This window comes from Populus nigra, chromosome 18, assembly GCF_951802175.1.
Source record: "Populus nigra chromosome 18, ddPopNigr1.1, whole genome shotgun sequence".
In the NCBI taxonomy this organism is placed as follows: Eukaryota; Viridiplantae; Streptophyta; class Magnoliopsida; order Malpighiales; family Salicaceae; genus Populus; species Populus nigra.
In genome coordinates this window covers 363,676-426,650 of record NC_084869.1, presented here as the reverse complement: position 1 = coordinate 426,650, position 62,975 = coordinate 363,676, and the positions used below count along the sequence as shown (strand labels likewise).

The following is a 62,975-nucleotide window of genomic DNA, read 5'->3' as shown; positions in this document are numbered from 1 at the left end:
AATAGGAACATGACAATATTAATTTTCTAAATGGATTAAATATCATTTCAGGGGTTGTTAATTTTCTTAAAATTAATTAATCCTTTTACTATTAAAAAATATTTATGCAGTAAAGAATAAAAATTATAAACCCTTTACCTGAATAATTCAAGGAGTATTTATAGCTCTTAAACCTTGTTATTTTACTAGAATAGAATTATATAAATAAATAATAAATGATTAATATCTCCTATACAATATTAAATGAGAAACAAATAACTCTTGTATAATATTAATAAAAGATAAATATTCATTACAAAATATTAATTGTTATAGAAATATAGTAAGTCATTATAAGATTTTTATACTGCTAGGGATATAGAAAAATATTACTTGAAACTAATGAATTAATCCCAATTATGAAAAGCATTTGAAATTTATCAATGATCTGGATGTTGGCATTAAAAAATTGATATTTCAAATCTAAATTATCAAACATGAGATTGTGTAAAATATTTAGAAAGAATTTTATATATCCAAGGACAAAATATCACTTATACAATACCATACCTTTTTATATTAAAATTCATAAAAATAAACAAATAAAACCTTGTAGCTCAATATATAGCTTATAATACTAATTAAAACTTTCTTTTTAACTCATCCAGCGGTAATTATACAAGTATTAAATTAATATGTTGATGTTAATTTTTTTTTTGAAAACATGTTATTTCATTATGTTTTTAATTGAAAAATATTTTTTAAGATTTAATAATTAAAAAAATAAAGTAAGAATAAAAACCTTGGAAACATGTAAGCTTCGTATCAAATTGACTTCAAATTGCGCAAACTAAATTGTTGTTTATTGGCAAAAAAATAATTATGCAATGCAATGGGGGCACTAACGACTTTGCACTTATGGATCATGCTTTTTGTGTGCGCTCGGTAATGTATAGTAGTTTAATTATTTTTCAAATGTTGTTTATTTGAAAATATATTAATATAATATTTTTTAAAATCTTATTTTTAATTTTTTATATCAGAACATTTAAATCATAAAAAATATAAAAAAACTAATATTGATTTTCTAAATGGATTAAATAGTGTTTTAGAGGTTGCTAATATTTATTAAATTAATTAATCCTTTTAGTATTAAAAATAACTAAATAGTTATTTGACAAATATTGATTAGTAATATTTTTTTTTTAAATACTTTTCTTGCTTATCATTCCTTCAATTGATATACTTTGATTTTTTTCCTTTTTCTATTTTAAATAAAAAATAATTAAACTATGGGATTATGTATACGTAATTGAAATAAAAAAATTGATAAGCAAAGTCAGCTTCACCTTTATATGTCCAATCCAATCCAGGCAATGGAGCACTAATGACTTTGCACATATATCGTTTCTCATGACCTAAAAGTCTTTCTGTGTGATTCATAATGTTGTGCAATATATTTTTCAAATGTATTTTTTAATTAAAAATATATTTAATTTTTTTAATTTTAATATAAACACATCAAAAACATAAAAAAACATATAAAATACTTAATATAAAATATTCTTTTTAATTTTAATATAAACACATCAAAAACATAAAAAAAAACATATTAAATATTAAATATTTAATTTAATGCTTTTTTAGGCAATATGTTTTTATAAAAAAACAAAAGCTACACAATATCAAATATTTATTAATGAGAATAAGAATAGGAACATGACAATATTTATTTTTTAAATGGAGTAGATATCTTTTCAGGGGCTGTTAATTTTCTTAAAATTAATTAATACTTTTACTTTGTGGTCAGTTGTGCGCTTCTGTCCTTTCCCTTCCTTTTAGGCTCTCGGCCTGTCATGCAGTTGGTGTGGGAATAATCCCCTATGGATGGGACAGGCTGACTCATCAGTCCTTATATATGTAAGGATTACTGTATTCTTGTAAGGATTATTATTATTATTTATATTTTTATATATGTTGCTAACATTAGAGCTTAAAGAGAAGTTTGAATACAGGGGAAGAATGACAAATAGAAGAGGATCGATGGTAAGGTTATATATTAACTATTATTAATGGAATAATTACTGATAGAATTATTTTGTCTGTTACTCCTATTGCAATTTTATCGGTATTTTTTTTACGTCTCTGTACAAATAACCCTGTTTGAATCCGACAATAATTATATTAATAAATTTGTCCATAAAAAATTACAAATCATCACACAACTTATTTTTTTATTTTTTATATTCTTTTTAGTATTCTCTCAGTATTTATCGACAGAGTGTTTTTATCAGTATATACCGATAGAGTTAGTGATGAAAAATTCTTTTTGGTGAATACCACTGTAAAATATTGATGACAAAAAAACCATTGATAATTCTGTTTGTATTTGTTGAATTTCTTATACACCAGGCAACACGTTTTGGCAATAGCTTTATTGAACAGTTACTAGAAAACTGACAAACAATGGAGATTGGAGTTTGAAGGTTCTTGCCCTCAAGATGCTGTGGGATTGGTCGTCTTCAAGGTCTTTCTCTTTCAGCATCAACAAGGGAGTACCAATCTTCATTTGGTCTGTCCTTGACCTCCAAGTCTTCGGAACTTGGATGTGTAGATATTGTCCACTCTTCTTGTGGTGCTGAATATATATGGAACTGAAGGTTCACTTGCAAATACTTCCACACGAGTGAGCGTTGGAAACACGGCAGTACTAATTTCCAAATTTGACATTTTTGCAGCAAGTCTTTGAGCTAACAGATACAGTTCATGATCTAATTAGAACTTCCTTTGCATCTCGTCTGATGGCAGCTGTTCTCGGGGACATCTACCCCGCTATTATTCCTTGCTGGCTTATAAACTTAATACTAACTGGACCCCCCTTCGCATGTTCTAATAGATTATTCTTGCTATTATTAACAAGAATACGTGACTGTTTACTTGAAGGGTTAAGCAATTTATATGTTTCCCAGAAGAAGAAGAAGCATTTCATAGCTTAGAAAATAGCAATGAATATGTGCTAATAGATACAGTTTGTGCTCTTCCTTTGCAGCTCGTCTTATGGATCATACTTTTTGTGTGCCAACAGAAGTTCCATGCCAACAAAAGACAACAATGCAACCCTTGGTACAGATTTTTGCTGGATAAATCTGCGGTACTTACATACAACATCCACCTTCGTTTTGTTTTTTGTGTTAGTACGAAGAAAAATCTGAAGGAGTGCAGTGCTTAGCTGTTGTAGTGTACTAACCGATCTTGCAGTAAAATTGGGACTCTCGCGAAGTGTCAATTTTATATCAAGGTCAGAAAGCAACAGGTAATGGTCCAGAAAAGTCTTCGGAACTTGGATATATAGATATTGTCTGATCTTCATGTGGTGCTGGATATGGAACTGAGGGTTGAATTATTCAATTGCGAATCTTTCCTCGCAAGTATTGGTGACTAAACAGGAGCACTGAGTGTTGGAAACACGGCAATATTAATTAATTTTCAAAATTAACATTTTTGTTGAGATAAGTCTATGTGAGTGATGTGCAGCAAGTCTCTGTGCTAATTAGAACTTCCTTTGTAGCTCGTCTAGCGTTAACTATGTTAGCAATACAAGAATGTTGATTTTTTTGTCAGAAATAAATCTTAAAAACAAAAACACAAAAATATTATTTTACTATATTTTTAAATAAAAAAACATTTTAAAAAACAATTTCCACAATACAAGCATGCTTTAAGAATAACAACACGACAATATTGATTTTCTAAAAAGATTAAATAGTGTTTCAGGGGTTGCTATTTTTTCTTTAATTAACTAATCCTTTTAGTATTAAAAGTAATTAAATAGTTATTTGACCAATTTTAATCATGCTTATTTCAGTAATATTTTTTTAAAATACTTTTCTTTCATATCAATCTTTCAATTTTCAATTTATATGCTTTGATTTTTTTTCTTTTTCCTTTTTTTATTTTAAATAAAAATAATAATTTAACTATGAGATTATGTAAACAAATAATTAAAAAATATATATGCAGTAAAGGATGAAAATTTTAAACTCTTTATTTTAATGGTTCAAGGAGTATTTATAGCACTTGAACTTTGTTTATTTTACTGAAATGGAGAGCCTGAACAGTCTTTTTTTATAGCAATAATAAAAAATAAATTATTTTTATACAATATTAAACGAGAAACAAATGTTTATTGCATAATATTAATAAAAAATAAATATTTATTATAAAAATATTAATAATGACAAAAATATAGTATATTATTTTACAAGTTAGACTTGAAGGAATTTCAGAGCAGCGTACCGGAAATTAAAGAAAATATTTAGTGAAAGTTTAGGAATAACATTACTGAACCATTACAGGGAAAACAGAGCAGCCTACTAAAACTGACAAAGATTGGAGTTCCAAGGTTCTTGCCCTCAAGATTACCGAGTAAGTGTGGGATTGGAAAGATCTTTCTTTTCCAGCATCAACAAGGGAAAACCAATCTTCATTTGGTCTGTCCTTTTCCTCCTTGACCTCCAAGTCTTCGCAGCCATGTAAGTGGTTCTGCATATGGAACTGCAGGTTGAATTATTGATCAATTGCAAATATTTCCATACAAGTAGGTCCCTTTGTTGACTATGCAAGAATGTTGGAAACACGGCAATATTAATTTCCAAAATTGACATTTTTCCAGCAAGTCTACGTGCGTGCAATTTGTGCTCTAACTATAACTCCCTTTGTGTCTCGTCTGATGACAACTGTTCTTGGAGACTTCTACCCCTGATCTATGCCTGGTTTTTCTTGGTAGCATTGCATCTTTTAAGTTTGGTTTTCCTAACAATTTATTTTATCTTTCATTAGATTTCTCTATATTGTAAGAAATATTTTAAAGTGGATCATATGCCATGTCATGTTTCTAAAATAATATTAATTGTGTATATATATATTATAAAATTTATAAATGATAATTAAATGCTTGGAGTCCATTGCTCTCTAATGCTGATGAACCAAGTACAATACATAATGGATGAAAATGAAAAAAATCAGGATCCCTGTGCTAGCCATATTAAATATTACGTAAAATCATGTAACCTCCATCAAAATATAGAAAATCTAAAGTTTGGTATTGACGGTTATGGACTAAATCCACTTACTTGAAAAACCCAAGGATATATGAGCCCAGAAAAAGATGTTCCACGCACATGAAAACTCAAAAGAAATCAAATCTAGAAATGTATATAAAATCTAATTTTTTTAAGCTTAGCTTTGTGTTAGAACAATAAGATATGGGTTTAGTAAAAAGTCAGACCCAACTTTCTTAGCAAAAAATCAACTAACCTTTATTTATTAATTACTAAAGACACAACTCAATATATACAAAGTGGAATTCTATCCATGTCTAATCTTACATTAAAATATTATAAGTTTTGTTAATACTCTATATTATCCTTTATCTTTAATATAATATGGAGTTTTTTATTTTGATAAAATCAAATTTATTGAAATAATATAACTTGAAATTGTATTAGAAATCAAACTCTCTTTTTTTTTCCCATTAAAAGGAGCGTAGCAGGATCAAACCTTATATTTCAATGCCAGATAGGTATGATATTATATAGAGTGGATGATTGTGGTCTTATTTTTCCATATAAATGAAAGAAGGACTTTCTACTTTAATTTAGTTATATATATTCTCTCCATTTAGATGAAATGTCAACATTTGATATTCCCAAGTTACTGTTGGATTCTCAAGATCTTTCCTTTCCACCATAAAAAAGGATCCGAAAATGGAAAAAATGAAAATGAAAAATATAAAATAAAATAAGGGCAAAGTAATAATTACGGGACTAGGAATGGGAACACAAAAAACTGGACTTTAGAGACACTTTTGGGGAGTGGATCTTTGTGGAATTCACCAAAGAAGAAGCTAGTGAAGTAGTAGGAGTTGTTGATGATAATGGCTTGTTTGCAACGAACCCAAGAGAAAAGCCATTGGCAAATTTTCTTATGAGGGTTGTTTGGATTGCTGGAAAATGAAGGAAAATAATGGGGTTTTTAAAGAGGTATCTATTAACAAGACAAATGGACAAGGACACGTCAGCTAATTGATTCAGTTGGGCCCCACTTTATGTGGGATGAATCTTTATCTGCCAAGTCCACATTCAATTTGTGGGAAACATAAGACATTAGCCACAAATGTATAAGATAATTATAAATTAAGTTTAAGAACAAATAATTTCATCAATTATGTCCAAAGTATTCCAGAGATTTCTCAATTGGATCCTTCTATCCATTTTCTCTCAATTTTAATGTTAAGTTTTCCATTAATAGACCAGTTTCATTGCATAAAACAGTAAACGTTTATGGAAATAATTTTTAAAAAATTGAGAAAAATACCCAATTGAGAAATATATGGCGTAATGTGGATCTAATTGATAAAATACATTGCTCAGGGTCATGATTGAGATACATATATAGTTTAAGGTCCAGAATGAGGTTTACCCTGTAATTTACATGCCTTGAGTCTTTAAAGTGGGGCCCACCTTCTCATTGATGGCTCACCAACCATGATCTTTCTTGAGCGACAACAATTATTACCATTAATTAATTATTAACATATACTAAAAAGCATGGCGGATCCCATGTCAAGTACCTTTTTTTTTTTTTTTTTTTTTTTTCCAGTAGATGGGTGAAATTCAAAACTTGATTATGGATTAATTTGAGATATAAGGGTTTTTATAAGATATAAGATTTGTATTTATTTGAGATATAAGGGTTTTTATAAGATTTCAAAACTTGATTATGGATTAATTTGATGAGATAATTTTAATTTGTAACATGAAAGAATAATTAAAAATAATAATAATAAAATAATAGTTTGACAGGTTATGTTAAAGTTTTATAAAAAAAAAATACATATCTTTATAATAGGATCTATCCTTACATTTCAAAGCGAGATGGCATAAAATGTTAACTAATTTTTCTTTGTTCATGAAATTCTAATATATATATATATATATATTAAATTTAATTCTGTATTAATTTAAAATTAAAAGATAAAATTAAAAATAAAATTCATTTAAAAAATAAGGCAACTCAACACAGGTTTATCTATTAAATTTGAGTCATGAGACTGAGATAATCATATAAAAAAATATCAAAATAAATTATAAAACTTAATTTTCAATCAATTAAAATTTAAAAAACAAAATTTAAAAAAATCAATAAAAAAATATATTAGACCAAATGTTTCAATCATAGTATGGATTAAATCCACTCACTTGAAAGGTCCAATGATGTATGAGTCTAGAGAAAAATGACCTACACACACAAAAATACACAAAAACTTAAAGGAAATCAAGCTCAGAAAAATATAGCAATATGCTAGACAAAATGTGTTTGGACCCAGCTTCTCTCTAGGTCCAAGAACATATAAATTTAGTAAGATATTATATCTAAATTTTTTTTAAAAAAATTAGCGAATCTTTATTTATTAATTACTAAAGACGCAACTTAATATCTACAAATTAAGTGAAATTTTATTCATGTCTAGTTTTACATCAAAATATTATAAGTCTTTTTAATACTCTATATTATCCTTTATCTTTAATATAATATGGAGTATTCTGTTTTGATAAAATCAAGTTTATTGAAATAATATAACTTTGAGATTGTTAGAAATCAAACTCTCTTTTTCCCCCTATATATCCAGGATAAGTTTACAAGATTTGTGATTAGATAAGTGCATCAGATAAGATTCCATGCAAGCATTTCAGCATTGGCAATAACAGCCACTAATTACTATCAGTCCGAGTATGAGAAAATTGAAGATATATAGCTAGGAATATCCTCTATTAAAAGGAGCCTAGCAGGATCAAACCTTATATTTCAATGCCAGATAGGTAATGCTATGTCTATTCTTCCTTGTATATGTTCATAAACAAGAGGATGAGAGAAGGGAAGAGGTTCATAAACAAATGCCAGAGGATCTTAGCCAAGTTCCCAAAGGGAGGCAAGTATACTTGCAAGCCTTGTGCTGCTTCTCATAAATTCTGACATTGCTCGATGCTTGAATTCACATGAGAGATGCATTTTTCTCTCTCTGAATGCGTTGCTGGTTTCATTTTTCCAGATCACCCGAGAAATCTAAAAAGAGTGGCCCATCTGTTATTCTTATAATAGTTATACCTAGTAGCAACAAAGGTGGGAAGAATATTACCAAAAATGGATTTGTTCTAAACTCCTGAATGGATAGCTGCAAGTTCTCTGCAAGACCAAATCCTTTACATTTGTCTAGAATGCCTCCAGCACCTGAATTCATTTGTCATTTACTCCCCTTTGGAAAGAGGTAACAGAATTTGGTGTTTGGAATTCAAGCTCCCAATTACCAGCTCAAACCCTGATTCTAACCCTTGATTGATTGAACATGGAGCATGATCATTATTAATTGTATTAGTGAAATCCTGCCCCAGTGGTGTTTATCCATTGTTGAACCTCTTGTTGACACAACCACAGCCATGAGACCTCATGTACTGGTCTTCATCATGTCTTTCAACATTCTCCAGATAATTGTATTAATTGGCTGGGGGTTCGATTTAGTCACTCATTTACTCACAGATTATGATGGTACCCATCTCAGCTCAATATCTCTTGCAGCTTCTTTCAGTCTCTCATGAGTTCTTGAGTTTTTGCCAAATCTTAAACCATGTTGTCAGCTCCTTAATCTGAGCTATAGATAAAGTTAGATGCAGGGTAGTTTAATCCTAATCACACGAAAGAAAGTGTCAGGAGTGCAGTAAGAGCGAGACACCTTTTCTACAAATTTTCTGAATTCTAATGAAATCTACGGCAATTTGGAAAAAACCCAACTCTCTGGCAGGAGGGAGAAGAAAGAAGCGTGGAAAACAGGATCGTTCTCAGGTATCATTAGGAATTGTTTCTAGGACAAGAATAATATGTCCAGGTGGGAAATGGTATACCCGGCCAAAAGCATGCATCAAACAAGAATAAAATCAATACTTGCTTAGATTTCTCAGCATCTTCCTCTGCCCTCACCACTCCATGACTTTTAGTAAACACAGTAACCCAAAATCACAAAAAATCTAAAATTCAATTCACATTAAACAATAGCTACAAATCTATAAGATAATTATAAATTAAGTTTAAGAACAAATAATGTCATCAATTATGTCCAAAGTATTCCAGAGGTTTCTCAATTGGATCCTTCTATCCATTTTGTCTCAATTTTAATGTTAAGTTTTCCTTTAATAAACCAGTTTCATTGCATAAAACAGTAAAATTATATGGAAATAATCTAAAAAACAAATTGAGAAAAATACCCAATTGAGAAATATATGGCATATTTTGGATCTAATTGATAAAATACATTGTTCAGGGTCTTGATTGAGATACATATATAGCTTAAGATCCAGAATGAGGTTTACCCTTTAATTTTACATGTCTGGAGTCTTCAAAGTGGGGGCCACCTTCTCATTGAGATGTAAAGATTTTTATAAGATTTTAAAGCTTGATAATGGATTAATTTAATGAGATATTTTATCTGGCGGGGTTATCTTAAATTTGCATAAAAGTTACATATTTATGTGGCATAGCAGTATCAATCTTTACATTTCAATGCGAGATAGGTATGAAATGTTAACTAATTTTTACTTGTACACATCCACTATTTCAGATCATGAAATCCTAATATTTTTATAGAAAATAAATATAATATATATATTAAATTCAATTCTTCATCAATTCAAAGTTAAAGTATAAAATTAAAAATAAAATTTAACTAAAAAAATAAAACAACTTAGCACAGATTTATATGTCAAACCTGAATTATAAAATCAGAATAATTCTATAAAAAGATATCCAAATAAATTATAAAACTCAATTCTCAATTAATCAAAATTTTAAAGATGAGATTAAAAATAATAAAAAATGACACAAAAAACTCATGACTCGGGTCAACTGACCAAACTCATATCTTAGATCATAAGACCAAAATAACCTTATAGAACACAAACCAAAATAAATTATAAAGTCTAATTTCCAATCAACTAAATATTAAAAAAAATCAATGACAAAAAATCAAGTCAACTTAGTCTAATCCACGATCTAGGTCATAAAACCTTAATAACCTTATAGAAAATAATTTTATTTTATAAAGTTCAATCCTCAATCAACCCAATGCTGAATGATTAAATTAAAAAAGAAAAGAAAAGAAAAAAGGATAAAAAATAACAAGAGTTAACTCAGGTTAACTTGTCAAACATGAGTCATATGATTAAGATAATTCCATAGAAAGAAAGAAAGAAAGAAAGAAAAAATATAAATTTCAATTCTTAATCAATTCAATATTAAAGGATGAAATTGAAAAATAAATATTCAATTAAAAAAGACAAAAAAAAACTCAATTCAATCTAACTAACCCACAAAACTCGTGACTCAAGTCATGAGACCATGATAACCCGGTAGAAAACAAATCAAAAAAGAATTATAAAACTCAATTTCAAATCAATTCAATATTGAATGATGAAGTTGAGAAAAAAAAATAATTAAAAAGGATAAAAAAAAATAACTCAAGTTAACAAGGCTAACTCCTCAAACTCACAACCCAGGTCATAAAACAGAGACAACTTCATAGAAAGTAAATTATAATAAATTATGAAATTCAATATGCAGTAAGTCCAATATTGAATGATGAAATTAAAAAAAATATAAAGTTTAAAATAAAAATAAAAATAAAAATAAATCATAAAAATTTTTGATGACCAAAGTAAAGAAAAATTCTTAATATGCATATAGAATAAGAAATCTCACCTGTCAATTTATTGTTGGACGCAAGAATAAGGACTTCCAAATACTCTTGTTTGAAAATTAAGCTTGGGATTGAACCATGCAAGTGATTATTGCTCAAATCAAGGTATTCAAACGAATGATCGATGTTGGAATTCACTTATATTGCCTATGAAATGATTGTTATGAAGGTCCAAATAACCTAAAGAAAGAAGAGTAAACAAAAAGGATGGTATTGTTCCATTGAACAAGTTACTAAATAAATATAGACTGTCCAGATTTGAAAGGTTTTCAAATGATGATGGGATTTCTCCTCTCAAATTATTATTTGAGAGGTCTAACATTCTAAGCTGTGTGAGATTACCAAGCAGAGCTACATTTGTCCTTCGAATGTCACAATTGTGAAGTAACATATATTCTAACGACTTGAGCTTACTGATGAAGTCATTTTCTAAATAAACTGAAATTCTTGTATCAGAAAGTACCAACTGCTAGAGGACATTACTCATATTGTAGGAAGGAAAAGAGCCAGTGAGGCCTTCGTTGTTTGCCAAACTAAGTGAGTACTCTTAGCTTGGTTAGGTTTTGAACAATCTTGTCAAAAGAGATTGTTTCTAGACTTAGATGTTTGTTTGAGATATCAAGTGAAACCAATTTGGAGAGATGAGAGATTTCCAAAGGAACTTGGCCTGCAAAACCTGAATGAGTTAGGTTAAGATGCATCAAATTGGAAAACTGGCCAAATTGAGAAGAGATATTGGAGAAGTTGAAATCATTGTAAGAGAGGACGAGCTTCTGAAGATGATGAAGAGAGAAGAGAGAATTATTGGAATGCGGGGTTCCGTAAAGCATGCTGAAAGAGAGGTCCAGTTCAGTCACTTGCCCGGTTTTCAGGTCACAAGCAGCAGTCTGTACCCTCTTTCCATGACTCTGTCTTGGGATATTGATCATATTGATAATTTCTAGCAAACCAAAAAGGAGAACTCTGAATGGAAAAGGATTGTTTGAATTGAAGCAGAGAAAGAGCAACTAAATATGTTTTAAATTGAACTCCTGTTTTGTCCAAATGATATGTAACCTTATTCTTTTTTCCAAGAATATATGTAAAGTTCATAGAAGAAAGGATACTACAAGCATTTGAAATCTCATTGAAATAACCTTGTAAATATCACATACAAGTATCACATCCTAGTTAATTGGTATTTTAGGGATTGCTGATTTTTCTCAATATGAGAAAAATCTAATAAATACTTGAGTATTAAAAATAATTGAATAGTCATTTGACAAGTTTTGATCATGGTTTCTTATCAATCTTTCAACTTATATACTTTGGTTTGTCCTTTTTCTATTTTAAATAAAAAATAATATGAAATGGATGAAAATGATTAAGTTATAAATGCAATTAGAAATGACCCAAGCGGCTTATTTTACTTACTCTATAATTGCATGCAATATAATTTGCTCCTCTCAGTTTTTGTTAGGTCTCTGACCTCCATTTCTTCTTCCAACTTCTTTATTCTATCCTGCAATTCCCAAAGTCTGTTATTCTGATTACTGAAAACATCATGATTCCAGGTTTGAAATTTATGTGCCAACAATCCCAAAATGGTTTCCCGAACATGGTTGAGTCGAGTTAGAGTTGTGGAGGTAATGAAGAACCCTAATTCTTCAATTATATGGTTACATGTAATGTAAAAAGTTTAACTTGATATGAATTGACATATATGGATGGTCAGCCCAATCGTCCTTGGAATCACCTTTCGTTCTTTTGCACCAAAAACTCATAAAAAATGATTCCAAATCAAACACCACAGACACCCTCCAAGAAGGCAACAATTTTGCTGAAAGGTGTAGGCACTAAATATCTCCGTTTAAATCACCTTCAGTGGGAAATTATGTTTCATCTTTAGCTGCTTAATAGATTACATGATGGGTGGTGATGCATAAATGCAATAATAAGCTATGATTACGAGAGTACTTTTTTTTTATTAAATTTGACATGCTTGAGAGAGGTTGACTTTTTACTTAGCTGATTCATTAATTCTTGACTTGAGAAAGATCTAAAAAACTCAAGCCAGGATTGTTTCGGTTGACCTAAATCAATAACCTGTTAACATTTTTAAATTTTTTGACCAACATTTTAGAACAGTATTCAATGTAAGTAGGTTGACTTTATAGATTAAAAAATAATTTGGATAACTTGTAAAAACATAGTTTGACTCAGAAAAATATTCAAGAAGATATATATATATATATATATATATATTTAAAATTAAAATAACAATATATTAGATTAATTTAGGTCAAACCAAGTTAGCATATCACATCAATGACTCGAGTTATGAAAATAACCTTACATAAAAAAATCAAAACAAATTATGAAGTTGAATTCCCCATGAACAAAATATTAAAAGATAAAATTGAAGAAATCAATTGAAAAAAGAACCTAAAAAAATAATATATGCTAACCTATCAAACCCACAACTCGAGTTATAATATCAAGATAACCCCATAAAAATCAAATCAAGATAAATTACAAAGTTTAATTTCCATTCAACCTAATATCAAAGGATAAGATTAAAACAATAAATCAAATAAAAAACTAGGTTTGAAACATTTTGTTATGTATTAAAGTTAAATCATTTTTTATATTTTAAATGCATATATGGATTAATTAACGTATACACAATAAAGAATTTATTGTGAGTTTATTTTGAATTGTAACTCGAAATAGTAATTCAAGAAATAAATTATGTTTATGATAAATGTTTGAAAGTGTATCGATTTTAATTAAAATATTTATTGATGCGGTAGAAGGATAGTAAAAAGATGCAGGCAGGTATAAAATTTCTTGATAAAGAAGTCCCTTATTTAGTGTACCGCAAATTATTCCCGCTATGAATGGAATGGTGATTTAAGTATTGAATATAAATCAAAGAATGTGCGCATTATTATACTATACTTTAAAATATATGGGAAAATTATTGTACTAATACTGTGTATATAGAGTATTTACACTGTGAATTACAATGTAAATGTTCAAAAAACAATTTAAAAAGACAAGGTGCGATTGTTAAGTTTACACAATTTAAAAAGATAAGGTGTGATGCACCTACCTAGAGTATGTGCACGTGCTGCTACTCCATACAATTGTCCAGTTCCTACAGCTTCTCCTGAATATTGACGAGCTATTGTTCAACATAAATGAAACTTTGCTGGAGAGTGGGTTTCCGATCCCTACCGTTCAGAATGAAGGCAACATTCAGGCGCACCACATATTCAAAAATAGACATGATCCAGCAGTGGAAGAGAGAGAAATCGGTCGGCAACCAAAACTGTCATGCAGGTGTATTTCCTTTTGTTTTCCAGGAAATTTATGATGATAATTTATGTTAAACGAATTATGTGCCTTTAAATCCCTCCAGTCAGTTAGTAAAGGAGTGTGAGAAGAACAATATATCCAGAAATTAACATAATCCAATAATGTATTCCAGAGATATGGCCACTGGAGCATTATTAGCTCCTCCAAATTCTACACTTCTCTCTCTAGCCAAATTCTGGAGATGGGGGCTATGGGATTAAGATTGTGATGAGGGATCCTGTTGGTCCAGTGGGTTATTGTAGGGAATAGGGATTGGGGGATTTGGGTTTTTTTAGTGAAGATAGGTAATTTAATTAGTTTTTGGAATGTGGGGGAGTGATTCCTTGTGCCGAATGGGGTGTGTTTGAGTTTCCAGTTCTGTTGTGATGAATGAAGTTGTTTTGTGTTGGTAGAAACTAAGTTCATTTCTGATTGAGTTGTATATTGAGCTTTTGTACTGGAGCGCTGGAGTTTAGGCCTTTGGGTTGATGTTATAGCATGATTGAATTGTCATTTACTTGCAAGAGGTTTGAATTTTCTATGATAATGGGATGAGGACCATGAGGTTAAGACTGCAAAGAGGGATGTGTGTGGTTTGGTGGGTTAATGGAGGGAACAGTGATTGGGGGATCGAGGTGTTTTGGTGAAGATAGGTGTTTCGATTAGTTTTCGGAATGTTGGGGAGTGATTGCTCATGCCGAATGGGATATGATTAAATTTCAAGTTTTGTTGGATGGAAGGAGTTGTTTTGGGTTGGTGTTATAGCTCTGTTGTCATTGTTTATACAACCATAGACAGTTATAATATTTCCTGGTGTCTTCAAACGCGTCATTTGTTTTCTAGGCTGTCCATAATTTGTTGATTGCTACCACGCAACAAATACTTAGAGTTTCTAATGTCAACTGAATACATGAAAATATCCATCATATGGAGTAGATTTGAGTCTCTGTTATATAATAAACTAATGGCACATGATTAGTTACAGTTATGCGAGTTCACCTTTTTGAAAATGTTACTTCGTGAATGCTGATGGCTACTATGTTCAGTAATAGCCTCCTGCGTGACTGACTGGGTTAAGGTTCATAGTTGGAAGAAATTAAATTTGAAGACTTAGCCTTGAACCAATATGATGGCTATAACTTTTCAATTATGAAACCTTCTGATTGCAATTACTTTGTGGAAGATTTAAACTGCTTTGTAACAATCAAGCCTATCTTCTAAACACTATCCAATGTGGCCATGTTCTCATGTTGAAAATATAATTGATTGGAATAGAGGCTTTAGGATTTATGGCCGGTTTAATGGTTTATTAATATGCTGCAATTGTGTATTTTTATTTTTGAACAGGATGTCATAGCATGTGATGTTATAAATCAGATCACATAGATGTGGAATTTGAATCAATTGGAGGATTGGAATCTATCAAGCAAGCTTTGTATGAACTGGTGATTCTTCATCTGCGGAAACCTGAGCTCTTCACACACAAAAAACTTCTTGGTCCACAAAAGGGTGTATTGTTATATGGACCTCTCTGATAATTGAAGCAAGGTAGTACTTTGTGAACATTCTTAACTAAGATTGAACATTCCTAACTTGTCCTTCTTGAAGATCTTTATTAGCAGCAAGATTTTGTTGGATGCTCTATTAACTTTAAAAAACTGGGCACTGTGGCTTCCTTATCTAATGGATCTTCCTCTGATGAATGAGATTGCGAAATGATCACAATTTTGGTATTTTTGTTGTTGTGTGGTATTTCTATGTATCCTACATTAGGGATATAACAAAAGTAACTGAATAGCATACATTCTGGCAATTGTGAAAGTGGTCATTACTGTATTTAGCAACTACATCTTTGTGTTGAAACCATCCCTCATTATATTCTTTTCTGCATCTGAATCCATGCAAATCTTGTTGGTTCGGTGCTGACTAGAAACAGATTTAGAAGTAATTAACTAAGTTTGCGTAGTTACTTTTTTGCTCCTATCGAAGTTTTCATAATCTGATTGGTGTTGATTCTTTTCTATGCTATTGCAGTTGCTGTTGTTTTTAGCCTGGCTTATAAACTCCAGCCTGCTTTTATATTATTGAAGAGGTTGATAGTTTTCCGGGGTAGGGTCGTACTACAAATCATGAGGCATGAAACCTAAGTTCATGGCATTATGGGATGTGTTGACTACAGATCGTGAGTTCTTACTCTTGAAACAAGTGCTGCATTTGTGTAGTCTTTCAATGCAGTGACTTGCTAGAATCCCTTTCATGTAAGATTTGTGAAAGTGTGATTTATTCATGGGCCTGGCTTGGCAAGACTCAGTGATAATATTCTTACAGAGAATGCACAAGTGATGGTACTTGCTGCAACCAACTGAACTTCAGAACTCAATGAAGCAATCCTCCAACGTCTTCCTTAGGCCTTTGAAATTGGGATACTGAGATCCTGAAGGTTGTTTTGAAAGGGGAGAAGATCAAAAGCAAAATTGACTTTGATTGCATAACAAGTTTGTGTGAGGGCTACACTGGTTCTCATCTGTGATTTGTTATAATCCCAGCTAATTCTTAAAGGTATTTTTATTGATTTGTAATATTTGCATAAAAATCCCATGCATGCCTGAGGGTGTCATGGAAAAGTTTTTGTAATTGTTGCCTGTTGTGTTCTATCCAAAACCAATGATTTCCATTGCAATGGATAGAAGATAGTATGGTTCCTCATGAGAACTAGAAGAAATTAAACAAATTGTTGTTATGGACTAAAAGGGATAGCTATTGGTGTCAAAAATATTATCTGGAGGATTTTATCTTTCCATTGTTTGAGCTTGCTGTGGATTTTTTTAATCCTTTATTGAGTTTCTACATCGTGATTCTTTCTCAGGCACCAAGGCCATTGTCTGAGTCAGACTTGCAGGGAGTTCTTGGCACATCAACTAAGACTACGGTTGCTGCAAATGAGTACAGTAGGTCAAGCTCACATTCACCTGGGTGGCCAGGCAGTCAGATGACTATCAGGTTCAAGCCACAACTAATGAGCTCTCTAAACTCATAGTATCTCAAATCTTGAATCTTCAGTCGGATAATCAGGACCCTTGAAATATTCATCTGTTTTTTCTTAATATGAAGCCAAGAGAAATTGTATTTTAAATTATTTTAATGTTTTCCCTATTCTGAAATGTTCAAAGTAGAATATGTTGTTTTTAGGTGACTCAAAATTGCAGATTCGCTGTAGCATAGAGCTCTTAACATGGTATTAATACATATCTTTTCTTTTGCTTTAGATATAAACTTGCCAATCACCAATGTTGACTGATTTTGTTGATGATTTGACTCTGTTTGTTACACTTTTTAGTAGTCATGAATGACTTAGAAGTTATCAAAATTATTCTATTTTGCTTGCGAATATTGCTGCTGTTGTGAGAACAGAATTGTTTTAATTCTTATAAATCTGTTCATAAAATTTACAATACTCCAAGAAAGGGGGATTGATTTAAGTGATCAAGAATAAGGAAACGAACGCATAAAAAAGGACCCAAAACATAAATGATTTTATAGTTAACACAAACTATTGCTTGCATACATGGAATCTTTTTCATAGAAGTAACACCTAATTAACCTTGAATGAAAAAGAAGAAGAAGAAGAAAGAAAGTAAAGGGAATCCAATACCATGAATCTGCCACCCTGGTGTTGTTTCAATGTCAAATCCACTTGATATCTTGTTTGTTCTGCAAAATTAGAAAGGTAAGACTGATCAAATAAATTGTGGAGAAAATATAGCCTAACATAAACTATGAACATAAAATTTGAAAACTCAAATGCTTGCAAAACTTACTTGAAAATATCAATTGCATTATTTAGTTTCTTCTAGCACCATATCTGGCAACATTCTTCTTTGTTTTTTTGTTGTTGAGATTCCATTTATCTTCAACCATCCTAAGAAACCATGCAGGTTTTTTTGTTCTAAACACAACATATCCCGTTGCAACTCCAAACACAAACCCAAATCCATACCCCATTGTCACAGCTTTCCAACCAAATCCTTCTCCAAACAATGTTGAATCATCTCCCTCATCAAAGCTTGATGGCTGCAATGATGGTGCCTCATCACGGTAGCATTCTTCTAGTACTTGAAATCCACATAAACCCAAGTTTCCTTCAAATGAGCTTGCATTAAAGGTGCTAAATTGCTGTCCACTTGGTATGGGCCCCTCGAGTTGGTTATGTGAAAGGTTCAGGATGGCAAGAAATGTTAGACCCTCCAGCTGCATTGGAATCCTTCCGGTAAGTAAATTTGAAGATAGATCTAATGACTCCAAATTAGTCAAAATTCCCAATGATGATTGGATATGACCTGTAAGGGAATTATGAGAAAGGTTGAGCTGTTGGAGTGCTTTAAGCTTTCCGATCACTTTTGGAATCTCTCCGGTGAAATTGTTATTTGACAAATCAAGTACTCTGATGGTACTTTGTATCTTTGGGAACTCAATTTCTACACCTTTCCATGTCAAATCTATGGAATAGACATAGCTAGAGTAACTTGTTGCATTCATGTAAATCATGTTTTGATCCGAGGCCATCATTGCTTCAAGACTATTGAAATACCCAGTTGGCAATGACCCACTAAAATCATTGTCAGAGATGTCAAGAATCCGTAATGTAGAGAAGGAATTATGTGCAGTTGGACCCTTCACAAAACCTTGGAGTTTATTGGATTTTAGGACAAGAATTTGCAGCTTTGGAAGCTTTTCTAGAAAGTAGGGAAATGTATCCTCAATCTTATTGTTGCCAAGATCAAGAACTTCCAACATTGCACAGTTGTTGATAGACGATGGTATTTTCCCTTCGAATTCATTTCCATTGAGGTTGAGATATTCCAAGCTATTATCCTTTGTAAATGTTGAAGGGATAATGCCTTGAAGTTTGTTCATGCCTAGATGCAATACTGAGAGCGAGTTGCTGAAGTTCCCCAAACATAGTGGCGTAGAACCACTCAAGCTGTTGTTGGACAAGTCCAGGAGTATAAGGAATCTCAGCTTGCAAATAGAAGAAGTAATCTCACCTGTCAATTTACTAGTGGACGCAAGAATAAGGACTTCCAAGTTCTTTTGTTTGAAAATCGAACTTGGGATTGTACCATGCAAGTGGTTATTGCTCAAATCAAGGTAAATCAATGAATAGTGTTGGAGTTCACTTATATTCCCTATGAGATTATTGTCATGAAGGTCAAGATAATACAAAGAAGGAAGAGCAAACAAAAAGGATGGTATTGTTCCATTGAACAAGTTACCATATAAACTTAGACCCAATAGATTTGAAAGGGTTTTTAATTGAGAATGGATAGGTCCTCCTAGTTGATTATTTGATAAATCTAAATATGAAAGATTGACTAGGCTAGCCAAAGAATCTGGAACTTGACCCATAAAATTATTGGAATAGAGAATCAAGTGTTGAAGGTGTACAAGGTTTCCAAGTGACGATGGGATCTCACCGGTCAAATTATTACTTGAAAGGTCTAAATAAACGAGCCGTGTGAGATTACCAAGCGGGGCAAGATCTGACCTTATAATGTTACAATCACGAAGAGACATATATTCTAATGACTTTAGATTACTGATTAAGTCGTTTTCTAAATAAACTGAAATTCTTGTATTAGAAAGACCCAACAGAAAGAGGACATTACTCAAATTGGACGAAGGAAAAGAGCCAGCGAGGCCTTGGTTGTATGACAGATCCAGTGATTCAAGGTTTGGGAGGTGAAAGATGTTACCCGGGAATTTCCCCTGCAATCCACAATCAAGGAGCGAAAGATATGACAAAGAAGAGGACAGATTGGTCAAGGAATTAGGTTCAACCAAAGACATATTTACAGAGCTCAAATCAAGTTCTCTAAGCTTGGTTAGGTTTTGAACAAGCTTGTCAAATGAAATTGGTTCTAGATTCAAATAGTTGTTCCAAGAGAAATCAAGTGAAACCAACTCAGTGAGTTGCTCAAAATCATATGGAATTGAACCAGTAAGACTGTTCCTTCCAAGATCCAAGTACTGCAGGTGCTTAAATTTCCCCATCGAGGATGGGAGTTTTCCTTGCAATCCACAGCCAATGAGTTTGAGTGATGACAGAGAAGAAGACAGATTCATCAAGGAATCGGGAACAACTAGTGACATGTTTACCCAACTCAGATGGAGTTCTCTAAGCTTGGTTAGGTTTCGAACAAGCTTGTCAAAACAAATTGGTTGTAGACTCAAATTGTCATTATCAGAGAGATCAAGTGAAACCAATTTGGAGAGTTGAGAGATTTCCAATGGAACTTGGCCTGCAAGATCTGAACCACTAAGGTTAAGATGCGTCAGATTGGAGAACTGGCCAAATCCAGAAGAAATATGGGAGGTGTTGAAATAATTGAAAGAGAGGTCGAGCTTTTGAAGATGATGGAGAGAGAAGAGAGAATTATTAGAATGCAGGGTTCCGTGAAGCATGCTGCAAGAGAGGTCCAGTCCAGTGACATGCCCGGTTTTCAGGTCACAAGAGATCCCATACCACAAGCAGCAGTCTGTACCGTCTTTCCATGACTCTGTTTTTGGAAAGGGATATTGACAATTGTAGTAGTCCGATGAAGCAGAACTATAAATGGAGAATGATTGTTTGAATTGAAGGAGAGAAAGAGATTGGTGATGAGCACACAAATGAGAAGAAGAGGAGGAGAAGGAGGAGTAATTTGAGGAGATTGGAGATGAAATTGTAGAATGGAAATGGAAGACAAACAGAAAGAAAGAGAAAGATTGAGAGAGGGACAGTGGTGAACACCCCATGGCCGCCTTTGAGGATTCAAAGTATATCTGGGAATTAAGGATGAGAAGTAAAGAGAAAGGCATTATTAGTAGTATTTATAGACAAACCAGTCTGAGATTGTATACTGTCGAAATCAAAGTCACCGGGAGAAGCATTAAACGCTACAGAAACACAATATGAACAATACATTTTTCAGGATTTAATGATTAAAAAAATAAAGTAAGAATAAAAACCGATGGAAATATGCAATATGTAAGGTTCCTATCAAGAAGAGTTCCCTTAATTCACTGACATGTTTGAAATTCAATATCAACTAAGATTTATAATTTTAATATTAGATAAAATAGAAATTTTTGATGGAATGATTTATAATAAATTAATTTATTATAATCCTTGTCTAATTAGAATATTAGATTTCTTATTAGATTAGGATTTCTTTTAAATATCCTAATTAGCTAGGACTTTAAGCCTATAAATAGACTTGTAATCTTTTTTTTTGGTTAATAGTCGAAATTTTATTAAGAAAAAAGGCTACAAAGATAATAGCCTAACTTACATCAGATGAACAAGTAGAGGAAAGAAAAGCACAAAAACTGTTGCATGAAATAGGGGAGAGGAACAAATGGGGGAACAAACAAATCATAAGAAACCAACTTCTCCCGACTAAACATTCTCTATATTAAGCTCTAAAGAGTTGGAATCAAGCCTCAGCCATAAAACAATACTTTGGGGCACCATGGAGAAACAAATTTGAAAGTTAGGGGCAGCGTCATTAAAAATAATATAATTTCGGTGAAGCCAAAGATTCCAAACAACGCATGAGAAAAGAAGCTGCCATGAGAGATTCTGCTGCTTGCCTTTAACCATAGAAGACCATTGGTAGCACATATCATCAACAGATTTTGGAAAAACACTGCAAAAGCCCCGATTAGAAAGCAGTTTCATCCATATATTCCAAGTGAAGTGGCAGTGAATGAAGAGGTGACTTAAAGATTCCAAGCTTTTTTTGCAGAAAGCGCATCTTGACTCCTGAAGGGTGAGGTAGTCATGTTGAAATAGAAAATCTCTTGTGGTTACTTTGTCTTGGATCGACAAGGAGCCAAAGGAAAAGTTGCACTTTTGGTGGGGTTAGTTTTATCCAAACAGAAGATTGGAATGGTTTGGCACCACCGTAGAGCAGCTGGCCCATCATTTTGGAGCAAGATTTTACACTGAAGAGGCCATCACTGTTGAGGGTCCAGATTTTCTTATCCATCTTGTGGCAGAACATTGGCTTGGATTCCAGCAAGGAAGATAAAAGTGATAGTTGTTCTTGTTCAAAATGAAATAGAGGTCTGCGCCATTGTAGGGACCAGAGCCAGATTCCATTGCTCCATCTACCCATGTCAGCCACCAAAGTAGATTTAGAGGAAGACAAAAGATATAGCCTAGCAAAGGCTATTTTGAGAGGGTAGTCACCAATCCAGTTGTCTAGCCAAAAGGATGTTAAACTGCCATTCCCCACCATGAATTTGCAATGATTCGTGAAGACGTGGTGAATGTCGGTTTGAACAATGGACATAATATCCTTCCAGATCTTGGAGGGTTGGTTGTAGAAAATTGGGATCCCATTCTCATAAACTGGATTGTACATCGAAGAGATAATCATTTTCCATAAACTTGTACCTGGGGAAGAGAGTCTCCAAATCCATTTTAGCAGCAGGGCTCTATTTTTCGATATAAGGGAGCCTACACCGAGGCCTCCTTGTTTCTTATCGCGCATCACTAGTCTCCATTGGATCTTGCAGAAAGATCTTTGCTTGATACATCCACACCACAAGAAACGTCTTTGGATGGATGAAAGAAGCCTGCCTACCCCTTTTGGCATCTTGAATACAGACATAAAATATATAAGCAGGGAATTAAGGACACTTTTAATGAGACATAGACGACCAGCCATGCTTAGTAATCTCCCTTTCCACATAAGAAGCCTTTTACGAAACTTCTCTATCACCGGCTTCCATGTAGAGATACGAGATGGATTGGCTCCTAGTGGCATGCCAAGATATTTGCTTGGGAGATGGATTGTAATCTTAAACATTAAAAAAAAGTTGAGAAAGATATAGAGAAGAGCTAGAAAAGTGTATCTTTAGAGAAAACTCTTAATAAAATATCATTCATCTCATTCTTCTTCTTGTTCTTATGTTTGTTCTTTATTTATTTATTTGTTTGCTTATTTATTTATTTATTTATTATAATTCTGCTGGTTGGTTGGTTACTTTGGATATGTTTCTGCTACTTGGATGTTAACATTGAGGCTGATTTGTTAGTTTATTTCTTCGTTTTGTTGTTGTTTTGATTTTATGATTGTTTGTTCTTATTCTAGTGTTCATGATTTAATTTTTTTAAAAGGATTTTGATTTTGCTTTTTCTACATACAATAATGTGAGATAATCTCGTTGAAATTTACTGTAATCCATATCCTTAGCCACCTTGTGTTAGTTGTAGTGTATGATTTTGTAAAAGAGACGCTTAGTGGGTGCTTTGGGGATAATAAGTTGATGATTGTGTGTGTGAGAGAGAGTGTTTATGTGTCATTTTATTGGGATTCGTTAAATTTTCTCCCACTCAATTTGCTTTCATCCAATCATTCCTTTGCAAGTCTCGTTAGCACCTACATGAGATTATGTATCCATTCTTTTTTTTGATAATCAATGTATCCATTCTTGTTGCTGTGAATATATATTTTTTCTCGTTTGAGTGATACTCATTGTTGACGCTCAATTGGTGAAGAAAAAAATCTGTGAATAAAAATCTTGCAAACCAAATAATTGAAAAAAGAGTCATCCTCACCTTCTTATGTCCACTTCAATCCAGTTTACAGTCAATAACACGTTCTGGCAATAGCTTTATTGAATCGTTACTAGAAAACTGACAAACAATGGAGAATTAATGGAGTTTGAAGGTTCTTGCACTCAAAATGCTGTGGGATTGGTCGTCCTAAAAGGTCTTTCTCTTTCAGCATCAACTTGGATGTCTAGATATTGTCCACCCTTCATTAGGTGCTGAATATGGTTCCACACAAGAGTGAGCGTTGGAAACACCGCAGTACTAATTGTAGCAGATTTATGTCAACATTTTTCAACCACCATCATTTATAACAAATACACTAAAGTCAGCTATAATATTTATTATAATAGGTAATAATTGTTTGATATTTGTTGGTTGCTGCCAATACTCTCATTTCTTCTATAAATGAAGACAAAGACAAGAAAGCGAGAGCAATAGTAGAGTGAAAGCAATGACTTTGCACTTAATATCTCGTTTCTCCTGACCCTAAAGTATAACAGTTTCTTGGCAAAGTAATTAATAATTACGCAAAGCAATCGTGACAGGTTAATTTGAATGTTCAGAGATGTTTATCCAAATTGTATTTAGCAATGAGATTTATGTGAAGATTGCTTTGCCCACTAAAATGTAATTTCCAAGAAATTCAAAGCCACAAAATCGGAAGAAAACTTCTTAATAAGCCACAAGTGGGCATGCAGAGTTAAAGAGTCATCCTCACCTTCTTATGTCCACGTTCTGGCAATAGCTTGTTTGAACAAAATTTTCTTCCTCTCATTGTAATTAATTTAATTTAATTTAATTAAAAACAAAATTCATTTTTAAAAGCTAGATTCAATGAAGATCGAAATAAAAAAATGCTAGTTAATCTTTGTCACTTTCAAAACCATAGAAAAATTTCACAAAAAGCTAATACAAAAAAATAATAAAATATTGATGCATAAAACTCAAAAAAAATAAACTTTTAAAAAATTAATATTGATTTCCTAATTATGCTTAATTTAGTGATATGTTGTTTTATAAAAGTAATTTTCTTGCTTATCATTCTTTCAATTTATATACTTGTTTTAATTTAAGCATAGTTAATTTTAATATTAGTATGCATGCATTTTTTGATTTTATATCAATTATAAATTTGAATATATGTGTTGAAAGCAGAACCACTGATGGAAAATTACGATTGTTTGAATGGAGGGAGAGAAAGACTTTGGTATGCTGAGCACACAAATGAGAAGAAGAGGAGGAGGAGGAGGAGGAAGAAGAGTAATTTGAGGATAATGGAAGAGAAACAAAATGAAAGAGAGAAATTGAGAGAGGCACAGTGAAAACCCCTTAGAAATAAAGGAAAGGCAATATATATTAATTTATGGAAAACATTGATATACTGATAAATTGAGTGAGAATAATACGTACCTCTTTCAGGATTTAAAAATTAAAACAAAAAAGCAAAAATATGTATATATTCCCATCAACCTATCAACCTTCCTAAGTAGTTGTTGCTAGACCAGAGGAAAGCAAGGCAAAGTAATAATTACGCCAAGCACTAATGACTTTGCACTTATATATCGTTTTTCACGACCCAAAAAAGATTACTGACTGTTGGAAACACGGCAATATTAATTAATTTCCGAAATTAACATTTTTGTTGATATCAAGTCTATGTGAGTGATGTGCAGCAAGTCTATGTGCTAATTAGAACTTCCTTTGTGTTAGGATACTGGCATGCAAACCCGACAAGACAAAAGGCAAGGAATAAGATAAAATAAGAAATGAGACACACAAGAATTTACGTGGTTCACCCAATTGGGCTACGTCCACAGGCAAGTATAGAAGGATTTTACTAAGTAATGTGGGAATTACAACCTCTCTCAAATAATAGGAGAACAACTAAGAATCTCTCTATTATTAGGAGAAAACACCTCACTTACTCTCTCACAAATACCTCACAATTTTGTGGGATTACTCTCTCTTCACTCTACTCTTCTCTTCTCTATCTTGGTGTGCATATAGGCTTGAATGCATTGTCTATTTATAGGCAAGAGTGAGGGTATAATGGTCATAAATTTAGGAGGAATATATGCCTAACAACTCATCCTCCACTCATACTCCACCAATTATACCAACTCATCCTCCACTCACACTCCACCAATTACAACTCATCTCCCACTCAAATCCCATCAATTATGCCAACTAATTAAAGTGGCTTTACATTCTCCCACTTGAAGACTTTGATGATTTAATCAAGTCTTCACACTTGATTATCTGTGATTCTTCTTCTATCCTTTCTATACTTGCCATCTTCATGCTGCTTACGTTTCTGCTAGGCCATAAGAGGATCTACACCATATATACTTATTAGTGTTGACCGGTTTAGTCAAAGCATCTGCTGGGTTTTCCTTTGTATGAACCTTCTGAAAATCCACACTTCCATCTTCCACCACTTCGCGAACAAAGTGATATTGAACATCTATGTGTTTTGTTCTTGAATGAAATGCTGGATTCCTTGCAATATGCAAGGCACTTTGACTATCACAATACAAAAGAATCTTCTCTTGTTTGTGCCCGAGCTCCTCCATAAGTTTCTTCATCCATATTGCTTCTTTACAAGCTTGTGTAGCTGCCATGTACTCAGCTTCTGTTGTGGACAATGCTACAACAGTCTGAAGTTTAGAGACCCAGCTCATAGCTCCTCCTGCAATTATGAACACATAGCCTGTAGTGGATTTTCTTTTCTCAAGGTCACCAGCAAAATCTGAGTCAACATAACCTCTGACAGTAAATTCTGATCCTCCATAACATAATGCAACATCTGAGGTACCCTTGATGTATCTCAAGATTCTCTTAATAGTATTCCAATGCTCTCTACCAGGATTTGCCATGTATCGACTAGCTGCTCCCACTGCTTGTGCAATGTCTGGTCTTGTACATATCATGGCAAACATTAAACTTCCCACTGCTGATGCATACGGTACTCGAGACATCTCCATCCTCTCTGCTTCATTGCTAGGAGACATACTTGAGGATAATTTGAAGTTAACAGGAAGTGGGGTGGAAATTGGCTTACAATCTTGCATGTTGAAGCGTCGCAAGATCTTCTTCAAATAATTCTTCTGAGAAAGCCAAATCTTCCTCTTACTTCTGTCTCGGTGAATTTGCATCCCTAGAATCTTGTTTGTTGGTCCCAAGTCCTTCATATCAAACTCCCTAGCTAATTGTGCCTTCAATTCTTGGACTCGATCTTTGTTGGGGCCTATCACCAACATGTCATCCACGTACAACAACAAAATGATGAAATCTTCTTCAAACCTCTTGTAATACGTACAGTGGTCTGAACTGGGTCTGTTGTACCCAAGGCTAATTATGAAGGAATCAAATCTCTTGTACCAACACCTCGGCGCCTGTTTGAGACCGTATAGAGATTTGTTCAACCTGTAAACCAAGTTCTCCTTGCTTGTTTCAGCAAAACCCTCTGGTTGGAGCATATAAATTTCTTCTTCAAGTTCTCCATGAAGAAATGCAGTTTTCACATCTAACTGCTCTAAGTGAAGATCAAATATAGCACACATTGCCAAGACTAATCTGATTGTAGTAAGTCGTACCACCGGAGAAAATATCTCATTGAAGTCTATTCCTTCTTTCTGAGCATATCCTTTCACTACCAATCTTGCACGATACCGCTCCACTTGATCATTGCCATCACGCTTTATCTTGTAAACCCATTTGTTGCCAATGGCCTTTCTTCCTTGTGGTAGCGGAACAAGATCCCAAGTGTTATTCTTGTGTAGAGCTTCAATCTCCTCTTGCATTGCTGTCATCCACATAGATACATCTGTGCTTTTGATAGCCTCATGGAAAGTTGAAGGCTCTCCATCCTCTGTTAGAAGACAGTATGCAATGTTACTCTCAGTAACATATTCTGAGTGCCAAACCGGTGGTCTTCTTTCACGAGTCGACCGCCGAACTTCAGGAGTTTCAGTCTCTATTTGTTCTTGCTCTTCATGCTCTGGTACAACTTCAGAAGAAGCATGATTCTGAGTATTTTCCACATGGACTGCTGTAGTCTCCTTTAGAATGCTATTATGTTCTTCCATTTGCATTTTACCTTCTGCAAATATGACATCTCTGCTGATGACTACCTTGTGGGCAGTGGGATCCCACAAGCGATACCCCTTCACTCCATCAGCATATCCCAAGAATACACATTTTCTGGATTTTGAATCTAGTTTGCTAACTTCTTGTGTATTGTACATCACGTACACAGGACTTCCAAATATATGCAATCGAGAATAATCAGCTGGCTTCCCAGTCCACATCTCCATCGGTGTCTTCAGCTCAATTGCAGTTGATGGAGATCGATTTATCACATAACAGGCGGTATTGACTGCTTCTGCCCAGAATGGCTTTCCTAGACCTGCAGTCTTTAACATTGCTCTTGTTCTTTCCAATAGAGTTCTATTCATCCGCTCTGCCACTCCATTTTGTTGTGGAGTGTATGCCGTTGTGAACTGCCTTTTGATACCTTCATGTTGACAGAAGTTATCAAATTCATCACTGGTATATTCTCCTCCATTGTCAGTCCTCAAACACTTGATCTTCTTTTCAGATTCAAGTTCCACCCGCGCTTTGAAAGTTTTAAAGATTGCAAGCACATCTGATTTTCTTCTAATTGGATACACCCAACATCTCCTGGAGAAGTCATCTATGAATGATACAAAGTATCTTGCTCCTCCCAAGGATACAACCGGTGCTTGCCAAACATCAGAGTGAATCAGGTTTAAGATGCATTTGCTCTTAGTTGTTGATGTGTCAAACTTCAACCTGTGCTGTTTGCTTGTAACACAATGCTCACAAAAGGGTAAAGTAACCTTTGTAAGCCCAGGGAGTAACTTCTGATCAGAGAGAACTTTCAAACCTTTCTCTGACATGTGACCTAGTTTTTGATGCCACATCATCGTCTTCTCTTCTGCAACTGTCTTTCTCGCCTTTAAAACCACCAGCGCTCCTTTGACAATTTTCATTATTCCATTGTCTGTTCGGATCTTACGGCCAAGACTATCAAATTGTCCTACAGACAAAAGATTCTTCTTCAAGTCTTTCACATGCCGCACTCCTGAAATAGTACGAATTAAGCCATCATACATCTTCAATTTGATGGTGCCAATGCCAGCAATCTCCAAAGCATGATTATCACCCATGAACACTTTGCCTCCAGAGATGGGTTCATATGTATGGAACCAATCTCGATTAGGAGTCATATGCCATGTTGCTCCTGAATCCATTAGCCAGACCTCAGTGAGCTCTTCTCTATCTGTAGAGACTGTCGCTGCTTCACTATATAAAACCTCTCCATCTTCTGAGGTGCTTGCGACACATCCTTGAGGTTTTGATGACTCTGCAGTATTCTCTGTACCCCTTTTAAACCAACAATCCTTTTTTAAGTGCCCTTTTCTGCCACAGTTGTAGCATTTCACAGTCTTCTTACTTCTTGATTTGGACCTCCCTTGCCTTTGACTCCCACTGGAGCCACGCTCCGTTGATCTCCCTCTTGACACCAATAATGCCTCTGCTTGGTTTGAACTATTTCTGTCTCCTTTATTTTTGCGCCTATTTTCTTCTTCCAAGATGGCGGCTGCAACATCATCAAAGACTAAATAGTCTGTGAGGATATTATTGGTCAAGTTGATAATGAGCTGGTCATACGAATCTGGAAGACTTTGAAGTAGAAGCTCTGCACGTTCACTTTCCTCTATTTGTTGACCCAACGTAGTGAGTTGTGAAAATAGAGTCCTTATTGTGTTGATGTGGTCAGTCACTGCCGTGGTTTCTGCCATTCGAAGGGTATAAAGTCTCCGCTTTAAGAAAATCTTATTGTGCAAAGACTTGGACTCATATAGCTTTGTTAGGGTCTCCCATATCTCCTTAGCTGTTTTCTTCTCCGCCACACTTGATAATACTTCATCGGCTAATGCTAAATGTATATTAGCAATAGCATTGCCATCCATCTCATTCCATTTTGCATTATCAGTGATCTCCGCGGGTCGATCCCCAATTGCTGCCAAGCAATTGTCTTTCCTTATGATTGCCTTGATTCTCATTTTCCAGAGTGAGAAATTGCTCCCATTGAACCTTTCAATCTCGTACTTTGCTGCCATTTTATTCACCGTGATCTATTCAGCTATCACTGTTTCACAGAACTGTAACGTATACAGAAATAGTATCGTGTGAATAATACTTCACTAAGTAAGTTCCCAGGAAAGATTGGAGGGGTCACAAACGGTCCCGCTTAAAACCCAATCTCCTTAGACAGAACTTCCTAGACTGTATTTAATCACCGCACTGACTTTCTATATACGCCAACAGTAACTTATGTGAACAGTACCGTATGGGTGAATAGTGCCGTATAGGTGAATAGTGCCGTAGACGTGAATAGTGACCGTATACACGAATAACTTTTGTGTATTAACAACACCAACCAAGAAGGCTCTGATACCACTGTTAGGATACTGGCATGCAAACCCGACAAGACAAAAGGCAAGGAATAAGATAAAATGAGAAATGAGACACACAAGAATTTACGTGGTTCACCCAATTGGGCTACGTCCACAGGCAAGTATAGAAGGATTTTACTAAGTAATGTGGGAATTACAACCTCTCTCAAATAATAGGAGAACAACTAAGAATCTCTCTATTATTAGGAGAAAACACCTCACTTACTCTCTCACAAATACCTCACAATTTTGTGGGATTACTCTCTCTTCACTCTACTCTTCTCTTCTCTATCTTGGTGTGCATATAGGCTTGAATGCATTGTCTATTTATAGGCAAGAGTGAGGGTATAATGGTCATAAATTTAGGAGGAATATATGCCTAACAACTCATCCTCCACTCATACTCCACCAATTATACCAACTCATCCTCCACTCACACTCCACCAATTACAACTCATCTCCCACTCAAATCCCATCAATTATGCCAACTAATTAAAGTGGCTTTACACTTTGTAGCTCGTCTAGCGTTAACTGTGTTCTTGACATCAATGTATTAAAGGAAATGGAAATATGATAGGTGATGAATGTGTGCGGCGTCGTGACGATTGCCCACCACCCTCATCATCAGGTGTGGTATGGTATGTCTATCTTGGTAAATATGGGAAGACAAGAAATTCTTGTCTTTTATCAGTGAAAAAAATAGAATGGGAGTCGTCACCTAGTATTTTGGTTACTAGAAACCCTAACTAGTCTCAGAGATCGGGTAAGGAGACTGGTTGCATAAAGGAAAAGTATTAGCACCCCAAATACGCCCTACCTAAGGTAAGCTGCAATGTTTTATTGTCTGATAAAAAAATCTAAGGTCTTATCATGTTGGTCCGTCTATGGTTCAAGAAAAGCCCTCCTCAGTAAGGAGGTTCTTATCTTATAGGGTAAAACCTAACCGTTCTAATGTCTATAAAAAAAACTATCTTTTTAATATCAGGAATACGTTTTACATATAAATTTGTAATCCCATATATTAAACCCAAAACAAAATATATATTTTTATTTTTTTTTGAAATATTGACCAAGTTCTCATGACTTTAATAAACTGGTTATTAAAGCCAAAATGCATGCTAAAATATAAAATATTTTTTAAAAAAAGTTTTCTTTGTTGTATCAAAATACAATATGATTTTTTTAGCTTTGAGAGACTTGGTCGTATGCATGAAAATAAAAATATATATTTTTTAAGCCGGTATTTTAATACCGGATTTGTATCTTTACGATATAAAAATACAGACCAATATTAATCAAAATGACGTAGAAAAAACACGCGAGAAAATCCTGAATTTCCCAAAATGATTTTTGATTTTTTTGGGGGTCGAGCAGACCAAAAAAGCTAGTGGGCCGAAATCAGCCCATAAAATGTAATCAGGCCTCCTTTCTACAGGGCTGGACTCAGCCCAGCCCACAGCAACCATGATTGGTTACTGTGCATGAGCACAGTAACCAGTTAATTAATTAGTCGGTTACTGTGCGCATAACCGGCTAATTATTCTTCTTGCATTCAGAACGTGCACAGTGCACGTTCTGCAAGCAAGAAGATGAACAATGACCAGCGACTATGAGGGCAGGGGCGGAGCCAGGGAGGGGCTAGCACGGGCCCCGACCCCTGCAAGGAAATTTTTTTCCAGCCCCTCCCTTAATGATATTCATAATTTTAGCTTAAGTAGTAAAGTAATTAAAATCTTGGCCCCTCTTAATTTTATTTTCTACTTTCGCCACTGTATGAGGGGGAAGAGAATTACATGAGGTGATGATCTCGGATGGCTGAGCTGACAGTGATGCTGGTGACCGTTCTCGGTGGTATTGTGGTGGCGGTGACTGGGAAGTCCGATGACAACAGCTGTTTTTTCTTCTTCTTCCCCGTGCAGAGGCGCCAACCTCTGGTTTTTCCCTTTTCTCGCCTGCTTCTATTCTACCCTCTGTCACTATCTTTTTTTCGTCCCCCTTGTCCCTGTGTCTTCTCCCCTTCTCGTCTGTTTTACTTCGGTTTCTCTCCTCTCTCTCTCCTCTGTTCGCCCCTGTTCTGTCTTCTCCTTTTGTTTCTGACGGTGTTTTTCCCTCTCACGATGGTTCTGCTGTTGTTGGCAGCGCTAATGGCGGTGGTTCCAGGGGGTGAGGCACGGTTCTTCTCCTTCTTCGTGAAGAGACCCCAGTCTCTGTTTTTCTCTCCCCTCTTCTATTTTGGCTTTCTCTCCTCTGTCTCTCAAACAAATCTTCCTCTTCTTTTTCTCGTTCCCCTCTGTTTTGGTTTCTCTCTTCTATACACTCGAAATCCTCCCTCCTCTGTTCTGCTCTTTTTCGGTTTCTTCTTTTTTTTTCGCCCCCTCCTTTTTTTCTTCTTTTCTCCTTCTTTTTTTTCATCTTTCTTCCTCTATTTATAAGCAGGAAGAGAGAGAAGCCACCCTGCCCTGTCTCGTCAAGGTGTAGGGCAGGGTGGCGTGGGGTGGCTTCTGCACAGCCACCCCAACCATTGCAGGGTATGGCTTCTTTCTCTCTTTTTACATGATGGCAGGTGAGGGTGTACATGGTTGCATTTAATGGTGGCAGGGTATGAGATGAGTCGTGTTTTTTTTGGCAAGTGAGGGCAGAGAGAGAGGGAAATAGTGGCGTTGCAGGGGAACATAATAGCCTCTTCTCCCTTGTCTTCTACGCGTCCAAGGGAAGAAGAAGACTTATGGTGCCGTTCAAAACGGCACCGTTTGCTTCTCTCTCTTTTTTTTTTAAACATTACATGAAACAACGTCGTTTTATTTAAAAGGAAGCCAAAATGCATCAATTTCGAATCAGTCCTTCAACTTGTGTGCTTTTTTCATTTTGGTCCTTGGTTTCGGACTTCTTCAATAAAGTCCCTAATTGGCCATCAAACTTCAATATTTATGAAATTAAGCCCCTGATTTGACCAAATTAACTCTAAAAAATTATAATTTGACCCCAACACTTTAATTTCTTCCAATTAAAGCCCAAATTGACTTCAGAATCAATTTTTCTTGCAATCAAACCCTCCATAAATTCAATTAAACCTTCAATAAATTCAATTGAGTCCATAGACATCTGATTTTAGACTTTTCCTCCTCAAATCAAATTTTCTTCATCAACAGGGCTCTCATCAGTCAACGATATACTGTCAAATTTCAATCTTTGTATTTTTGAACCTCCTCAACCAATTTTTGACCATTTTCGAGGCGCTCTGGCATCCTCTTTTCACTGCTATTATTTTTTCAATAAATTTTTTTTGATTGATTTTTTTTCTTTTCTCCTTTTCTGTGCGGGGACCCAAAAATGGATTACAACAATAGGTCTTTAGAAAACTTTTATATACCTAGGGATATAGGAAGATGAATATCCTTAACTTTAATATTTTATATTAAAAGTCACAAGAATAAACAAATAAAACCTTATAGCCTAACATGGAGCCTTTAATGATCGCCATACCCAAACCCACTTTGGCTTGGCACGATGCCAAGTCCAAGAGCGGTGGATTTAGTAGCTCGCTAGATCCATATCCGTTTGGGCTCTGAAAATAGTTGAACCCAAGGGTGTGGGGTCTGGCAACTTGCCAAAGGCTCAGCAAGTTGCTGAACCCGAGAGTGTTGGGTTTGGCAACTCACTTTATCCACGTCCACTTAGGCTTACCGAGTACCTGAATCCAAGAATGTTGGGTTTGGAAGCTAGCCAAACTCATGTTCACTTGGACTAAACGCGTAGCTGAATCTAAGGATGTTGAGACTGACAGCTTGTCAGATCCATGTTAATTTAGGCTCAACACATAGCTTAACTCAATGATGTTGGATTTAGCGGCTCGCCAAATCCATGTTTGTTTAGCTTTAGTGCATAACTGAACCAAAGACATTGGGTCTGGCAGATCGCCAGATTTATTTTTGCTTCGGCTCACCGTGTAGCTGAGCCCAAGAACATTAGGTTTGACATCTCTCCAGACCCATGTCTGTTTGGAAGCTTGCCAGACCTATGTCTACTTGGGCTCTGCTTTTAACCACATCGAAAGGGCGTTGAACTTGAAAACAAGCTAGACCCATGTCATTTGGACTCGATATTCTATCAAGCATTGGGCACTCCAAGCCATAATTCCGGCAACAGCAAAAACAATTCATTTCTAAATGAAACTTCCCAGGAAACCGAAGTTCATAATTGGAGCTGAAAATTTTGAGAAATGCAATTCGGAATGTTTTCCACTCCCTTCAAGTTACTTGTAACACCACTTCTAGAGTTTCGACAACTCACTTCCTCAATGGAAACACAGTGGTTTTTTTATATAGAAGAAACATATCAGTCTAGGTAATGAAAAGATTAGCTGGTTAAAGTTAAGAGAACTTGTGAAGGAAAAAATAAAACACATACAGTACTCAAAAGTTGCACTAGATTCCATGGAGCACAAGATCAGAAGAAAAAGATCATTGATGGATGATATGTGAATCTTAGAAGCAGGCATTTCCCTCAACTGATTAAGCCCAGCTCTGGATTTCGATGACTCTGTTTTTGGAAAGGGATATTGACAATAGTACTCCGATGAAGCAGAACTATTAATGGAAAACGATTGTATGAATTGAAGGAGAGAAAGAGATTGGTAATTTGAGGAGAGTGGAGATGAAATTGTTGAATGGAAATGGAAGAGAAACAGAATGAAAGAGAGAGGAACAGTGGTGAAAACCCCATTTTGGCTTGCCTTACAGGATTTAGTAGTAAAACTGGGAGAGATGAGAAGTGAAGAAAGGCATTGTTAGCAGTATTTATAGACTAATTTGTTCATGAGCACATAATTGTTAGTATTAAAAACGCTACAGAAACATAATATGAATAATACCTTTTTCAGGATTTAATAATTAAAAAAAAAAGTAAGAATAAAAACCGATGGAAATGTGGAAGGTTCCTATCAAATTGCGCAAACTAAATTGTTGTTTATTGGCAAAGTAATAATTACCCAAAGCAATGGGGGCATCTAATGATCTTTGTGTGTGCTCGGTAATGTATAGCTGTTTAATTATTTTTTAAAATGTTTTGTGATTGAAAATGTATTAATATAATATTTTTTAAAAATTTATTTTTTATTTTTTATATTAGTACATTAAAATTATAAAAAGATATAAAAAATAAATATTGACTTTCAAAAGATTAAATAGTGTTTTAGAGGTTGCTAATATTTCTTAAATTAATTAATCCTTTTAGTATTAAAAATAACTAAATAGTTATTTAACAAATCTTGATTAGTAATATTTTGTTTTTTTTTAATGCTTTTCTTGCTTATCATTCCGTCAATTGATATACTTTGATTTTTCCTTTTTCTATTTTAAATAAAAAAATAATTAAACTATAGGATTATGTATACATAATTGAAATAAAAAAATTGATAAACAAAGTCATCTTCACCTTCTTATGTCCAATCCAATCCAAGCAATGGAGCACTAATGACTTTGCACATATATCGTTTCTCATAACCCAAAAGTCTTTGTGTGTGATTCATAAAGTATCGCAATATATTTTTTAATTCAAAATGCATTTAAGTTTTTTAAAATTTTTTATTTTTAATATCAGTACATCAAAATCATAAAAAAACACGTAAAAAATATTCAATTTGATGCTTTTTTAGGCAATTTTTTTTTAAAAAAAGAAAAAGCTATCACAGTTGTAATAACCCAATTTTGAATCCTCCAAAATTTTCAGGAATGTTATCTTTATTTCTATTTTTATTCATAAAAATCCAAAAAAAAAATTAAGAGAAAAAAAAGTTTCAAATTCAAAAATATATTTTTTTCAGGTCAACCGCCTTTTACCATAAAAATCAAGCCCATCGGGTCAATACGAGTCAAACCATGTCGACCGGGGTAAAAAATAAGTTCTAGGCCATTTTAGGTCAAAACAATCATTTTCGGTGAAAATCAAGTCCATTGGGTCAATACGAGTCAAACCAAGTCGACTAGGGTAAAAAATGAATTCCAAACCATTTTGGATCAAAACCATTATTTTCGGTCAAAACCAAGTTCATCGAGTCAATATGGGTCAAGCCATGTTGATCAAGATAAAAATTGAATTTCATGTCATTTTGGGTCAAAATTGTTATTTTCAGTCCAAACCTAGTTCATCAGATTAATACCGGTTAAAAACTATTTTTTAGTGTTATCAAAATTGATTTTTAACGGTTAAAACGAGCTTTTTTATTTAAGTTTTATTAATAATAATGCATAAGTTTTTATTATAGTAGTTGTTGTAGGTGAAATTTTTTCTTCAAGAAAGCGTCGTGTCTCTTGCCGTGTCTCCTGGATATAAAGCAATTTACAACCGGCTATGAAAGCAATTCAGAAGAGAGAAGAAAAAGAAGAAGTGAATACGAATGTTAATACTATTCATGTTTTTTTTGTAGTTTTTCTTCACACGAGTAAGAAATTGATTTTTTTTTAAATAATTCAAAAAATACCAAAAATATCCTAACGGTTATATATAATAGTATTTTAGTTCTGAACCCTTGATTGGATCTAATCTAATATTACTTACCACACTTGATGAAAATCCAAATTCATCTCAACCCTTAAAAAAATCCGTCCTTCGATCTTATTTTACCACTTCACTAGATGTACCAAAAATCTAATGCACTGTATGACAATGGCCTGGAATCTCATTGAAGAATTTCACCATTCCAACAGTGGCTGCGTGTGAGCTACACGTGCCACCAGGTGTATTTTTGTAATTTCCAGTGAAGTTCATGTCTATTTCAGTCCTTTTCCTATATATTGGTACTTAGGTAATTTTGGGGACTTCTAGGGTTATTTATATTTTTTTATATACAAGTATTTGTAAAATTTTCTTTGTATTTTGTAAAACACCTGAAATAAATATAAAAAATAATAACAACGCAAGTCCAACACCCATTTTATCATATCATTATGCACAAATCCAGAACCCAATTCTCAAATAAGGGCTATGCTTATTTTTTTAGAAATTTCAACATAATCTTTCGTTTTAGGAATGATTTTTATTAGTCGACATGTCTCTTTTTTATAAAAAGAACTAATGTCGAATGTTTAAAAATAAATATGAATTATGTCCATTGTTTATTTTTGCAACTTGGACATAATTTTTCTTTTTAGGGATAAACGTCAAAATTTAGACGAGTCTCCTAATTTTAGAAACTGATGTCATTTTCTTTACGTGTCTCCTATTTTTAGGGATTGACGTTAACTCTTTTAAAAAATTTACAGGTAAGCTCAAAATACTATAACATTTGAATAAAATTAAAAAAAAAAGACACAAGTAAAGGTAACATTTTCACTTGAAAGAATAATTTAAAGGTGATATCTACCTTTCCTTAATCATAATTAACCCAGTACTTGAATATCTGGAAGTGTGTCTAATATGGGATTTTTAGTTCCATCAAATTGCTAGATGGCGACTTCAACAAAATCTTCATTTTCCCAAAGTAATTAATCTTTTGTTAAATACTAAAAAAGAGTGGAGCCACCACGCAATGTCGTGTATCGACAACAGTGCCAAACAAGCACTTCATTAACAAGAATAAGAATTGGAACATGACAATATTGATTTTCTAAATGGATTAAAAATATTTTTAGGGGTTGCTGTTTTTTTTTAAAATTTATAAATCCTTTTACTATTAAAAATAATTAAAGAGTTATTTGACAAATTTTGATCATGCTTAATTTAGTAATATTTTTTTTTAAAATAATTTTATTGCTTATCAATATTTCAATTTATATACTTTGATTTTTCCTTTTTTATATTTTAAATAAAAAATATAAACTCTAATTTCACTATGATTTCCAACTCATTTTTCATATAAACAAGATTCATTGTATAAAAGAGGGTGAATGAGGGCTTTTAATTTGAATTTTTCAGATTTTACACTCTTTTCTTCTCTTTCTTATTTTTAGTGTTTTTCTATTCCTTTTTATACTTTGATTTTCCTCTTAAATCTAGTATTTCAGTTCATCTTGTTGAAAGATATTTGAGTCACATGATATTTGAATTAAATATCTTGTTTAGAAGTGCGTGATCTAAACAAAAATATTATTGTTGGAAACTTGGGAGGCATATTGTAAACATACATGCTGTACAAGTAAGGAATAATAAAACTTTAAGGACAAATGACTCATCATTGACAATAAAATAAGATTCATTAATTTTTGGTGTTTCAGCAAGTATATACCCTTTTTATTTTAATTTAAGATAATTAATTTTAATATTAGTATGCATGTTAGGTTTTATTTTATTTTATATCAATTACAAATTCAAATATATACTAAATTAGTATGCATGCTATTCTATTATTTTTTTATTTTTTATGTTGAAAGCAGAACTACTTATGGAAAATTAGGATTGTTTGAATTGAAGTAGAGAACTACTTTAATATTTAGTTATATATATTCTCTCCATATATATAGATGAAATGTCAACATTTGATATTCCCAACTTACTGTTGGATCCGAAAATGGAAAAAATGAAAATGAATAAAATAAAATAATATAATGGCGAAGTAATAATGACGCAAAGCAATGGAGTCCTAATGCCTTCTCCATGAGCCAAAAGTCTTCATTGGGGAGACTAAGTATAGAAACACGACAGTATTTGATTTCCGAACTGTTTACAGGTTGCTGATTTTTCTTAAAATTAATTAATTCTTGTAGTGTTAAAAATAATTAAATAATTATTTGACAAATCTTGATCATGTTTTTTTTAGTAATATTTTGCTTTAAGAAAAAATACTTTTCTTTCTTATAATCAATCTTTCAATTTATATACTTTGATTTTTCGTTTTTTTCTATTTTAAATTAAAATATATATAATACGAAATAGATAAAAATTATAAGTTATAAATCCAATTAAAAATATGGAGATTAAATGTTGGAGTGAGAAATAGTGGATTGGTATTTTAAAAGAATTAAATGCATTAATCGAGATTAAGTCTCATCCTTGTATGATCTCTGAGGATGCAATCTTCTTCTATGACCATGATCTCGGTCTCTATTGCAACCATGGTCATGATTATTATTATATCTTGTAGTAATCATTTTAGAAAATGAAATTGAACTAATTGGTTATGAATCATGATTTTTCATTAAAAACTTATTATTTTATTTAATCACAAGAAAATATAAAATCAGTTTAAAATATTTTTTAAAACCTCATTCTCTATATTGTTACTCTAGGAGCATATTTGAGCCATGGAAAATAGATAATGTTTTTTTGTAAGATATCATCATTAGTGATATTGTCTCCATATAGTTTCAATTTAAAACTGATATTAAACATTATAGAATTATATATATTCAATTAATGATTTAAAATGTAAATGTATCCAATCACAACGAGCTTTTGAAAGAATAACTATTTTTTTATGGTCATATCTTTCTTTTAATTTTTGTCAAAGAATAAAGGAATCTTTGATTGTGAGATATTCTATTTTCAACTCCTCATAGAGATGACGATGTAAGAAAATCATGGCTTTTACCTTATTTTGACTAGATTTTTCATTATCATCTTTAATGATATCTCCAAGATCCATGACATCCAAGTGAATTTCAGCATCAAGGATTATGATAAATAATTCTTGTCTATAATATCAAGGATATCAAGGGCCACGAGCTCAAGTTGCAAGGTTTGTAACTGTTATTTAAAAAAAAAATCAATATTTTTGCCTTAAGTTCTGGAAAACATTGATGGGGTGTCCATTTTCGGGCCTTTGCCTGATAGAACATTATCAACAAATACAATGATCTGTATGGCTTTCCTAATTAGTTGGCGTTTGCTGGCTGGCTACCTCTTTGTATTAATTTTGGAGCAGGGGCTATTTTAATTTTGCCTATGAAGCAATTATGTAGGTCAGATACATCTATTTATTGATAAATCTTTTCCAAAAGATGCAGACGCCAACAATTTTTCAGAAACTACTTAATAATGCAGAGTAAAAAAAAAACTCAGGAACAAGAAAGGGATTGAAAAAAAATATATTTTTATTAAATATTGTTCTCTAAACTTTCTTAGCTATTCTCTCTCCTTTCGTCACTACCTACAAATGCTGAATTGCAAGGTTATAGCATATTCTTCTAGATAACCCTTGTGCCATGTACCCTGCCCTCTCCTCAGCATACCATTCATTGAATACCCATCTCAGCTCCGTGGGTCCTATTTTACTAAACCTTAATCTGAGCTATAGATAAAGTTAGATGCAGGGAAGTTTAATCCTAATCACACGAAAGAAAGTGTCAGGTGTGCAGTAAGAGCGAGACACCTTTTCTACAAATTTTCTGAATTCTAATGAAATCTACAGCAATTTGGAAAAAAACCAACTCTCTGGCAGGAGGGAGAAGAAAGAAGCGTGGAAAACAGGATCGTTCTCAGGTATCATTAGGAATTGTTTCTAGGAGGAAAAAGTATAAGGTTAGGTTTCTTATTGCCAGAGGCAGTTTGATAGAGATGGATAAGGAGGTTGGTGACAACTCTATGGACTCCACTATTGCCAACGTCAATGGAAGGTTGGAAAAACTGGCAGCTGATACTGAACCCACCATAGTCTATAGCTCTGAACGTGAGGTGGCAGCTACACATCACCTTGGCAAGGTTTTAGGGATTCATAGAGATACTAATGATGGTTTGGATGCTGAACATATTCGGAGGCAGAATGATATGAAATACATAGAAGGAATGGTTGGACTCCCTCTGAGCTCTTGCTCTGGTGCCCAGGTTATGAGTTTTATTCTAATCTTAAGCAGATGCTACCATAGAATTACAGAGATTTACGCAGTCTTTGTAGAAGGGGGGGTGCCTGCACAAAAGTATGTTAGCTCCAATGATATTGAAGTTTTTTGTTTCTTGGAAACTAAAATTTCTAAGTATTTGGAGTGGGTCTAATGTTAATTAGAATGGTATAGTTTCTTAGCAATTTTAACTATGTTATTGTAAGTGTGTTAAGCATTATTGCATGCATCATTCATAAAGTATTCATAAAGAAATGATTAAAAATAGAAATTAAAAAAATCAAATAGCCAAGGATAAAATCCAAAATAAAATCCAATTAGAAATAATCAATGTAAATAAAACAATTGCAAATAAAAGAAGAGAGACTGAATCAAAAGAAGAAATAAAATGAAGAATTGGTATGAATTTTTTCATGGCCAGCATGCACTTCGAGGAAAAAAAAGGGAAAAGAAAGAAAGAAAAGAAAAGAAATTTCAAGTCAAATCACGTCGAACCACTATACACATGCCATCCAGAAAAGAAAAAGATGCCAAGATAAATCAAATGATGTAGTGGAATCACGATTACAACTGCCTGAGCCAGCTATATGTGTTGCTAGAAGGTGATGGAGCGTCTGACATGTGCGAGACACATGTTAGCTGGCTTTTGTTTTATATTTTTTAGAGCAAAAACTGAAAATGTCATTTGGACTAAATAATATTAACAAACAAACCATGATGAACTTATAACTAAGCTTTGTTATATTCCCAGCTAATTCTTCAAGGTATTTTTATTGATTTGTAATATTTGCATAGAAATTCCCATGCATGCCTGAGGGTGTCATGGAAAAGTTTTGGTAATTGTTGCCTGTTGTGCTCTATCCAAAACCAATGACTTCCATTGCAATGGATAGAAGATAGTATGGTTCCTCATGAGAACTAGAAGTTAAACAAAGTGTTGTTATGGACTACAAGGGATAGCTATTGGTGTCAAAAATATTATCTGGAGGATTTTATCTTTCCATTGTTTGAGCTTGCTGTGGATTTTTTAACCCTTTACAAGGCGCCTAGGGCATTGTCCCAGTCAGACTTGCAGAGAGTTCTTGGCACATCAACTAAGACTAGGGTTGCTGTAAATGGGTACAGTAAGCCAATGCTAGAATAGTCTGTTACGTGATTTACCCAACTTGATATTGTTGGATTTATTGTTACGGATTTGTTATAACTGCCTAGCTCTAGAATCTGTTCATAGCTGGTTTACGGTTATACCAGCTGTCATGACAGCTGGTTTCCCCTTCTTCTGTAACCGTCTTCTAAGAAACAATATATATATATATATATATGATTTACTCTCTGACCTTAGAGATAAGGAGAACAGAGATTCACATTCTCAAATTCTATCTTTTTGAAATGATTGTCAGAGAGGTCGAGCTTTTGAAGATGATGCAGGGAGAAAAAGGGTGCTATTGGAATGGAGGGTGCCATAGGAATGCTGCAAGAGAGGTCCAGTCCAGTGACATGCCCGGTTTTCATGTCACAAGTGACCCCATCCCACGAGCAGCAGTCTGTACTATCTATCCATGACTCTGTTTTTGGAAAAGGATATTGACAGTACTCCAATGAGGCAGATCTATTAATGGAGAAAGATTGTTTGAAATGAAGGAGAGAATGAGATTGGTGATGAGCACACAAATGAGAAGAAGAGGAGGAGGAGGAGGAGGAGTGATTTGAGGAGAGTGGAGATGAAATTGTTGAATGGAAATGGAAGAGAAACAGAATGAAAGAGAGAGATTGAGAGAGGCACAGTTGTGAAAACCCCATGTTGGCTGGCCTTACAGGATTCGAAGTATAATTGGGAGAGATGAGAAATAAAGAAGGGCATTATTAGTAGTATTTAATTATTAGTAGTGTTATCTTCAACACTATGAATCTGCCACTTTAGTGTTGTTCCAATGTCAACTCCAATCTTCAACACTATGAAAGGCACAGCCTTTATTGAAATAATACTGCAATAAAAACAATAAATATCTGTAGTTATGATTACTTAAAAAATCTGAAAGGAAACAGCTTACAGAACGAACTTTGAAGATACTGACTGCATTGTTTAGTTTCTTCTTGCACCATTTCTACTAGCATTCTTCTTTGTTCTGCTTGCATAATTAAGACTCCATTGATCTTCAACCATTTTCAGAAACCATGCAGGTCTTCTTCTTTTAAACACAACATATCCCATGATGACTCCAAACATAAACCCACATCCATACCTAATTGCCACAGGTTTCCATCCAAACCCATCTTCAAGCAATGTTGAATCATCTCCTGCAATAAAGTTTGATGGCGGTAATGGTGGTGCCTCGCCATTGCTACATTCTTCTGGCATTGGAAATCCATGTAAAACAGAGTAATATTGTGAGAATAATTCGTTACTTCTCTATTCTTCTCAACGTTAGGAGGCCATATATATATATATACAATTATACCTTCCAAGAAAGGAAACAACCTATTCTAAGGAAAACTAAATATTCCTAAACTAAATATTCCTATACAAGATTGTCGATCACTACCAGATTTCTAGGAATAATTGCAGATTCTAGAATCAGTCTAATATATTACACCTCACGTACAGCTCATGCAGACAATCCACACAAAACCCGAGTTTCCTTCGAATGAGCGATGATCATGTCAAAGAACCATCTCAACCTAAAAGTCTAAGCTGTTAGGTGAGGTCCCAAGATATGATTTATATTATTCTTTAACACACTGTCACGACCCGAATCCCGGATCCATGACCGGCACATAGGCAATGTTCCCCTCCAAGGTTCCATACCTATGCGAACCCAAACTTACACACAAACTTATCCTAACTCAATCAGAGTTCAACGCAGCATTAACAACAAAATCAACTTCATAATATAATTCGATTGTCTTAATACAAGAGTAATATAATTTCATAGTTTTGGAGCACTAACTAGACATAAAGGAAAATGTACAAATTACAACCAAAAAGCAGGCTCGGAAGGTTCAACAAAAGTGACCTGCTATCAAGCTATAAGCCTAAAAAGATAAATAATGAGATGGTGAGTTCAACAACTCAGTGAGTAGATAACGTTCAATATACACACACGAGGTAATACAGCAATGAGAAATATTTATACAAGTACGGCTCTAGGTTCTTATAGAAAGGTTTCTCAAATAGGCCATAACAAGAATATCAGAAGGTAAAGCTCGTCAGAAAATCAAAATGCAATGAGCATGAGGCTCCGTACTGTGGGATGATCAGTCCACACAGGTTGGTGATTCCCCCGACCAACTAGGGTTCAGATACGATGTGCACAAAGAATAACACTACCCTGTTAGCATGGGTATTCTGACTGACATACCATAGGTTTATAATCATAATCAAACAGACATATTCATATTTCAAGGCTCAACTCATGACATCAATCAAATGAGGAGCTATCAATTCATAATTCAATTCAAAATATATATTGGTTCATGTCAAGAATTCAGATTCAACAATTGATCATGCTTTATCAAAACAAGGATAATAATCAACATATATATATTATCAAGAAGCATGATCCAATTCATATTAACAAATCAAATATTTATAATATTTCTCATGCATATGGAAAATTATCCACTCACCTGACTCGAAAGCAACAAAACTCAAAGCTGATATCGAAGAAAATCCTACTGACGTCCCGCCGGTAGAATATCAGGATTATCTGAATATAAAGGAGACATATTTAAGAACGACTCGAAAGAATATTTAACTTATTTAATACACTTAACTAAGGGTGTATTCCGTAATCCTATATGTTTTTGAACTCACTAGTCAATTTTCTCAAAAACCCAAAAATCTAACGGTTTTTCCGAAATCTAATCCATAATAAAACAAATAATAAAATTGGTAATAATTCACTAAATAACCCTCAATTATTCATCAAACCAATCTAAAAAGCTAATATTACAGCTAGGGACTAATCTGGAATTTATCATATTTTCAAGGGTCAAATTGTAATTTTTGTCAAATTGAAGGACCAAACTAAAAATATCATAAATCCATTACTATACTGAAATTCTGACCATAATTAGTCCTCATTTCTGTCCAGATCATCTCATTATACTCCAAGGACCATTCTGGAATTTTACCAAATTTTTAGGGTCAAATTGTAATTTTTGTCAAATTGAAGGACCAAACTAAAAATATCATAAATCCATGAATATACTGAAATTCTGACCATAATTAATCCTCATTTCTGTCCAGGTCATCTCATTTTACTCCAAGGACCATTCTGGAATTTTACCAAATTTTTAGGGTCAAATTGTAATTTTTGTCAAATTGGAGGACCAAATTGAAAGTGTTAAATTTTCATATCTATACAGTAATTCTGCCCATAATTCATATGTTATTCTGTTCAGAATCTCGAAATATGCTCCAGGGACCAATCTGCAAATTTTCCAAAGTTTGGTGACTAAACTGTAATTTTCACAAATTGAGGGACCAAATTGGATTTTCGTCATCTTCAACCTCCAATCCAGAATTTTAACAGAAACCTACTGTTCTCCCCTGATTTTTAACTCAAAATTCACCATTCAAACAAAACTATAACTCAAAATCATCATAATCTTCCATAATCAACTAAATCATCAATTAACCACAACAATCAACCCCTAACATTCAATTTAATTCATCAATTAAACTCAAAACACAAATTTCATAACCCTAACATTTATCAAAACCGAAATTAAAGCTAAAGAAAACATATTATAGACATTAAAGCATAATCTTACCCCTTTTTACTTATTTCCTCCAACTCCTTTCCTTTTTCCCTTATTTTCCCCTCTTTTCTCTTCTTCTTCTTTCTCACTTCACTCCTGCGGTTCTCTCTAAATTTCAGATCTCTCTCTCTCTTTTTTTTCTTTACTTCCTATTTATATTTATTAAGTTTTGTTGAATTACCACTATACCCCTTATTCATTTATTCTAACTTTTAAGCCTTTAAGGGCTTTATTGTATTTTTCAACTCATTAATTCAAAACGTTACACACACTCTCTCAAGTGAACGCCTTTTGAGCTTGAAACAGGGGTGGTGAAACTTGAACTCGTGATCACTTGGTCATCAAGATTCTGATACCATGTCAAAGAACCATCTCAACCTAAAAGCTTAAGCTGTTAGGTGAGGTCTCAGGATATGATTTATATTATTCTCTAACAGATCAAACGTGTTGAACTGCTTTCCTTTGGGTATGGGTCCTTCAAGCTGGTTATGTGAAAGGTCTAAGACTTGAAGAAATGTTAGTTGTTACTGTATAGGAATCCTTCCAGTGAACAAATTTGAAGATAGATCTAATGATTCTAGACTGATCAAAATTCCTAATGATGATTGGATATGACCAGTAAGGTAATTGTGAGAGAGGTTAAGTTGTTGGAGTCCTTTAAGCTTTCCAATCAATTTTGGAATCTCACCGGTGAAACTATTACTCGACAATTCAAGTACTGTGAGGATACCTTGAATTTTTACAAACTCAAATTCCGATCCTTTCCACGTCATAAATATTGGCAAAGCCATAGTAATTTTTATGATGGTACAAGTGGGTTATGAGGGATGTTTGGATTGCTGGAAAATGAAGGAAAATAATGGGGTTTTTCAAGAGGTTTCTACTAACAAGACAAATGGATAAGGACGCGTCAGCTAATTGATTGATAGCGAGTAACATCAAATCAAGAGCTGCTTCTTCTTGGGCTCTGTAAGGGCTTCATCTTGCCTTTTAATTAACATTCTCAAGATGATGGAATATAAAGTGCATTATCTGATATAAACATGAGGGAAACAGGATCGTTCTCAGGTATCATAACGAATTGTTTCTAGGAGGAAAAAGTATAAGGTTAGGTTTCTTACTGCCGGAGGCAGTTTGACAGAGATGGATAAGGAGGTCAGTGACAACTCTATGGACTCAACTATTGCCGAAGTCAATGGAAGGTTGGAAAAACTGGCAGCTGATACTGAACCCACAATAGTCTATAGCTCTGAACGTGAGGTGGCAGCTACACATCACCTTGGCAATGTTAATTAGAATGGTACAGTTTCTTAGCAATTTTAGATATGTTATTGCATGCATCATTTATAAACTGATTCTTCTGACTGGTAGGATTCTGTTTTGCTTTGCGATCGAATTCGGTTGAAATATTCCTGAGAACACGTGGGAGGCTGCTAGCGCGTGGGAGACGCCAGTGGACTTCGTTCAGACGCCTGCAACGTGGTGCTCATTGTATTTTATGTGTTGAAGTTCTTGATGTGTTTTCTGACAAATGGAAAACAAACTAATTAAGTTGTTTAATTTATTCAAATTTTGAGATTAATATTAAAAAATATTATTAAATTACTTTGAATACATCAAATCGAAATACTATCCAATATGGCCATGTTCTCATGTTGTAAATGTAATTGATTGGAATAGAGGCTTTAGAATTTATGGTCGGTTTAATGGTTTATCAATATGCTGCAATTGTGTATTTTTATTTTTGAATCAATTGGAGGATTGGAATCTATCAAGTAAGCTTTGTATGAACGGGTGATTCTTCCTCTGCGGAAACCTGAGCTCTTCTCGCATTGGAAACTTCTTGGTCCACAAAAGGGGGTATTGTTATATGGACCTCTCTGATAATTGAAGCAAATTATGTTGAGTGAAATTTAGTTTCACTCTGACAATGAAAGCAAGGTAGTACTTTGTGAACATTCTTGACTAAGATTGAGCATTCCTAGCTTGTCCTTATTGAACATCTTTATTAGCAGCAAGATTTTGTTGGATGCTCTATTAACTTTGAAAAACAGGGCACCGTAGCCTGCTTATCTAATGGATCTTACTCCGATGAATGAGATTGTAAAATGATCAAAATATTGGTATTTTTGTTGCTGTGTGGTATTTCTATATATCCTGCATCAGGGATATAACTCCAGCCTGCTTTTATATTTATTTGCGAAGGTGATAGTTTTCTAGGGCAGTGTCGTACTACAGATCATGAGGCATTAACCAATATGAAGACTGAGTGCATGGCATTATAGGATGGGTTTACTACAGATCGTGAGTTCTTACTCTTGAAACAACTGCTGCATTTGTGTAGTCTTTTTATGCAGTGACTTGCTAGAATGTGTTTTTTTGTAAGATTTGTGAAAGTGTGATTTATTGAGTGGACTCAGTGATACTATTCTTACAGAGAACGCACAAGAGATGTTACTTGCTGCAACCAACTGACTTTAAGAACTCGATGAAGCAATCCTCCAGCGTCTTCCTCAGGCCTTTGAAATTGGGATACCTGATCAAAGAGAGAGGGCTGAGATCCTGAAGGTTGTTTTGAAAGGGTAGAAAATCGAAAGCAAAATTGACTTTGACTGCATAGCAAGTTTGTGTGAGGGCTACACTAGTTCAGATCTTCTTGAACCTTGCAAGAAAGCAGCTTATTTTCCTATTAGGGAGGACCTATTGGATGAGGAGAACAGGGGGGGGGGGGGGATCTAGTGTAAGTATATATTTATCATCGTGTTGTTCCATGCTTCCATCAGTTATTTTATAGTATATTGAACAATATCGTTCTCATTTGTGATTTGTTATAGTTCTCATTTGTGATTTGTTATAGTTCTCATTTGTGATTTGTTATAATCTCAGCTAATTCTTCAAGGTATTTTTATTGATTTGTAATATTTGCATAGAAATCCCATGCATGCCTGAGGGTGTCATGGAAAAGTTGTTGCCTGTTGTGCTCTATCCAACACCAATGACTTCCATTGTAATGGATAGAAGATAGTATGGTTCCTCATGAGAACTAGAAGTTAAACAGAGTGTTGTTATGGACTACAAGGGATAGCTATTGGGTTCCTCATGAGAACTAGAAGTTAAACAGAGTGTTGTTATGGACTACAAGGGATAGCTATTGGTGTCAAAAATATTACCCGGAGGATTTTATCTTTCCATTGTTTGAGCTTGCTGTGGATTTTTTAATCCTTTATTGAGTTTCTTCATTGTGATTCTTTCTCAGGCACCAAGGCCATTGTCCCAGTCAGGCTTGCAGAGAGTTCATGGCACACCAACTAAGACTAGGGTTGCTGTAAATGAGTACAGTAGGTCAAGCTCACATTCACCTGGGTGGCCAAGGAAGTCAGATGACTACCAGGTTCAAGCCACAACTAATGAACTCTCTAAACTCGTAGTATCTCAAATCTTGAATCTTCAGTTGGATAATCAGGACCATTGAAATATTCATCTGTTTTTTTCTTAATATGAGGCCTAGAGAAATTGTATTTTAAATGATTTTAATGTTTTTCCTATTCTGAAATGTTCTAAGTAGAATATGTTGTTTTTAGGCGACTCAGAATTGCAGATTTGCTGTAGCATAGAGCTCTTAACGTGGTATTAATGCCTATCTTGCTTTCTTTTGCTTTAGATATAAACTTGCCAATAAAAAATGCTGACTGATTTTGTTGATGATTTTGGATCTGTGTAAGAGTTGTGGAACATTGTTTGTACCTTTTGAGATGGGTTTGTTACTCTTTTTAATAGTCATTCTGACTTACAAGTTATCAGAATTACTCTATTTTGCTTGCAAATATTGCTGCTGTTGTGAGAACAGAATCTCTCAGTCAAGTTTTGTTCTTTTAAATTTATAAGAATTGTTTTAATTCTTATAAATTTGCTTGCACACTCGTAAGTTTGTAAGCAATCTGTTCATAACTCTATAACTTTACATGCTTGACCTATTACATACATGGATTCTTTTTCATAAAAGTAACACTCAATTAACCTTGAAACTGAAAAAAAAAAGAGAAAAAAGTAAAGGGAATCTGCTACACTGGTGTTGTTTCAAAGTTAAATCCACTTGATATCTTGTTTGCACTGCAAAATTGGAAAGGTAAGACTGATCAAATGAAAGAGTAGAGAAAAGATAGCCTAACATAAACTGTGAACATAAAATTTAAAAACTCAAATGCTTGCAAAACTTACTTGAAAATATCAATTGAATTATTTAGTTTCTTCTAGCACCATATCTGCCGGAATTCTTCTTTGTGTTTTTGCTCTTGAGATTCCATTTATCTTCAACCATCCTAAGAAACCATGAAGGTTTTTTTGTTCTAAACACAACGTATCCCGTTGCAACTCCAAACACAAACCCGCATCCATACCCTATTGTCACAGCTTTCCATCCAAATCCTTCTCCAAACAATGTTGAATCATCTCCTTCATTAAAGCTTGATGGCGGCAATGATGGTGCCTCGTCACCGTAGCATTTTTTTAGTACTTGAAAGCCACATAAACCCGAGTTTCCTTCAAATGATCTTGCATCAAAGGTGTTGAATTGCTCTCCACTTGGTATGGGCCCCTCCAGCTGGTTATGTGAAAGGTTTAGGGTTGCAAGAAATGTTAGATGTGCCATCTGCATTGGAATCCTTCCGGTAAGCAAATTTGAAGATAGGTCTAATGATTCCAAATTGGTCAAATTTCCCAATGATGATTGGATATGACCTGTAAGGCGATTATGAGAGAGGTTGAGTTGTTGTAGTGCTTTAAGCTTTCCGATCACCTTTGGAATCTCTCCGGTAAAACTGTTCTTTGACAAATCTAGTACCCTGATGGTACTTCGGATCTTCGGAAACTTAATTTCTACACCTTTCCATGTCATTTCTATGGAATGGACACAGACAATGTGATTTGTCGTGTTAAGGTAAATCATGTTTTGATTTGAGGTCATCATTGCTTCAAGAGTATTGAAATACCCTGTTGGCAACGGCCCACTAAAATTATTGTCAGAGATGTCAAAAATCCATAATTTAGAGAAGGAATTATTTGCAGTCGGACCCTTCACAAAACCTTGGAGGTTATTGGATTTTAGAATTAGAATTTGCAGCTCTGGAAGCGTTTCTAGAAAATAAGGAAATGTATCCTCAATCTTATTGTTGCCAAGATTAAGAACTTTCAACATTGTGCAGTTGATGATAGACGGTGATATTTCCCCTTCTAATTCATTTCCATTGAGGTCGAGATATTCCAAGCTATTACCCTTTGAAAATGTTGAAGGGATAGTGCCTTGAAGATTGTTCATGCCTAGATGCAATACTGAGAGCTTGCTGCTGAAGTTCCCCAAACATAATGGTATAGAACCACTCAAGCTGTTGTTAGACAAGTCCAGGACCTCAAGGAATCTCAGCTTGCAAATAGAAGAAGAAATCTCACCAGTCAATTTACTAATGGACACAAGAATGAGGGCTTCCAAGTTCTCTTGTTTGAAAATTGAACTTGGGATTGTACCATGCAAGTGGTTATTGCTCAAATCAAGGTATACCAGTGAATCGTGTTGGAATTCACTTATATTGCCTATGAAATAATTTTTATGAAGGTTAAGAGATTGTAGAGAAGGAAGAGCAAACAAAAAGGATGGTATTGTTCCATTGAACAAGTTACTATATAAACATAGACTCTCTAGTTTTGAAAGGGTATTTAATTGAGAATGGATTGGGCCTACTAGTTGATTATCTGATAAATCTAAATATGAAAGATTGACTAGGTTACTCAAAGAATCTGGAACTTGACCTCTAAATTTATTGGAACCAAGAAGCAAGTAACGGAGTTGGAGAAGGTTTCCAAGTGAAGATGGAATCTGACCGCTTAAATTATTACTCGAGAGATCTAAAAAAATAAGCTGTGTGAGATTACCAAGCAGAGCTAGATCTGACCTTGTAATGTTACAATTACAAAGAGACATATATTTTAATGACTTTAGATTGCTGATTAAGTCGTTTTCTAAATAAACTGAAAGTCTTGTATTAGAAAGACCTAACAGAGAGAGGACATTACTCAAATTGGACGAAGGAAAAGAGCCAGTGAGGCCTTTGTTTTGTGACAAATAGAGAAATTCAAGGTTCGGGAGGAGAAAGATGTTACCCGGGAATTTCCCCTGCAAACCACAGTTACTGAGGGAGAGAGATGACAAAGAAGAGGACAGATTCGTCAAGGAATTAGGTGCAACCAAAGACATATTTACAGAAGCCAAATTGAGTTCTCTAAGCTTGGTTAGGTTTCGAACAAGCTTGTCAAAACAAATTGGTTCTGGACTTAGATAGTAGTTTTCAGAGAGATCAAGTGAAACCAACTCAATGAGTTGCTCAAAATCATATGGAATTGAACCAGTAAGATTGTTCCCTCGAAGATGCAAGTACTGGAGGTGCTTAAATTTCCCCATTGAGGATGGGAGTTTTCCTTGCAATCTACAGGCAATGAGTTTGAGTGATGACAGAGAAGAAGACAGATTCATCAAGGAATCGGGAACAAGTAGTGACATGTCTACCGAACTCAGATCGAGTTCTCTAAGCTTGGTTAGGTTTCGAACAAGCTTGTCAAAGGAAATTGGTTCTAGACTTAGATAGCCGTTTCCAGAGAGATCAAGTGATACCAACTCAGTGAGCTGCTCAAAATCATATGGAATTGCACCAGTAAGACTGTTCCCTCCAAGATCCAAGTACCGGAGGTGCTTAAATCTTCCCATTGAGGATGGGAGTTTTCTTTGCAATCTACAGACTTTTAGTTTGAGTGATGACAGAGAAGAAGACAGATTCATCAAGGAATCAGGAACAACTAGTGACATGTTTACCCAACTCAGATGGAGTTCTCCAAGCTTGGTTAGGTTTCGAACAAGCTTGTCAAAACAAATTGGTTCTAGACTTAGACCGTAGTTTCTAGAGAGATCAAGTGAAACCAATTTAGAGAGGTGAGAGACTTCTAATGGAACTTGGCCTGCAAGATCTGAACCACTTAGGTTAAGATGTGTTAGACTGGAGAACTGGCCAAATCGAGAAGAAATTTGGGAGAAGTTGAAATCATTGAAAGAGAGGTCGAGCTGTTGAAGATGATGGAGAGAGAAGAGAGAATTATTGGGATGGAGGGTGCCGTAAAGCATGCTGCAGGAGAGGTCCAGTCCAGTGACATGCCCGGTTTTCAGGTCACAAGTGATCCCATCCCACAAGCAGCAGTCTGTACCCTCTTTCCATGACTCTGTTTTTGGAAAGGGATGTGGACAATAGTACTCCGATAAAGCTGAACTATTTTGAATGAAGAAGGATTGTTTGAATTGAAGGAGAGAAAGAGATTGGCGATGAACACACAAATGAGAAGAAGAGGAGTAATTTGAGGAAAGTGGAGATGAAATTGTTGAATGGAAATGGAAGAGAAGCAGAAAGAACGAGAGATATTGAGAGAGGGACAGTGGTGAAAACCCCATGTTGGCTGGCCTTACAGGATTCGAAAGTACAACTACCTGGGAATTTAAGATGAGAAGTAAAGAAAGGCATTATTAGTAGTATATATAGACAAGCGCTACAGTTAGATTGTATACTGACGAAATCAAAGTCACTGGGAGAAGCATTAAACGCTACAGAAACATAATATGAATAATACCTTTTCCAGGATTTAAAAATAAAAATAAATAAAGTAAGAATAAAAACCGATGGAAGTATTTATACATCTTGATTAGTAATATTTTGTTTTTTAAAAATTCTTTCCATTCCTTCAATTGATATACTTTGATTTTTCCCTTTTCTATTTTAAATAAAAAATAATTTAAACTATGGGATTATGTATACATAATTGAAATAAAATATTGATAAACAAAGTCATCTTCACCTTCTTATGTCCAATCCATTTCCATACGAGGAATATTTATAGCAAGATAAAAAAAAAAAAATCGTGACAGCTTAATTTGAATGTTCAGAGATGTTTTTCCAAATTGTATTTAGCAATGAGATTTATGCGAAGATTGCTTTGCCCACTAAAATATAATTTCCAAGAAATTCAAAGCCACAAAATCGGAAGAAAACTTCTTAATAATTTACACTCGTAGTTTACTCACAGCCTAAGCAAGTGGGCATGCAGAGTTAAAGAGTCATCATCGCCTTCGTATGTCCACTTCAATCCAATCCAGTTCTGGCAATAGACAGTTACTAGTAAACTGACAAACAATGGAGATTGGAGTTTGAAGGTTCTTGCCCTCAAGATCTTTCTCTTTCAGCATCAACAAGAGAGAACCAATCTTCATTTCCACACGAGTGAGCGTTGGAAACACGGCAGTACTAATTTCCAAAAATGACATTTTTGCAGCAAGTCTTTGTGCTAACAGATACAGTAGTACTTTTTTAAAAAAAAAAATGCTTTTCTTGCTTATCAATCTTTCAATTTATATACTTTGATTTTTCATTTTTCCTTATTCTATTTAAAATAAGAAATAATTTAACTATTACATTATATAAACAAATAATTAAAAAATATGTATGCAATAAAGAATGAAGATTGTAAACCTTTTACCTGGATGGTTTAATGAGTATTTATAGCCCCTGAACCTTGTCATTTTGCTGGAGTGAATGATCTAAAAAGTCATTTCCTTCTTATATCAATAATAAAGGATAAATAATTCTTACATTACATTAAGTGAGGAACAAATATCTCTTACACGATATTAATAAGTGATAAATATTTATTATAAAATATTAATGGTGATGGAAACATGTAAGCTTTTAGAAGATTTTTATACTCCTAGAAATATTGAAAGATGTTACTTGAAACTGATGAATTAATCCCATCTATTGAACAAGATGATCATGATGTTGACATCAAAAATTGTTTTTTCAAATCTAAATTATCAATGATTTCAAATTTATCAAATATGAGATTGTGCCAAATATTTAGGAAGATTTTTATACACTTGAGGACAAATATCACTTGCACAATATTATACCCCTTTGTATTAAAAGTCATAAGAATAAACAAATAAAGCTTTGTAACCTAACGCGGGGCTATAATGCTAATTAGAACTTTCTTTTTAGCTCATCTAGTAGTAGTTGTAAAAGCATCAAATTGATGTTTTTTATGTGGTTTTCAATGTTTTTAATATGTCGATGTTATTTTTTTTTTGAAAACATATTATTTTAATGTATTTTTAATTAAATAATATTTTTAAAAAGTACTATGTACCGTATTATCAAACACTTATTTAGTGGTAGATTTTTGAACATGAAAGACTAAATTATAATCACATTCATAAATCAAGGAATAGACAATAATTTATTTATAAATCATCAAACATTACATTGGAATGAAAATTTGCTAAAAGAACAGCCATTCATATGGAGTTTAGACCCACTCAAGATTCTTTAAGCAGGAAGGAATGTTTCTTTTCAACTAGTTAATAGAATATTTATAGTAGTGGTTTTAGCATTGGTCAACATTAGCAAATAGGACGAGGATCAAATTAAGATAGAATGTATAGTGGAAGGATCAAAAAAGAAAACATTAGCAAAAGGCTTGTGGTCAAAACATGTCAATATCAGTTAACCAGAGGAGAAAGGCAAGTTTTGAGGCCAATACCATAGAAATCCCAAAAGAACGATTGATGTAAGAGAGAGATCATGTGGATGGTGGGGTGGGCCCCACAAATGGTGGGGATGGTATTTGATGGGTGCTGATCTTATCATACGTTAGGTGAATGCTGATCTTATCATACTTTAGGTGGGACACTGTTTCTGACCATTAATTTCCAGTTTACAAGATGATGTGATGAGAATCGTTATTTTAAAAAACTTTTGTGTTTTAAAATTTTAAAAAAATAATAATGTTTTTTAATTTTTTTATGTGTTAATATAAAAATAAATTTTTAAAAATAAAAAATATATTATTTTAATATATTTTTAAATAAGATATATTTTTAAAAATAACCTTTAAAATAATAATAGAAAGACAATGACATAGTTTGTTAAATATGATTCTTTTCATGCTACTTTGAATTTATGCAGTTTTGTTACCGTAACAAATAAATTTTAAAAAATAACAAAAGATATTATCTTAATATATTTTTAAGTAAAATATATTTTTAAAAATAATTATTATTACAATATCAAACATGTATTGATATTGATCCCCATAAATTTAAGATGATATTGTATGAAGAATTTTTTTTATAAAAAAAAGTTAAAATGTTATCAATTAATCTAGAAGAAGCATGTTAAAAAGGGAATCACAGCGTGAGTACATCTCTCTCTTGATGGGAGCCGATCGAGTCAAGAGTGATAGTTACGTGCAAAAGGGGAACCCTTTCGTCCTTTCGTTCTTTTGCACCAAAAAAGTCATCAAGAAATTATTCCAAAACAAACACCACAGACACCCACCCTCCCACCCTCCAAGAAGGAAACCATTTTGCTGAGAGGAATAGGGCAATAAATATCTCCGTTTAAATCACCTTAATTCAGTGGAAAATTATGTGCGCATTATTTGTACATTATGCTATGAGCATGCATCAAAGTTATGCTCATAGCTTAATTCAGACCTTAATTCAGTGGTTAATTTGATTTGATTAACTACTTGACATAAATAAAATGAAGAGAGTTCTTTGGCATTTTCTAGAGAAAAAAATTACTTTATTATGGGTCAGAAATGTTTGTGATATTTGTTTTTCTCTAACCCAAGTTTTGTGGATATGAAGCAGAGAACATGTTGAAGTTACATCTAGTCATCAAAATTCAACTCCTTGGTTACCAAGACTACGTGAAAAATCTAGATCACGAGTTATGCTCTATTAATTAAAATAATATTATTTTAATTTTTTTAAATTAATTTATATTTTTACTGTATCAACTAGATTTTAAATTACATTGTTCCACTTTCACTTGATTTAAAAAAAAAAACCAACATGAACGAATCATTCTCCCATTTTAAATTAACAAGTTAATAGCTTGTTACTAATAAATTATGCCATTTTACATTTACTTACTTTTTGGGACTTACATTTTAATTCTAGGTGGGCTCCATTGGATTGCTTTGTTATAAAAAATAATAACATGATCTTTATCTTCAAATCAACTTTAGTGATGTTGATATAACTTTTTTCTTTTTGGTACAAAAAGATGTTAGGATAAGCTTTTGATTTGATTCCACTGAAAAAATCACATCCATGTTCGGACTGATATATTTTTCAAGAAATTAATTATTTTATTGGGAGGATTCGAGCATTAAAATAATAACTTTTTGGGATTTATATAATCAATATCTTCAAATCAACTTTAGTGATGTTGATATAACTTTTTTTTGTACAAAAAAATGTTAGTATAAACTTTTGATTTGATTGCACTGAAAAAATCACATCCATGTTCGGACTAATATATTTTTCAAGAAATTAATTATTTTATCGGGAGGATTCGAGCATTAAAATAATAACTTTTTGGGACTTACAGGATCAATATCTTCAAATCAACTTTAGTGATGTTGATATAAATTTTTTTTGTACAAAAGGATGTTAGTATAAGCTTTAATTTGATTGCACTGAAAAAATCACATCCATGTTCGGAGTGATATATTTTTCAAGAAATTAATTATTTTATCGGGAGGATTCGAGCATTAAAATAATAACTTTTTGGGACTTACATGATAAATATCTTTAAATCAACTTTAGTGATGTTGATATAACTTTTTTTTTTGGTACAATAGGATGTTTGGATAAGCTTTTGATTGCACTAAAAAAAACTTCAATAAAATATAAAAATATGGAGAATACTTAATAGTTACCAACAAAACTAAGCCTGTGAGAGTTCACTTTATACGAATATATATCTATGTTGACAAATTATTTGCCACTTGAAGTTGAAGATCATGGCGTTTAAAATGAAATTAACGCATTATAAGCTAATTATGTGGATTCAAACTCATAATTAATATCATGTTAAGAGCATGATTTCATGTTTTACTTAAGAAACATTGATTAGCACTTAGCAGCCTTTTTTAAAAAAAATATTAAAAGCTTTTATTTTTAAACAAAGAATGATTGAGTCGAGTTCGAGTGTGGAGGTAATGAAGAATGCTAATTCTTCTATTATATGGTTACATGTAATGTAAAAAGTTTAAGATTAGGTTAATGCATGTGGTGAGTAACATGTTAAAAAGCTATTAATTTATTGTGGCTTCCAACTTCAAAAATCGAGAATCAATTATATTGTGGGTTAGTGATAAAATTTAAAAGAAGGAGCATTCTTGATTTCTTTCATGTTAAAAGCATTAATTACATGCCCTGCTTTAAAAAAAATCATGATTAATTTGCTATACCATACTTGTTTTAACAAAAAATAGAGTGAAATTGCCTGAATAAATATAACTATACGTTGAAACCTCCGTATTTCGTATTAATATGTTAAATAAAGAGTGTGGTTTATATCTCATTTAGTCTATAACTAGATATGTTGGCATTGCCATGGGGTCGAACAATTTTTTTATATATATAAAAAATAATAGGTTAAAAAAATAAGACAATTTCAATATAGGAAAAGGAAAAAAAAAACATGGCAAATCTCTTAAACCTGATTTAATCTCTAAAAGTCGTATCCCTTGAAATTTTTTACCCAAATTCAATCAAGAAGCATAATTTTCAACCAATTTAATTTCAAATGATTAGATTGGTAGAAAAGTATTAATGAAAAAAATTTACAAAAAAAACATAAAGAATGAAGATAAAATTGATAGAAAAAACCTAAGAATGATGCAATTTAATGAAAAAAAATAAAAAATAATTCCAAATAAAATAAACATCAATTAAAATAATAAGGACCAAATTATAAAGATTAAGAAAATCATAGGTGATGAAATTGTAAACATCTGTAAAACCAAGAAAACCTGGACAACATTCTCAACATGGTCAAATCTTAAAAATCTTGCAACCTATGAAACCCTGGATTCGGGTTCTATCAATAAGTTTATTACAAGCTAATTTAAAAATATAAATTTAAAAAACTTATCAAAGCAAAAAAAATAACAAAAAAAGCCTCGAGCGAACTCCACAACCAGCTCGAGTCAACAAATCAAACACATGGTCTAAGACATAAAATTGAGATGACTCTATAAATAGAAAAGCTAAAAAAAACACTAACAACAAATATATTAAAAAATGCTTTTAAAAAAATTCAAATTAGGCTAATCCTTCAGAATTACTACCTCGATCATGCGACTTAGATGACCCCATCAAAGGCATAATTGAAAAAAAGAAGAAGCAAGATTCTTAATCAAACAAACATTGACGGATGAAATTGAGAAAAAAAAAACAAAAAAAACATTGCAAAACAAAAAAAAATAGCAATTAAAAAAATCAGAATTAAATTTGACATAAAAGTTAAATGTTTAGGTAAAAATCAAATCAAATTAAATGTTTAGGGATGAAATTTTTAAAAAAATCCATTAAGAAAATGATTTAAAAAATAGCAATTAAAAAAATTAAGACCAAATTTGACATGAAAATTAAATAAAAATAAATACTTAGGGGTGGGATTAGAAAAGAGTAAATCAATCAAGAAAATGATTAAAAACAAAACAAATAGAAATTAAAATAATGAGGACTAAATTTAAAAAAAAATTTAAAAAATCAAATGACCAGGGATAAAATCAAGAATAAAATCTAATTAGAAATAATAAATGTAAATAAAAAAATTACAAATAAGAGAAGAGAGACTGAATCAAAAGAAGAAATAAAATGAAGGGTTGGTATGAATTTTTTCATGGCCAGCACGCAATCTGAGAAAGAAAGAAAAGGAAAAGAAAGAAGAAAAATAAAAGTAATTTCAAGCCAAATCACGCTGAACCATCATACATGCGCCTTCCAAAGAGAAAGAGGATGCCGAGATGAATCAAATGATGCGGTGGAATCACGATTACAACTGCCTGAGCAAGCCGCACGCGCTGCCAGAAGGTGGTGGAGCGGCTGACTCATACGAGGCACGTGTCTGCTGCTGTTTTGTTTTATACTTTTTTGTGAAAAAATTAAAAATATCTTTTGGATTAAACAATGTTAACAAACAAAACAAACCATGGTGAAACTACAACCAAGTCCCTGAAGCCAAGGTTAAAAAACTCAAATTGTAAGGGCAATGTGGTAATTCAATTGTTCTATAAAATATGAAAATACAAAAATGTACTTGTGCAGAAAGCATTGAATTATTTTATTCAAGAGTTGCATTAGTAATTTTTCTATGAATTAAAAAACACAATTACCAAAATAACCATGTACAATTCTTAAAAGACATTTATGTCATGGTGAAAAGACCACCTTACCCTTGAAGCGAAGGCAAAAGATAAAATGATCAAGGGACAAAATAATAATTACACTATTGTAATGAATAATAATTTATATCTCGGGACATAATAATATCGCTAAGAGGATTAATGTTTTGGGTAATTATATAAATATTTAAGTATACATATTATGCTTGTAAAACAAATAGAGATAGCGGGGTCAAATGAGATTTGTCTTCATATACCTTCTTGTTTTAAAATTACATAAATTCATTAGAATTATTCTATAGATTGATTTATTTTATATCTTTTTTTTCCTCCAACGTTTTAACCCCTTCAAAAAAACTATAATAAAATACTAACCAACACTACCTTGTTTCCTTGTGTGAATATTAATGAACAAATGTTAAATGAATGATAAATGGGTGTAATATTTGTTTTTTTTTTTCTTGAGATCAAGTTGTTCAAAGAAAATAGAAAAGTGTGGGTTGATTCCCAAACCCTCTTGGAAAGTCAATTGTAATTTTTATTTTTTTATTATTTATAATCTGATTTCTATGGAATTCTATAAAATTTTCTAGTACCATAAATAATATACATTTAATTGGATTTGGAAAATATAGCCTCTTTTATTAAAATTAAATCTGGCCTTATATTTTTTTTTCATATTATAATTATTGTTATTGTTATTATTATTTCATCATAGAGCTTTTAAGGAAACTTCATCACAGGGCTTTAATAAGGCTTCACCCTAAAATCTAGCCTGTCCTTTCCCAGCCCAACCCTAACCACCAATTACAGCCCAAACCCTAACCACCACCACCAGCACATAAATTTGCAAAATCCCAACACGCCACCCAAAAAGAGCACCAAGAAAAGGATATTATTGTACTTTAAACACAAATAAAAAAATTAATGGGGGGTTCGTTAGAGACCAAGTTTTTGGAAGAACCAGTGCAGCTTTAAGTTGTTCGGTATTATTTGCTAGGCTCCGGAAACCTGACCCGAATCATGAAGCATCAAAGAAAGCCCTTGAACATAAGAAGGAAATCGATAAGCGTTTGGGTCATCCCCTTATCCAAACAAACCCTTATGAGGGATGTGTGTGTGTCAAAGTTTTTGTTTTTGTTGAAAAGTTTGGATTTTTTTTGTGTTTTTTTTTTTGGGAGGTCTAGGAGGATTCTGTGAATCTTGGTTATAATGGAATATAGGGTTTGTTTTGGTTTATTGTTTTCTGGAGGATTTTATGAATGTTGGTTATATGGTCAGATAATGGAACGAAGAATTTTGGAATTTGGATTATAAGGTTAGTTAATGGCTTATAAGCTTTGTTTTTGTTATGTGCTATTGGTTTTATTATATGCTTGAAATGTCATTTTTCTACAAAAGTTTGAGTTTTATGTGTGAGAGTGGGGTTGGGGTTGATATTGCAATGAGGGATGTGGGTGGCTTATTGTATGGAATAGGGATTGGGGGGATTTGGGTGTTTTAGTGTAGATAGGTAATTTAAAAGTTTTTGGAACGTGGGGGAATGACTCCTTGTGCTGAATAGGGAGTGTTTAAGTTTCTAGTTCTGCTGGGATGAATGAAGTTGTTTTGTGTTGGTAGAAACTAAGTTCATTTCTGATTGAGTTGTATATTGAGCTTTTGTACTGGAGCGCTAGAGTTTAGGCTCTGGGTTGATGTTATAGCATGCTTGAATTGTCATTTATTTGCAAAAAGTTTGAATTTTGTGTGATAATGGGATGAGGACCATGAGGTTAAGACTGCAACGTGGTTAATTTGGTGGGTTATTGTAGGGAACAGTGATTGGGGAACCGGGGTGTTTTGGTGAAGATGGGTGCTTCGATCAGTTTTTGGGATGTTGGGGAGTGATTGCTCATGCCGCATGGGATATGATTAAATTTCAAGTTTTGTTGGATGGATGGAATTGTTTCGGGATGGTGGAAACTGGAGGCCAAGCTCATTTTTGATATATTGGAACTTTTGTATTGTTGTGTTGACCTCTGGGTTGGTGTAAGTGTTATAGTACTGTTGTCATTGTTTTTACAACCATAAACAATTATAATATTTTATGGTGTCTTCAAACATGCCATTTGTTTTCTAGGCTGTCCATACTTTGTTGGCTGCTACCATGCAATAAATATCAGAGTTTCTAATGTCAACTGAATACATGAAAATATCCATCATACGGAGTAGATTTTGAGTCTCTGCTATATCATAAACTAATGGCACATGATTAGCTACAGTTATGTGAGTCCACCTTTTTTTTTTGGGTGAAAATGATACTATGTGAATGCTGATGGCTGCTATGTTCGGTAATAGACTGTTGTGTGACTGCCTGGGACAGGTTCCTAATTGGAAGAAATTAAATTTGAAGACTTGGCCTTGAACCAATATGATGGCTATAACTGGAAAATGTAGATATTAGTTCTTTCTATACCCGATGAAATTTGGATTTGAAAACCAACTTCTCAATTATGAAACCTATTGGTTAATGCCTCATGGTCTGTAGTACGACGCTGCCCCAGAAAACTGTCAACCTCGTCAATTATTATAAAAGCAGGCTGGAGTTTATAAGCCAGGCTAAAAACAATAGATTCTATCTAGTTCCTTCATGTTTTTTTTATGGGTAGCTAGGTCCTTCAATTTTTTAGTATGATGGGAAAAAATAATAATTTTATTAATGATAGAAGCCTAGTAAAACTACAACACTTTCCCTAGCTATATATACAATGCAAGAACCATGAAGCACTCGATTTTTCGGTCTGCTACTATGTGATGCCGTCATTTGTTTAGTGTGATTTACAAAAATAATAATTTTATTAGTGATGGTAACCTAGTTAAACTACAACACTTTCCCTAGCTTAATTAGCCAAAAAACAAGGCCAGCCAAGCATGCGTGGATGCCACAGTGACCATCTTCCACG

General features: G+C 33.4%; 2 protein-coding genes and 2 long non-coding RNA genes across 5 annotated transcripts; 1 reads left to right on the top strand and 3 right to left on the bottom strand.

Moving 5' to 3' along the window:
- Positions 1–17,635: 17,635 nt before the first annotated feature.
- Positions 17,636–20,995, bottom strand: LOC133678423 (receptor-like protein 9DC3). 2 transcript variants are annotated; one of them, XR_009835960.1, is made up of 3 exons: positions 18,460–20,995; positions 17,941–18,370; positions 17,636–17,833 (listed from the first exon to the last, which is right to left on the bottom strand). XR_009835960.1 is itself a non-coding variant. In XM_062100717.1 (2 exons), exon 1 carries the CDS (start codon positions 20,978–20,980, stop codon positions 17,963–17,965), a length of 3,018 nt encoding a protein of 1,005 aa, XP_061956701.1. In that variant the 5' UTR covers positions 20,981–20,995; the 3' UTR covers positions 17,636–17,833; positions 17,941–17,962. The 2 variants fall into 2 exon arrangements, 1 of the variants encoding a protein (XP_061956701.1); XM_062100717.1 differs by having other exon boundaries at positions 17,941–20,995.
- Positions 20,996–44,603: 23,608 nt separating this feature from the next.
- LOC133677899 (uncharacterized) lies at positions 44,604–45,857 on the bottom strand. The gene is made up of 2 exons (XR_009835858.1): positions 45,757–45,857; positions 44,604–44,687 (listed from the first exon to the last, which is right to left on the bottom strand). It is a non-coding gene; the product is annotated as an uncharacterized LOC133677899 (long non-coding RNA).
- Positions 45,858–47,818: 1,961 nt separating this feature from the next.
- On the top strand, positions 47,819–48,550 carry LOC133677774 (uncharacterized). The gene is made up of 2 exons (XR_009835833.1): positions 47,819–48,048; positions 48,182–48,550. It is a non-coding gene; the product is annotated as an uncharacterized LOC133677774 (long non-coding RNA).
- Positions 48,551–49,668: 1,118 nt separating this feature from the next.
- LOC133678421 (receptor-like protein 9DC3) lies at positions 49,669–53,281 on the bottom strand. The gene is made up of 2 exons (XM_062100713.1): positions 49,963–53,281; positions 49,669–49,854 (listed from the first exon to the last, which is right to left on the bottom strand). The coding sequence occupies exon 1, from the start codon at positions 53,228–53,230 to the stop codon at positions 49,985–49,987; it is 3,246 nt and encodes a 1,081-aa protein (XP_061956697.1). The 5' UTR covers positions 53,231–53,281; the 3' UTR covers positions 49,669–49,854; positions 49,963–49,984.
- Positions 53,282–62,975: the final 9,694 nt, after the last annotated feature.

Excerpts from the sequence above, each read along its gene's own strand:
- LOC133678423 (XM_062100717.1), bottom strand. The coding sequence starts at position 20,980 with ATGCCTTTCTCTTTACTTCTCATCCTTAATTCCCAGATATACTTTGAA.
- LOC133678421 (XM_062100713.1), bottom strand. The coding sequence starts at position 53,230 with ATGGGGTTTTCACCACTGTCCCTCTCTCAATATCTCTCGTTCTTTCTG.